The 72,089-nt window shown below is 34.6% G+C and overlaps 1 long non-coding RNA gene across 1 annotated transcript; it reads left to right on the top strand.

Annotated features, from left to right (window-relative positions):
- The first annotated feature begins 37,131 nt into the window (after positions 1-37,131).
- LOC145687768 (uncharacterized) lies at positions 37,132-63,570 on the top strand. Its single transcript, XR_014131752.1, has 2 exons — positions 37,132-37,971; positions 62,229-63,570. It is a non-coding gene; the product is annotated as an uncharacterized LOC145687768 (long non-coding RNA).
- The last annotated feature ends 8,519 nt before the right edge of the window (positions 63,571-72,089 follow it).

Genomic DNA, 72,089 nt, shown 5'->3' with positions numbered 1-72,089 from the left:
GTATTTGATGCTGAACGACAATATTATACTTACGGTTTCGGCTCCAATAAATTGTTTCGATAATAATTATTGGGGAGAATACCTAGAGGAAGTCGATAGAAAAAAAATAAGACACTTTTGTAAGGTCATACTGAACAATTGATTTATCGCATTTTATAGCCACTTATAAGGAACTCAATAAATGTGTATAGGTAATTAAATATACAATTGTTACATATATACACATTGTAATAGCAATATATGACGTGTTTTGCAATTTCCTTTTAAAAACAACGGTATTTTGTTTTACCATAACAAAGTTCAAGTTCATTTCTACTCTTACGAAAAGTAACGCTTGATTTAATATCAGGCATTGAACAAGAAAATTATATGTGCTCAGTTAATTTGTTCTGTATAGGACTAGGTGTTATTCAAATTCACATAACGAAAGAAAAGTTACTGGGAAGCTGTTTTAAGTGACATTCTCTTATATGAAAGTTTCGTTTTGGAAGATTTTATTTTCAAGCTGTAAACCCAAAACATTTGTCTTTTCTATTGGTCAAAAACGTGTTTTCACAATATATATATAAACATGGAGAATCGTAATTCCATTCAAAAGTGAAACAACAGACGCATAATACCTTAACCTAAAACGAAACCGTTACATATCGTTTGGAACTTTTACAAAAAATATGTACGGATATTCTGAAAAGTGGCAATATAGTGTCTATTTTCAAACAAAACTGAACCAAATTACGGTTCGTTTTCTGAAATAAACGGACACATTCTGTTTCAAGTTTAAACCGAACCAACCAGTTAACCCAGAGATGGCGTGAGTCAATGAAACCTTGACCCACAGCCCACTGACCCAGCACAAACCGTGACTAACGACCGACCACCCACCGTGACCCAGTCTGACCCATGATCCATCATGACCCACCAGCCACCGTGAACAACTATGGCCCATCACCCACTATGACCCACTCCGACCCACCATCCACCATGAAAGACTGACCCACCAAAACACATCATCAACTTTGACATGATCCACGGCCTCTTTACCGACTAAAGAGTTTACACTTGTAATACAATCAGGTTGTGTAATTCTAACTAATCGGAGTTTGAATTTCTACCGTCAATCGCTCAAGCACCGCTCTGTTAATGGGTAAAATTACGATGAATTTCAATTAAATTATCATGGTCCAATTATTTCCTTGTTGAATTATCGGTACTTTTCAGTTGTAAAACGGATGACATTTTTAAATTCCAAATTCAAGGTCAGTAGACCAACGTAAAGAAGCTTATATTACAACTTTTCTGTCTATTTTTCTCAACTTTATGGGTTGATTGCCCTGTGCTTTAAGAGCTCCATATAATAAACAAGCTTCAGCAATTATTATAGTAGAAAGCACATGGTAAGCAGGGACGCATCTTGGCGGCGATTGCCCCTCAGAAGGGAAAACTTTCTTATTTTGTATATAAATAAAACCCAGAGTTCGAAGCTCTTAAAAGTAGCTCTAAGTAGCAGTATTACAACCCACCACCCCCTCAAAAGTGCGTCCTGGATCCACCCCTGATGGTAAGCATATATGAATATATGATGCGAGGTACTGTATTGTTTTTGTCTCAACTAATATCGATTGTTTTCTTTTATTTTTACAAACTAACCAACTATCAAGTTACCATATATAGAAAGTGCCACCCCTTCACCATAAAGGAGAAGTTTAAAAAATGCTAGGAGACGTTCTGTTCATTTTCAAAGAAAGAGATAATATACTGAATTTCAGCTCCGTAAGTTGAACGGCTTCTCTATTTTTTTTTTCTCAAAAATTCGGATCCCCACTATAACTTAGGATATTATTATAATGAAAGCAATCCAAGTATGATAACATCCAAGTTTGAATTAAGGCCTAACTATATAACAAAATTCATTTCATTTAACTACAATTTGGCCGTAATGGTTAGGCACACATAATTACTTCATTTTTATATAATAATTTATATATTACAGTGATTCAGAAATGTATTTTTCTTGTAGTTAACTCCTCTAAAAACTAATGGTCTCGAAAGCCAAGTAGTGGTATAAGTTCTATTGCTATTATTACAATTACAAATATCAACATCCAAGAATGGCTCAAGTTCTTTTTTCACTTAGAGATACTTATCTCACGTAAGTAAACAGAACAAATGAAAAAGGGGAATGGAGGCCTTGAAAGTAAAACGTAGACCAATTGACCAGTGTTCAGAAGCATATTTTTAAATCACGCTCGACCCTACTCAGAGGAGGTGGTTAGTTGCAGTTATCAGTTTCTCGCCACGTAGCATATATAAATACAGCAGAAATCAAATAACTGTTACTGGTTGTCTTTGTGGCCGTGCGTACTATTTCAGTGCACTAGCAATTATAAGTTCTTTTGGCGTGGGATCAAACCAGGTCAAAGGATTATTTTTCTATTTTTTTAAATAAAACTCAAAAAGTGATAAAAGTTATTTACTTACGCTACATGTGCAGTTTTGCCATACGATTTCACTGTATAAGAAGAAGAAGAAGAAGAAGAAGAAGAAGAAGAAGAAGGAACGGTTTAGAAGCCCTGCAGGTTTCGGTTTGTTCCACCTTGACTGCCATGATACAAATTTCACATCAACTGCTTCTTCAATTTTCTTCTTCAACTCCAACTAAGTGACAATTATTTTCTATTACAACACAATACATACACCAGGTTTGGACCAGGCCCGCAACCAGCCACAGAGGTTTAAAGGGCGACGAATATGTTAGGGGGAACAAGTGATTAAAAATTCTCTTACACATATCTAAATTGTGTTTTCTGTGTTGAGGTCTGGAGATACCACAAAAGTTTGGGGGGTCAGGCCTCCTATACCCCATCTGGTTGCTGGCCTGGTTTGGACAATCGCAAACTGCAATCAATAAGAAACGTGTCATTAGTTTCTATGGCTAGGGTCGAGTGTTAAAACAACATGCTCTTTAGAAGATGCTGTCTACAATGCAGGGAGCAGAGTGGGTCGGTGCGTCGTGGGTCGCAGTGGGTCACGGTGGGTGGTGGTTCCCAGTGGGTCAAGGTGAGTGGTGGTTCGCAGTGGGTCACGGTGGGTACTGGTTCGCAGTAGGTCACATGCTGTTGACCCACGACCCACTGACACTCAGTGAACTCAACCCACTTGACCCACCGACTCACTGACCCACTCAACTCTGATTGGCACTTTTCAGAATATCCATACATATTTTGGAAAAGTTTCAAACGATATGTAGTTGTTTCGTTTTAGGTTAGGGTATTATGAGTCTGCTGTTTCACCTTTGAATGGAATTACGATTCCCCATGTTTCTTTCTACATAGTTTTTTGTGAAGAAACGTTAATGAGCAATAGAAAATACAACTGTTTTTCGATTCGGATTGGTTTGGGTTAACAGATTGAAAATGAAATATTTACGTTTAATGTCCAACAATTATGCTTGTTAGGTTGAGGAAGACTATGATTGAAGCAAGTGAATTATGATGGAGAAATTGGTGGAATGAGAAAGTGGGAGTGTCCCGAGAAAGCCCACGAACATAATGTTGTCCGTCTGAAGCTTACTTGCCTTGGCAAAGAACTAGGAACCCCACCCATCAGATAGTTCAGTAGGTGGGGTCTCAGTTTCGATTCCCGGCGGGAGAGCCTTTGAAATATTACATGTCCTCGATGTATCTGTGTTCGTGTCCCTGTCGTTCAAGGTTACTGGAAATGCCTGTAAAACGAGAATAACCGAATATAATAGAGATAAGTTACGGAGATACATTCGGTCTTTTTTTTTAAATTTAAATTTGAATTCTCTGGACTACATTATTTCATCATGACCGAAATCAGTGTTTCATCGTTAATAATATATTGGAATCGCAAACATTTGTAATTTGCTACATAGACGAGTGTTTCTTGATTCTTACTTAAAAGAGCAATGTTAGGGTAGTGGCTTGAGCACTCGTTTCGTGAGTTAATGGTCCGCGGTACTAGCCCCTCCTAGAATATTCAGAAAAAAAAAAACATATAATTTAGAATGTAGATATTTCTGATTTATAATAATATGAAAAATAGTCAATTTCTCTCGTTCTTACAAGTTAGAGTTGAAAAGACTTCCTCCACAGGGGAAAAATAACAACATGACTTCGCAGTCTACAATCTCGATTTCAAATGTCTGAAAACTTCGCGTGTTTTGCAAACAATTCTTGAATACAAACGGGTCATCCCTCAGGCCTAGTATGAGTCATAAATTTGTCTAAAACGTCATTGTGGAATTATTATTAAGTTGTTCCACTGTTACTAGAAATAATAATAATAATTTCGTTCGCCATTTTCAACACGTTCCATATATTCGTTCAACAAAAATTGGTAAATAGGAACTATTTTTATATATATATATATTTGTTTGTATATTTTGTTAAAATATCAATATAATGCATACATAATCCAATGTCTTTTACCCAAAGAAAGCGTGTTACTATGTATCGTGATGAAGACAAATCCTACTTAGTTTCTTTTAAGGAATCCGAAGGTTCGATTTTCATAGTGTCCAGTAGCTGACACCTTCTTTTCCGCCCTCTTTTCTTTTCAAAATATCTCTTATAAGGCAATTCATCCTTATAGAGGATCCAAAAAAATTGTTTTTATTTTTCTTAAGTTCAGTATGCTTATTTGCATTTGAAAAGGACGTAATATTGAGGTCTGAAATATACAACAACAACAACAACAACAGCAATAATAATAATAATAATAATAATAATAATAATAACAATAATCTTAGAAGACAAATTCTGTACGAGGACACATTGTATTAAAATCTTTAAAATCGCCCGTAGCGTTAGGCAGAAGTTACAAAATAGCCGGGATTGGAGAGAAGTACCAGGACCATCAGGACATACCCTTTGCATACGTCCCTACAATTAGCAAAATGTTAAAACGAAAAGTTTCGAGGCAAATTTCATGTAGAAAGTAGGGATACAGAACTCACAAGAGCCGTAAGAAAATTTGTTTTTAAGTATGGTTCTGCCGGCTAAGCTACAGAAGACTTCGATGATGAAAATGAAAGAAATATTGGAATAAATAGTGGGAGGAAGCGGAACCCGGATAAAACCTACACACAGAGTGTTTGTTCAGCACAATGCCCACTAGGCGGGAGCTGGGTGGAACAGGGTGAACCATTAAATTAACAACACTTCAGTAATAATAATAATAATAATAATAATAATAATAATAATAATAATAATAATAATAATAATAATAATAATAATAATAATAATAATAATAATAATAATAATAATTGTATTAAAAGTTTTAAAGTTGCCCTAAAATTTGGCAAAACTTACTTGAACGTAAAGATTTCGGAGAAGGGGTTCCATACCTTCAAGACACACCTCTGCAACTACCCACATTTTAAACAAGAGCTTTCCACTAAAGTTTCATGTAGAAAGTATTCTTTTGTATGTTTTAAGGAAAATAACTGTAATAAAAATAACTGAATATCACTCAACAGTAAGGCATATAATATAGTAAATTTTAGGATATGCAGAGGAGATATAAAAGCTTTGCTACAAAAATACCTATACAGACCATAATTCAATGACCTCTGAAATACAAAGTAATAAAAGGCCTATAAGATTCAGTCTACATACCAATTGTTACTGAAAGAATGGACATACACTATTTCGAGAATCGAGACAAGTAGGGGCAGATAGGGCTACCGGGCGGCGTCCTGTGCGCCCCATCAGTGAATCACCCCCAAGATGCAACACATAAAAGAACATTTCGGACTGAATAGACTAAGTTTAAATCGTGAAAATTGATGTGGCGTCAAGGAAAGAAGGCAAAGTTATTAGACGGAGATTCTGATGCCTGCAAAATGATCATATATCTATTTAGTGCCTCCAAACCTGCAAGACTATCAACTGCTGACTGCCGACAGACTGAATATATTATTGAAGTTAGCGATCCTACCTCATCTGCTACGAATACTACTGTCAGAGTGGAAAATGAACAAGAATAGTCCACTTCCACGAGCCTTGAAGTTAGTGCGTTTCCAACATAAGCAACGATTGTTGTTACCAAAGAAGAAAATGAACAGAAAAGCTCTAGTTCTACTGATGCCAAACGCGAAGTCAGTGAAATCATTGAAAAGAGTGATGCAGCAGGGAACAGACCAACGTACTCTTTCATACGTTCACAAGAGGATGGTATGTATCCTCAAGCTTTTGAGTTCCATCTTCATCAACCAAAATAGAACATACACTTTAATCCTGAGTTTGGTTATAAACGAGCAGATGGCACCAAGAGGGCTTGGCTCTCATATTGTCCTACTCAAAATGTGTTGTTTGGAGCGTGCGCACAGTTTATTCTGCAAATTGAACGAACACATTTCTGAAAGATTCTGTACGTTAGCTAGTAAGACAATATGAGTCTTCCAAAATACATCAGACCATCGTCGTTGCTTACGTGTCTAACAAAAGAGAATGTAGTGTTAAGAAATTACTTCCTCATGGACAGATAAAACAACGGCAGTATCAAGTTGAGAAGAACAGACAGGTAATGCATCAAGTTGTGGAAGTGCTGAAACTTATTGGTAAAAGAGAGCTTACTTACAGAGGAAAAAGAACTGAAGCAGCATATAGACTGGAAAACACAGCTACAGATAATGGAAACTGTTTGAATATTATTCTTTTATTAAGTAAATTTGACTTTCCGTTTAAAAGTAATTTAGAGAAGAGTAAACTGAGTCATGTACGAGGAAGTAAGCAGAATGGCGTTCACATTACTTTCAAAAGACACGATGAATATGTTTTGGATGCTATCAACATACTCATCAGAGAAGATATTTCGAAAGAAGTATCTTAGCTGGAATGTTTTCTGTTCTATTGGATACTACTCAACAGGCCAGTGCTCTGTTTGTTTTATGATATGTTGTTAAAACCGTTGCTAAAGAAAGAATTGTTGCCATTGAAAAATGCATATCCACTGCAGCCAGTATCTTTGCGGTTTACAGCTGGAAATTCTGCAGAAGTTGAACCTTGATATTAAGAAGTGTATTGGAAATTCAACTAATGACGCAAGTAACATGCAAGGACAATATTCGGATTTTTCAAAACACCAATGATCAGTTACGCTTGTGTTACGCTCATACTCAATCTTGTCATTTGTGATCTGACAAAAAGTTGTATTAGTTCTGTGGCATTGTTCAGCTGAATGACTGTGCGATATTTATGCGTGAATATTATTTGTGAATGGACATTTGGAAGATCAAATATCAACTAAGTCGTCTTACAGTTATTGCGGGAACAAGGTGGTGGAAAACACACTACTTTGGAGGAAAAAATGGCCATTTTTCGAACCCAGAAAGTGCTCTGCACTAGAGTTGACCATAAAAATGAAGCAAATTGTTTCTACAGGAAATATCAAGCCACAAGCTAGGTGTAAAGCAAAAGGATATATAGGCCTATATAATAGATATCAAGTTCAAAACAATTCTGACAATACAAGTGTTCCTGAGAATATTTCAATTGAAGACCTCTCTGTCAAACTACCTCCAAACACAGGGTGCTGGTGTATTGTAGTCGTATCGAATGGCGCAAGCTACTCTTACCCAACTGAAAGAGCAGAAAGCTGATTTTGAATCTCTTAAGAATGCAGCGTTAAAATTTGCAGAATGGGTCAATAATAAATTTGAAGAATTAGAATTGGAACGTGATTTCTTTGTTTCTACTGACCTGTCGACAACTCGCCTTCGAAGGTGGAAAAGAATGTTCCCCTATGAATGTGAAGATGAAGTTTCTTCTGATCCGGTGACCAGTTACTGCATCGAAGCATTCAACACAATATTGAATACGGTAATTTCGAATATTTCTTATTCGGACTTTATGGATTATTTGGACCCTAGAAATTTCAACTTGCAGGTACGGTTTTCAATAAGAGAACTTGCAGTACGGTTTTCAATAAACTTGCTCACCTTCTGAAAAAAGATTAGTAAAGAAGTTTCCAACGATTCTATAAAAATCTTCTCTTGGACTTTTCAAGAAATTCTTGAAAGTCAGACTTGACGACGAGTACAACTAAGAAGAAGCGATTGTGCTGATAGCACAAGTTATTCAGAATTACAAGAAAATACATTTCTTCTGAAGGAAGGGGAATGTAAAACGTGTTGCAAAAATTGTCCTACGTGCTTTTTTAATTTTGCAGAGGTGTAATTTATATAGTAATGCTTTTCTAGGTTTGTTACTAGCATACAAATTTCTATTGATTTTGCCATTTGAAAGAAGTTTTCAAAACTGAAATACATTAAAAATAGGTTAAGCAGTACCATGTCTCAGGAACATTTGGAAACTTTTATGTTAATGTCTACTGAAAAAGATTTGTTAAAGAATGTTTCGAATGCAATCATGATAACCTTGCAGCATCAAAAAGTAGTACATTAAAACACCTGCTAATTTTGTAATAAAGTATACCTACTCCTTCAAATTCATATAATACTTTGAACAATTTAGAATAATAAACTTATGAAAGAATATAAGGTTTTGTTAATTGTTAATACTATTGACTTACTGTAGAGAGCCAACTGCAACTTGATTTATAAAAGTTAGATGCTAGTGGCCCTTGTGGGGAAAAGTACCCGCGCTCTCATAATGAAGCCTATCCGCCCTTAAAGACAAGACTAGAAATGTTTACGACACTTTTCGTCTCGTCTCGATTCTTATCTCAAAAGCGAGACGATAATTTGTGTTGGCCTTGTTCCGTTTCGAATGTAAAATATTAATTCTCGTTTTTTGTTTGTTTTAGAAACGAGATGAAAAATTCCTCTTCTCGTGGGCAAGATTAAACAAAACCAAAATATTCTTGCCAAATGTCACGTTTCTGCTTGTAATGGTATGACCTGAGCGATAATTAGCTCCTAGCTTTTAATCTTCTACGAGATAATAATAATAATTATTAGTTTATTATTATTACTATTATTATTCATGAAGATTTGATAGTTCAAGTATTGAAACATACGAGTATTCAAATATCTGAATATAATAAAACGTTTGTCATCGTCGATCAATCGCCATCAAAAATCCTAATGTGAAAACCGAACCACGAACCTACAGATTACTGGTCTAGTGCCTTGACCACTGAACCCCAATCACTACACGGTAAACGATTCGTCTTTAGTCTCGTTACTTAGGTTTCTTTGCCTCCACTTGCAAAGTTGTATGTTATATTTCTTCGTTTCAGAACGTCTTTCGTATTTCTTTTATGATGATATAAGTGAATAATCTTCGCAAAATTTATATTAATAACTTGAGTTGTTCTTAAACCTTTGGTTCACAAGTTTGTTTCTTCTTTACACGAAACCACATATATGACTGATTTAATTCTCATACTGTGTATTTGTTTCAAAGCATTCGCCATTACCTAATCAATCATTTATGTTCGCCACGATACATATGCAAGAGCAATGAGTGAGAAACTGTTAGGAGTATCAGCACAAACCGTTAATACTAAGCAGGTGAAGACTGATAGAACAGATTCCATTATAGCTAATAACAACATTTTTTTTTTGTTTGTTCTCAGCTTTATTTGAGTCATTTATCTCTCTGTTACGTGTAATTTATTTTAAAAACTATTTTGTTGTCTTTCTTCGATATAACGTTTTGCCATGTTCCCTGTGAGTTTCCTTGCCCATGCAATTTCTCAACCTTGTCATGATGCTAAATGATCTTTCAGTATCAGGCGTGGACACTGACACACACTTTCAAAGGAAACTTTTGAAAACTCGTTTAGACTGCCATATAAAATAATAGCCATCACGATGAAGAAAGGGATAGATGTAACCCAATTTTCTACTTAATTGCCAGCAATATATTTGATGAACCGACTGACTACCTGTATGTGTAGTAATTTTGTCGACCCTCGTAAGGCCTCGTCTACTATCCCACATTAAATCAGTGAGGTTAGTAATTTAGAATCAGAAAACAATTAACAGTTTTGATTCAGCTCAGTTGTAATGCATTAATAATAATAATAATAATAATAATAATAATAATAATAATAATAATAATAATAATAATAATAATAATAATAATAATAATAATAATAATAATAATACAAGGTCGCAGAATTATTGATTACGCACAACGCCTTCAAATCAAGTGGTCATGCGTTTAATTCATGTTTTTGTGTTAATTTGCTTTGTTTGTTGTTATCAAAATCGGATAGAAATTTGCGTTTTTGTTTATTTCTTATGTCTATATAACATTCAATTTAAGTATAACATGTACAGTAATAGTAAAATGAAAATCAATTTCAGGATATTTGGAAAACTGAATTTAGTTTGTAGTGACCAAAGTAACTTCTCAAATTAAGTTGCCGTATTTAATAAAATGTAGTTTACTGTAAAATTACATTTAGGCCAGATAATTCTACAGAAGAATGATAATTATGTGATGGCACACACAAAGCTAATAGCAGTTGTAAACAAAGCTAACAAGCTTCTTGGGTCATGAACAACTTTGTATAACTAAAAAAAAAAAAAAAAACATATATGTAAACGCGTGAAGAACGAATTTATTGTCAAATGATGTGCGCATTAATTCATCAAGGACAGAGGGGGAGTTAATAAAATATCACTGAAAATAGTTTATTTAAAATCAGAAAGGAGGCGATAAGTGACTCCTCATAGTTCACTGACTTTTATTCCAGGGAGTGGGGATTATGTGAAAGCCTCTATAAACACACACACAACATATTTTAAAATCGAATGTATAGGGTGTTACAAAAAGTTACGATAAAATTTCAGGGGTGGATTCATTATGGGTAGACAAGTAAAAAGTTTATATGGTCATATGTCGGGAAAGGTATCATTACAGAGCCACTACCATTGATCCACCTGACTGTGTGAAATAGTCACATTCTGGACGCTTCTCAATGTGTCTCAATTTAAAGCTCAATAGATCAGTTCCTAATTAAAGCAGGAATATAATTTGATATCAATATCTTCATGAAGGATGAAGCTTTCCACTGACACAATTCAATGGTTGACGCAGAGGCAAGAGCAAGCTGTCCAATGGCTTCCCAGGAAATCTCGATAAGTGTTTCCCGTCAGCCTCTGCGGGAGTATTTGTGGGCTTAGCAAAGTGTCACCGACAATACTGCACCACACACTATGACCAACTGTTGATGTTTCCTGGGACTGATCGCATGAGGATTATCGTCCGCTCAAACATGTACATTATGGTAATTGAAGATTCATTCTCCTTTGAACTCAGCCTCATCTGTAACCACATTGCGGATGAGAAAATGAGATTAACGGCACACTGCTGGAGGTATCATTGGCAAAAGCGTACTCATGGCAGTAGTCGGCTGCTGACATGGGCTGCATTCGCTGCAGGTGATATGGATACAGGCTCACCCCGACGACATACAAGCCACATCTTCATGTGGTTTACACAGTTCATCCTTCAGGAAAACATTGATACCAAAACTATCTTCCTAGCTTAATTAGGAGCTTAGCTATTGAGGTTTAAATTGAGTCACATTGAGGAGCATCCAGAATGAGACTATTTCACACCGCAGGCAGCTCAATGGCCGTAACTTTCTAATGATGCATTTTCCGACATATAGCCGTGTAAACATTTTACTTGTCTACCCATAAGGAATCCACCCCTGAAATTTTGCCGTACCTTTTTGTTACGACTTATATATATATATATATATATATATATATATATATATATATATATATATATATATATATATATATATATATATATATATATATATATAAGGGTGGATCCAAGGGGGGCTATAGGCGCTAGAGCTTAACCCTCAGGTATACACTGGATAAAATGGACTTCAATCATGTTTTACACTGGATAAAGTGGCAAACTATGGTTTAGCCCCTCCCTTGATCATATCTTGGATCCGCCACCGTATATATATATATATTTCGAAATTATAGGGCGTATCTTTCTAAACTTACAAGGGCAGGAAAAAAAGTTATTTTTCTCGTTCTCAATTGATTTTAATCCCAAGAACTGGAGATTATGGGAAAGCCTCAAAGAAAATATACTTAATATTATATCAAAACCGAATGTTTCACGAAAATGTAAGGAGGGGATCCACCACTTTATTTATTACTGATTTTAACATCATGCAAAGGGAATGATGGAAATCTTCCAGGAAAATGTACGACATATTGGATCAACCTCAAACTTTTTTTTTTTTTTTTTTTGAAACGACAATTAATGTAAAATAGGATTGTGAAATTGAGTGAGAGTGAGAGTATATTCACTCTTTTATCCTTAGAAAATTTTAATCTCAAGGTCTGAGGACGAATAAAATTCCCTAAAGAAACTATACATCATGTTTTATGATAATCGAATAATTTTCACATCTTTGCCCATTATTCTTGATGAATTGTAATCCTATACAATAAGGCTACTTCTGCATTTTGAAGGAAGATGTACAGTCAGAAACAATATTAAGTATAGGTTTAAGGTATAAGAAATGATAGCTCCAACTTATATTTAATATTGTTTCTAATTGTGATGCGTACCAAGTTTCATTAAAGTCGAAACAGTTTTGTGAAAGTTATCTTGGAACAGACACACAAATGCAATTTGAGTTGAATGAAAGGAGGATACTTTTCTCGCTTTAATTGTGCACCTAAATGACAAATAAATTTGGAATTAAAAAAAAAAAAAACTATGATCATATTATATGTTTAGGTCTTACTTTAATCTGAAATTGTTTTTTTCTTTTTTTTTTAGTTTTATTTACGTTAAATCAGATTTCAAACGCTTCTCTGAATTTGTTCCTTATTAATAAAATTAAAATCTGTTGCATGTTTTAGAACAGCATATAATTGAACAGAATTGCGCAAAGGAGAGTTGTCTAATGCAAGGTATCTTTTTTGTTTGTTTGTTTGGACACAATAGGCAATTTTGTCGCACGTGTTAAACGGAGGAAATAAGTCTGTGTCTGGTTTTCATTTTTTATTTTTTTTAAAGGAGATTCTCTTCCGTTTGTCTTCTCCCGTTCCTTAACGTGATGAGAGGAAATGACGTTCGTTGTTGTTTTGCTACCCATTGTAACGGAAGTACGCATGACGCAAACCACTCACTCTCTTGTTTTTCATGAATACACATCCGTTGTGACGTTCAGGCGTTTTTTCTCTCTTGATTCGATGGAAGTAATTCCCGCTATTATGTGGCTTAAGGAAATTGTCGGTTTATAGATGTCAATCAGTTTTAAGCACTACGCCACAATATACCGTATATCCTCAACAGTGTCCATTGATTTTATTTTATAACCGTCACAAAATCCCACACGAGTCCTTAACTACACCTCCGCATAGATGATGGTTTACTCCAATGTGACTTTTGCCTACAAAGGAAGCGAACTTGGTATCGAGAAGGTGGGGAGGTAGGCAATAGTCCATATTGGTCATTACCTTTCATTTTAGGAATAGCTATATTGTCTGACCTTTGAAAACCTAAATAGACACGACACACCTTCATTTTCCTTATTGCTGTCGTGTTGAAGTACCTAAAGAAAGTTTAATTAACAAGATATAAGATGCTATTGAATTTACATATAATATTCAGAAGGTGCCTAATGATATATGTTATTTTTTATTTTATCTGTTACCGAAATTGTATCCTCTTCACTTTCGGCATTATACTTGCTTTTGTTTCCTACTTTTATTTTCATCATTTATTATTTCTTTCTGTATTTAGTTTAGTTTTCGTAGAAATTTTCTTGCCATAATAATTTATTTTTGAATGTGATCCAGGGGCGCACCCCATTAGGGGGTCCGCTGACTTCTGACCCCATCCCAGAACTTCGCAACTCGATATATATTAGTATACTTTCTTAATAACACTATACTTATTTAGCAGATAAATTATTGATGTAACCTTGTACCATAAATATTTGATCTTACACTTCATCTGTACTCTTGCTTTCCATATATTAAAACAATTTATTTTTATCATTTTTTCTTTTCCTGAGAATATAAGCAACAGTGCTTAAATTACTTATAGTCTTATCGGATACAGAATAACACCTGTTCGATAACATAGACGTAATATTTTGTAGCATTGGATCCTTCCCAACCTTTGGGTCCCTCCCAACAAAAATTTTCGAATGCGCGCCTGATGTGATCTATATTAGGATTTTAATTTTAAAAATGGTCTAGAGACTTAAAGAAGGAAACAAAAACTCGTTTTTACTTGAAACCAATCAGCAGTTACTGTTTTTACCTTGAAACAAACAAATGCTCATTTCTGGTTCGGCTAAGGCTTAATATCGACTCAACCTCAGCAGAATGGCGTTAACGTATTATTTTCAATTCAACCTCAGGACTTTATTATTATTATTATTATTATTATTATTATTATTATTATTATTATTATTATTATTATTATTATTGTTGATTTTTTTTTAAATAAGAATGAAGCGTGAGCTTGACATTTACAGTTGGATTACACAACAAGAGAGCATACGGGAAGTGTTGTTGGCATACGAAAATTTGTTACCTTTCCGCCCTTCAAGCCCGACCTTCGTGAAGCGTCATTGCTCGTAATACCAAGGAGAGTATGATGCAGAAGGTCGAACGATTTGTTCCATTTTGATGCACAGTGTCGTGATTCGGGTTTTCTTTCCTTTCTTTTCTTCTTTCGCTCTTATTCTCTATGTATTTGTATTTTGTGTGTATGTATTTACTTCTGTAATGTATCCAAAGCAATTGTAACGATTTCAACGTAACAGACGTGACATTTTGTGACGCTGCTATTATGAATCAACTTTTAGAAATAAAAAAAAATGGTCCATATTGATTTATGTTGTTGTTTGAGCAAGTAGTTTTTGTGTACACCATTTTATTCACTTAAAATAATTCTCATTAGTTATAACTAATTTTCTTAATGACGCAATTTTCTCATAACTCACTCCACTAGTGGGCACTTCTATTTTTGGAGCATCCTACAAGTTCACCTAGCACAAATTAAACCATGCCTGCATACAATATTTTACCTCCAAGAGAGACAGAGACTGTTATATATATATATATATATATATATATATATATATATATATATATATATATATATATATATATATATATATATATATATATAGATAGATAGATAGATAGATAGATAGATAGATTAATACTGCAGTGGTGCGTGTTCGGTGTTATATTGAAGTTAGTTTGATGTGGCTTTTTCTTTTCAATCGATTCAGCGCGCCAAGAATGAACTCCTCCGTTAATTCTCTATTCAAACTTGGTGCACTGAAATTGCGCAAACTTTCACTCCCTTATCTGTTGATACAGATAAATTCTTAATGAGCACCCGGCGGGAGCTCATGTGGTTCGGATTCTACGTTAATCAGTAGTCCACGTCTCATATAGCCTCGCTACTGAACGGGACCTAAAATGCAAAATCAATCAATCAATCAACCTTAATGAGCAGGCAACAAAATTCGAAACTGCGCAAAAATGTTGTGCAGCGTTTCCAATCTTATTATAAGCATTTCTACCAATAAAAACAGTCACTAAAACAATATAAAGGAAAAAATACAAAATAATGGATGACAAACAGCATTTTCAGTTATAACTATTACATATGTGCACGGGTGTCATTCGAGAAGGGATCGAGAAATAATGTTCTGTTATCCCAGTCAATAATTCTCTGTATCATGTCTAACTGTAAGATTCCCTGTAAGATTAAAACTGCAAGAAAATAGTTATTGGAAGCAAATAGTTATTGGAAAACTGTAAGGAAAACAAATTTATATAAAACCCACCAAATATATAAATATATTTAAGAGGTTCTCCTCAAATGTCGTAGACAAGCGTTCAGCCAATCAGAGATAAGGATTTGTTTATATTTTCCAGTTTTGGCCAATCACAAATAAGTATTTGTTTACATATATCAAGTGTGTCTACCACGTATCTTAGGAACTATCCTTTCACCATCCGCGCTGCTTCGAACAACAAACGGAGCTCCTTCGTGGCTAATAGCTTAGCATACGCACATTTGGAGTGGGAGACACGGGTTCGATTCCCAGCAAGAGCTCATGTGGTTCGGATTCCACGTTAATCAGTAGGTCCCGTATCATATAGCCTCGCTACTGAAAGGGAGGTTAAACTCAAAATCAACTCAACTCAACTTGAACAGCAAATGGACCAGAAGCTTCTCGGAGACACTACAATAATCAATTTTACTTCCCTGCTCCTGATGTTTATACGGTGATTTCTATTTTGTTAGATATCCAAACAGAAACTGACATAAAAATGACCTCTATAGTGAAAAGAATTTCGAAGGCCCAAAGATCAGTAGAAGTCAGGAGGAACGAATTCGAAGAGTTTAGGAATTCACAGATAAACCATGAGAAGGCACTATAACATTTTTAAAAGCTGTAGGATTTAAACGTGAAACGGATTTCGGGATTGAAGTTGTAAACGTGAAATGTTCTGTAAATGTGAAAAAATGAAATGAAATCTGTGAGTTTTACGTCCCACGGTTATGCCGGTTAGGCTAAAGGAGACGGTGATGATGAGTAATGAATGAAATGGTGGAATGAAGAAAGTGGGAGGAAACGGGAGAACCCCGAGAAAACACACGCACACGGTGTTTGTCCACCACAAAGTTCACTTGGCGGGGGCTGGGATTGAACCCGGGACCCCTAGCACCAGAGGTGAACGCTCTACCACTGAGCCACCGCGGCCCCTCTGTAAATGTGCATTTTGCTTTGTAAATATTATAATGCAATACAAGTATATTTCGCAAAGGGATGGTGTTTATAGGGCCTACATTTTATTGGTGCAAAATTTCACACAATTTCCTGAATCCTGTTGTTGGCAACGTTGCGGTTGAAATTTGCGTAATTTCAGCACTTTCTGCCCCTCATTAATAAGCCGTAGATTACAGACATTATCAACGATCTAATCTTTAGAAAAAATTTGCCCAATGTCGTTGCACCGTTCAAACTCAATGTGGCTTGAATTAGCCATTTCCGGTTTCGGCGTTTATCAATCACCATATTAGAACGAAAACAGTAACTTTCTTTTTCTTTTTCTTTCTTTTTTTAAAAACGATTGAGCGCCTTAATACAACATACCATGACTATCCACAACAGTATGCAAAACTGAAAGTGGTTCACATTTACTATTACTTCCGGTTTCAATAATGGTTTCTGTATCATTTCTTACGGTCGGTTCAGTATTCCAGAAATAATTTTAATCTTCTCCCTTAAAACTTTGTTCAAATCAGAAGTGGTTCAAATTGACAATTGCCGGTTTGAACATTCATCGCCATAATACAAAAATGGTAATAGCTAGCGAGCGGCAAATGGTTTACTGCTATTGATTCAATGTACCAATAAAACATATAGTCAAACTCGTACACTCTTCCGAAAGCGGTTGAAACTCACTACTAAGACTTACTTACGGTTTCAACACATATTTCGATAGAGCAGAAATGATGAGAGATATCGAGATTTTTTTGCAATTGATCCAGCAAAAATAGACTAAGTCTCATTCGTTAATCCTCCATACAAACCTGAAGTGTTTCAAGCTAACAATTTTGAGGTTCATCACCTATAGTCATAGAAAACGAATGGCAATAGTCAACGGCAATCCGTTTTCTGCAATCGATTTACGTATCAAGAGAACATCTCACCACAACTAGCAATACTAGATCTAAACTGGAGTGTTTGAAATGCATTACTACTTGCGGTTTCAATACTTATTTCCATAAAACAAAAACGGTAAGTCTTTTGCAATCGATTCTGCGTTTCAAGAGTAAGTTCCATCTTCTTTGATAACCCTCTATCCAAACCGGAAGTGTTTCAAATTAAGCATTTTCGGTTCAAAATTTATCGACATAGATCAGAAACTGTAACGGAAAGCAACAAACTGATTTCTTCAATCGATTCAGCATTTCAAGTGAATATATTAAACTACAGCACTCTAGCAAAAGCAGATGTGGTGGAAATTTACTAGCTTCCGATTCCAATATTGATTTCTATAAAGCAATAGCAGTAAGACATATCGAGATATCGATAAAACAATCGATTCAGCGTTTCAACAATAGTCTCTATCACCTTTCTTAACCCTGTATTCAAACCAGAAGTTGTTCAACTTAACGATTTCCTGTTTCAATGTTTATCACCATAGAACAAAACAGTAAGGAATACCTAACAGGCCTAATGGCTTATTGGTATGGATTCAGCATCCGATGAAAGGATTCTATCTTCAATCTTAGCAATTTATTGCAACTAGTATAGATTTACTACTTCAAGTTTGAGCAAGGACGTATTTAGAGAGAGGACCAGAAGCCCCAGATCCCCCTCCCCGAAATGTCGTAGATAATTTTCAGCTATTTCTTCTTATTAAGTAATAAATGTAAAGTTAAGTATGAAAATAGATCAAAAACCTAAAAGTGGAGGGAAAGGAAAAAAGCACTCGTTCAAGGGTTCAAGTTTCATGAGATGACGATAGGTACTTTACTCTTGTTTTCGTTTTCCTAGTGAAATTCAGAAACATACCAGCATTATCACAACACACACTTTGAAGTATTCCGACTAAGATGTTGTATAAAGGAACCTTTATCCTGTCTTCACCAAATTTTAAAATAGAGAGAAGGTAGCCAGTCCTATTACCCATAAGTATTGTCGGCTGATATATTTCTACAGAGGTGCTTATTTTTAAAAACAAGGTCAGTTAACTTCTACTAATCAGTAGTTTCCTATTTTCAGTGGGAATAGTAGAGGCAGAGGTTATTATGCCTAAACCTTTTTCTTCCTTCCAAAAGAACTATCCGACTCTTTATATGATGAATCAAAACCATTGGCTCTAATATTGCTAGCGTAATTTCTTTCTATCAATTTTATAATAATTTACATTCACCTTTGTTTGTTGTGAAGTTTATTTCGCAATTTTCTTCTGAACATACGGCTATTTGATGTTATTCCCAAGGAAATTTACTATTTACGTTCTTCAAGAAGTATCACTGTTTAGAAACAATTGTTTTTCACTCAGTTTGCTTTTGTTGTAAACAGCATTTGTTTAAGAAATGTCCTTGACCGTGGAGAGGGGAGAATTTATTTATACATTTTCCTCCTTAGAAACTATCAGTTCATAGCTTCGCCAAAAAATACAAATTGTTTAAAATCTACACTTTACAGATACTATACAATGTTAAAAATAGCATAATAGCAATTACGCTAAAGTAAGACGTGAATAATTTTCAAACGTTAATTAAAATTTATAACATTTCCAGAAAACTGCTCGTTCAATTTTTAATTTATTCTTGTGACATTCAACGCCGAAAATATTAATATTGCCTCTATTTTCGAAGTTGATTTTTTTTGTTATATCTTAATTATGTGAGAACAGGATCGAGAATTTGATATGGAGAAGGAGGATCCTTCGAATCTCGGACTTCTTTCCTTGTTAATACAAACTTTTGTTTATAAGCAAGGACAATTGAGCAGAGAGATTGTGAGAGGCCAACAAAAGCAATCTCTACGTCCCTCGATTATGTCATTTAGGCTAAAGGAGATAGTGAAGATGAATATGAATGAAATGGTGGAATGAGGTAACTAGGATAGTACGACGAAACCTCGAGAAAACCCACACACGTGGTGTTTGTCCACCACAAAACCCACTTGACTTGAGCTGGGATTGAACGAGGGACCCAACACACCAGAGGTAAACGCTCTACCACTAAGCCACCGCGGCCCCAGCATGATGGGCAGCCTGCCTTCTCGTAATTTTTAAGAGGGCAATTCATCCCTGTTTCCTGATTTAAAATGTGTTAGTTTATAGTCCAATAACTGAAAATACAAGTGTTAAGATTCTATTTCGTGCTTTTGTCGTGTTGGAAGCAGTGAAGACTCCAACTTTAGTTTCTTGGGGAAGGGGGATGCAAACGGGGGAGCAGATGAATTTTCGGGGACAGTTAGTTTTATCTTCTGTATATATGGAAAAGGGTAGCTTTATATTACTTGAACTATATTACAATACAACGTATCTGAGATGGAGTCGTCACTGGTTGGGAGCACTGCAACACTCTGTGAACAAGACCCTAACTAGGGAGTGGTCAGAGGGACAGCTGAGCTCCCTGTGACCACTATAAGCCCCTGAAATTTTAAGTTGTTAGTTGGTATGTATTAATGAGTGCTTGTAAATGAACGTAAGTTAGCCATTTACCCAAAATAACATCTTGACCTCTCTATTTTAATGTTCTTGTTACGAACTTGCTCACAACTGCTACTCGAGTACATTCCTCCCCTGGATATTGTGTATAATTCGGATCTAATAACTTCCATAAAAACTGTCCAATGTAAATCACTTAGGCTACTGTTAGGGAATAAGTGAAATGTTCTGCTACTGAACCGCAGTCATGGACTTGTATGAAATGAAATAGAAGCTCAAGCGATCGTGAGTGGAGTTGGGAATATGTTTCATGGGAACTTTTATTGAGTATTCTTCTTTACAACCCATAACTTTTGTGCTTCAAATATTCCCCTCCTCAAAATTATTATTATTATTATTATTATTATTATTATTATTATTATTATTATTATTATTATTATTATTATTATTATTATTACCTTAGTTCTACCCTAAGCCAGAAAAACACTAATGGCGTATCTTTTTAGAATTCGCGAAATTTCTACTACCAGCATATCCTGCAAGATGAATCAGAACCGCCCCCTTCCCGAAACAAATTTCTAAATATGTTACGTGTTTGAGTTTGATAGTGTATTCAAAATTTTACAATAAGAAATATTGTGCTACTTTTAGTCACTCTTGAAAACAAACTTTTGTACCCAAAGTCTACCTTGATGTTTATGGGAATATTAGACATTTTTGGTTTTAGTCCGCCGCTTGTTTTATTTCCAATGGTGGCCAATTAAATAAAGGTGACAGTAATGGATATTGTGGTAGTTCGTCACCTATCAACATTGTCTGCTCTACCCGTCGGTGACTTACCACAAACCTATTTTCAGTAAACATAGATTTGAACCCAAAATGTTGTATGTTGAAACCAAAATTTAACATCTAATCTCCACGGAAATCTGAAGTCGGCTATTTTGTGCTGATTGATTTCCCAGTGGTTGACCCAATTTAAGTTGACCTCGGTCTCGTTCCGTCAGTACCGCATAAATTTATTTTTACAACTTAACTAAGATAGGCTAAATATCATGAGTCAGGTTTGTTTATTGATTGTGTTTTTATCTTGTTCTACGGTTGACTTTAGTGATCAACATGTTAGTCACAACAGATGTTATGATCTCCTTTAACTGTTCAACCGCCTTCAGTGTCAACCACACTATTATCATTCGACGAGATTTTGACCTTCAGTGTGGGCAGTTTAGCACTAGTAACATTTCAACTAAAGTTTCACATCATGCTTCCTGATGTTCGAGTTGAACAATAGGATCAACTCATTCAAACCAGAGGACAGTGCGTCACAGAGGAAATACCTTTAAATTCGTCAATGTCATGTGACGTAACGCACAGAATTACTTCAATATCCCTGATTACATTGAATTTATTTATTTATTGTTTGGGCCTGTTGATGAGAATGAGAAGCCTGGCTTTTTTAACGAGAAAGAAAAACCTCAATGACTCTTAGTGATGTACAGTTCACGTAGTCTCATCACATAATCCAATCAATTCACGCTGTTCGGCAATACAACTGATTGAAACATCCATTAAATACATGAAACGATAAAAGAAAAAGAAAATAAAAATAAAATGATATATTTCAATTTAAGGCTTAACGATTATACCCTTTAGGTAAGAGAGACGATGGATGATTAACGCAAGTGAATGATTATGGAAGAATTGGTGGAATGAGAAAGTCAGAGGAAAATGGAATGCCACAAGAAAACCCACGGATACGATGTTGTCCGCTATAAGCTTACTTGAACGGGGATCAAACCAGGGACCTCACATACCAGAGGTAAACAATCTAGCACTGAACCACCGTGTCCCCAAGAAAAGAAAAAAAGAGGAAAAAAAATGTTTTAACTAGTCCGAATTCTACAATTTCCATGCATTTGAGTAAACACAAATCGAAATTGAAGGAGTTAATCGGAACTTACGTTTCAGGGAGCAATCTGAGCATATGTTTCCGGCTTTGATGTACAGTAAAGGCGTATATCGTCGTCGGCAATTCAAAACATGCTATGTGCATTTTTATAATTTTTTCAGGAGAAACGAAAAACAGTATCCTGGTTAGATTTTTCGCTTTATAAAAGTGATGTTATAAGTAATATTTGATGCTGCAAGTAACTAGATACCTTCTCAAGTAATAATAAATTAGAGAGTCTAAAAGAGTTGAGTTGAGTTGATTTTGAGTTTTACGTCCCGTTCAGCAGCGAGGCTATATGAGACGTGGACCTACGGATTAACGTGGAATCCGAACCACATGAGCTCCCGCCGGGAATCGAACCCGGGCCTCCCACGCCAAAGGCGCGTACGCTAACCGCTTAGCCACGGAGGAACTCCGAGAGTCTAAAAGCTGCACCAGATAATACTATTATCTCGAAACGGACGAAAATGTCACATAGCAGGTTTTGAATTGCCGACGACGATATAATTCTGATGCTACGTGAACCTGGAGATGTATATCTAATCTAATCTTGATACTGAAACAGAAATCAAAATACAAATAAATAAAACCGAGAATGTTTCTTGCAGAACAATGGAATATATTTAATGTGGAATAAAAACATTACAATTTTTAATCAATCATCATTTCTGCAAAGTGCAGAGAATTAGTCAAAGTCTTAGTGTATTATGGGAGAAAGAGATCAAGTGCAAAACAATTCTGTTATTTTCAAGATTCCCTAACTTCAGATTTCGCATTATCTTCTTGGGTTTTATGCATTTACTACAAAGCCATAGACAAAATCGTTAATACGCCATTACTTTTCTGCTGTGGGATTATTGTATGTGAGTTCCTTAAACATTTAGCAAAATCTTAGGCAATTTCAGTAGTAAGTTCAGCCTATTCCTGAATTCCCTTCATCTAGCAATCAGTTCTATTGAGTAGAATTACACCTTGGTTGAACAAAGACATGAAAAGAAACAAGAAGAAGGAGAAAAATATATGCTTGCTTGTGGCGATATAAGAAATTGCATTTTAGAGCGTTGCCTAGAGAATGGAAATGATATTCACCGAAATATAATTGCCGATAGCTGCAGCAAAACAAATTCAGTCAGTGACCGGGAAGAAATCGAAGAACTATGGGGACGGTATGAGTATGCTTTCCGAAGTTGAGAAATGGTATTTGGTATCGTCACACGGCATTTTAACACTGTATACTATGAAGCACGAAATCCAAAGTTAATATCCTGCAGGGTTTCTCACGCTTTTTCCAGTGCCTGGAAGGAGAATTTAGGCAGTACCACACCTAAACATATTTGTATTCCATGTTTTTATCCACTCATTCATTATTGTCAGTGGCGTAAAAGGAGGAGTGTTTTACAAGGTAAATGTTCTTGATGGCATTTCAGATGAATATTCTTGACAACTTGAATGCTGGTGGACATTGCAGTTTGCTCAGGTTATAAGACATAGATTTGTTATTCACTAAATTGTTGCCATTTGTTTATTGATGCGAAATGGAAGAGTGACTGGAAGGATTTTAAACCTGCTCACATTTCAATAATAATAATAATAATAATAATAATAATAATAATAATAATAATAATAATAATAATAATAATAATAATAATAATAATAATAACAATTATAATAATAACTCCCCGAACTTATCTTTTTTTTTTTTTTTGCTCCTAAGAATTTTCATAAGTTTGCCTATTGTGAATTAAGTCACAGGACTATTTTTTTTAAAAGACAAACAACATAAAATTAACATAGAATATTTAAGAATATGAGGATAAAAAGAAAACACACTTAAAGCCTGAATACGAAAACAAACAGCAGTGCATATATAAACATATGAAAGGGCAATGTTACTAAAAAAAAAATTTTGATTAATATTTCAACATATCTGCAAAAATTGAATGCCAAATTCTTGGTAGTTATATGGCAGAAATATATAAAAGGGGCAATGGCGTATTTAAGGGAGCTCACCCAGATCGATCCTCCCCTTGAGTGCAAATATTTTTAATGTACTTGCAGCAATAAGACAAGAACTCACGAAATTTTTACCTAGCATTTTTGTCGAAATGCAGAATAAAATGCAGCATATATGCAATAGAATGGCCCATTCCTCTCCACCTTCACCCTCCCAACACACACACACCAACAAACATTTTTAACAAGCGAATATGTTATTGCAGTGGAACACTTTAAAGCCCCACTCCAATTCGGCTCTCTCTGTTCTTGACACTTTTCTTCTGCTCATGTTTGTTAATGTATATGCATATATATGTGTGTTTGGGGGGGGGGGTCTGTAAGTGTTATAGCCATTTTTTCATATCTGGATTCATGTTCTGCACAAAATAGGCCTATGTTGTATTCAGTTTTACTCCAAAATTTTCATCCCCCCCCATTGAAAATTTCTGGATACGCGCCTGAAAAGGGGATGAAGCAGTAGCAGCTGAACATCACGTATAATAATCTCTCATTTCTCATCCTTGTATCCTATATCGTCTATGCATACTTTATATTTCTGTTCTTCTTCTATAATAAAATACACATCGGTCATTGCTACTATAATGTCAGCTCCTTTATTTTTATCTATAATTTATAATCTTCATTTCGAACAATTTTCTCAAACACCATTCAGGCGATTTTGTTTACTTTCCAGAGACAATAGGAGATAAAAACGTAGACCTACAGTGAATGTGAAAAGAAAATCAAACTTGAGCCGAGACATATCTTTACCAAATTTTAAACTCAAAGATTTTATAAGATTCTAGAGAAGTTCCTACCCCCCCCCAAATAAGGGAAGTTTACTGAAGGGTGAAAATAAAAAAGTAAGGGTAGTTTACTGAAGAGCGAAGTTAAACTGAATGTGATTTTCTCAAGAAAACGGCTCTTAGGATTTTATTTATTTTTCATAAATCATATTTTATTAACAACCCTATAACATAGTATAAGTATTTTCTCTAGTAAAATCTACAAGGGAAAGTTTATTGCTAAAGTTTAGTTATTGACGGATGAGTTTTTTAAAACGACGCAGAAGATTTTGCTCACCTTTCATAAATAAACGTTGCGTTAACATCCCTTTAAGAAGGCATAATTCATGGTCATATAAATAATACAAAGGTAGTTTTCTTCTTTTTGGTCGATCTTCTCAGAAACAATTCGAAGATAGGCCTATTTCATAAATTAGTGTTTCATTTAAAATCCTGCAATATAGAAAATCCATTTTGAATGAAAAAGTCCACAAGAGGTGGTTTATTTTTAGGGGTGAGTCTTTCTGGGACAATTTTCAAAGAAACAACTTATTCGATTTTATTCATGTTTAATAAATGAATATTTAATTACATCTCTGCAATACATAAATGTAACCGAGAAAGTTCTGTCGCTTTTTCACCCATCACCTTCGAACATCGATATTTCGCCTAAGACATACCTGGAAGATCAAAAATAGTCCCCATCATCATTGACGACCTACTGCCAACGTTCTAAGTCATGGATTCCATCGCGGTATAACTTGGTGGACTATGAAGCGAAGAAGGTAGCAAGTGCATTTTGCTCCTCTACTAGGGATTTGAACTTTCGTCCTCTAAGGTGATTGTCCAAGGAATGGAACAGGTGATAATCAGACGGTGAAATGTCCGGGGAGTATGGCGGATGCAATAGTGTTTCCACCCAAAGCGTAGAATGATGTCACGGGTCATCCTAGTCATATGGGGCTTAGCGTTGTCTTGTAACAGGAGGACCACTTTGAGATTCAGATGTACTGGCTCCAGAGTTTTGAGCTTCTCTTAAACACGGCTCAACTGCTGACAGTACACAGTTGCTTTGATATTCTGACCAGATGCTAGCAGTTCCTGATGCACGATACTGTGAGCAGTCCACCAAACGCACAGGAAGAGCTTCTTCTGGTGCAGTGCTGGTTTCATCTGTTTTGGGACCAGCTCATGTAATGCTAACCAGTGATAACGGTGCCGTGGAGCTTCGTACAGGACCCACTTGTTATCACATGTCAACACTCTCTCCAGAAATGAGTCCTTTCTCAGTCGAGACAGCAAAGAAACACACTTGTCTGTTCGCGTTGTCTTCTGGCCCGGAGTCAAATCATGTGGGATCCATCGACCTAACTAGTAGTGCTTCCCAAGTTGATGGAAGTGCTGCCGAATGGTTCCTGCACTCACACTGGATTGTAGTCCCAGGTCCTCACATATATGGCCACTGTTTGTCTCAATTCCTGCCTGAAGATCTTCATTTTGTACATGTGTTGGTGGTCCGGCAAGTGGTGCGTCTTCGAGTGTTTCGTCACCGTTCCTAAACTTGTTAAACAACCGTTGTACTGTCCGCGTACGGCGTAGTCATGACACCCTCACCAAAAGAGACGTTTGCCCCAGTTTGTACTCGTACAGCATACACTCCCTCATGCTGAGGTCCCATGTTCACTCTGTCATTCGCAACCAAGTGTGACTAACTACCATAACCAAGTAGTATGTTGCATATACTCATACCAACAACTAGCCTTCGCCTTATCTCCATGAGCGAATTGAACACATACCTCCACAAAAAAGGATAGAACTTTCTTGGCTACTTTTAAAGTATAAGCCATTTCTATTTTTAAAAACATCCAGAATGGATAATTTATTCTTGGGAGTGAGTTTTCCATGAACAAATTTTTCCGATACTGCCTATTATAATTTTATTTATTTCGTAAATATATATATATTTTTCCGTAACAACTGCAGTATGAGAAGGCGGGAGTTTAGTATGGTGGCCCGTGCCTTCGTATGTATGTACTTATGTATTTATTTTCAATTTTCTCTCACTTTTTCTGTTGAGTGTGTATGGTGGTTGGTGTGAACGTCTGTATTACAATGGGACCCTTCTTGTCTCATTGACCATCATAATCTGTCGTCAGCAAAATACTACTTTCACTGCCTTCTCTCTTAGATGCTTCTCAGAATCACTCCCACATCATCATGTCGTTTTTATAAGGCACGCAAACATAAATAAAGAAATAAAATATCAAAGACAATCAGAAACATGTCAAACTCTTTTATTTCATGTATTCTTGTTACTGAACTTTACAATAATAATATGCCATCATAAATATATAGATAGTAAGATAGACCCATGTAAGATAGCGGCACATGACTCTCACTTGTAAAAATACATGCAACGCTCATGCAGGGAAGAAGTCCTTGGGACGATAATTTAGTTGCGCCAAGAATGATTAATTCTGTATTTAAGTGAAATCTGGCATATTTCTTAGCACCGAGGCAATGTGAGAGGTAACTCATTGATGAATTTTGGATACATATTACTATTGGCGATTTTATCCAAGGCTTTGTGCAGCCATAGAGAAACAAACATAAGTCCACTCTTACTGTAGATTTATTGTTTCTGTGGCAATGGAATTCGTGTTTTTAAGCCATGAAGTTAGTTACAATGACTATCATGTTTTTTAGACACATTTCGGTGCATTTACTGCTTTCAAGGCCAACCCTTCTATTAGAATCAAAACCCAGTTTACAAAATACGTTTATATGTTAAAATATATCTTATCATGCATTTAGTGCATCAAGTATTCATACGGCAGGCATTCGTTTCATGTGCATGACATCATTAATATCGGCCATGTACATTTCAAAATGGCCTGTTTTTTAACTAACATGTTGTAAAGACTAAAAATTATATTTAAAATGCTAATATTTTTATTGTTGGTTTCTGAAATTATCTACTCTAAAAAATTATGATAGAACGTTATGTATAGTCCTAGACTTACTTATGTATAGCAAAATCTGAAAAGAGTGAATATAAGATTTGAGGAGTTCACGGCTCCGTCCATTTTTATATTCATAATGTAATAGTTTTATTCCATAACTTTCCGAAACCTTCAAAATAAAGTTAAGTAAGCTGGATAGTGTTATCTGGAATATTCTTATTTATCGAGAACGTTGTCTCCATTTCTCGCTAAACACACTATTACTTTAAAAAATCTAAAAGTCAAATAGGCTAAAACTACTAAGATTCTAAAACATAAACTTCCATATCACAGTATTTTGATGATATTTAATGCGATGATATTTAATGAGAAAAGCAAAAAGGCTAATACTCACCACAAAAGATATATAGTACAGTTTTTTTCTAATGCATGTAGAAGAAAACTCTACTATATATCTTTTGCGGTGAGTATTAGCCTTTTTACTTTTCTATATAAACTTCCATACCTTTGAAAACCTACTTACTTGCGAGTCTATGTTTTCTTTTACATTGAAAATTACATTTAATAATGAATTCATTTATGAATTTGGGAAATGATTATCGACTTTTCTCAGTTTTGTTGTAATATAACACACCGAGATTATAAGCAAAAACCCAAACCATATGCAATGGGTATCGAACCTTACAATCGAATAGCACTATTATTCTGGCAAACATCGAAAGCAAGAGGTATAAAGTCTTAGACAGGAAGAAGACATAATTTATCAATAATTAATTTGACGTTTCGGGTATGTTATTAAACCAGGGCTAATAATTAAAAGTTTTGTTCCTAAAACTATAACTTAGTTTGAATTGAGATCGATTTTCGTACAACAACCACCTAATGATTGAGACAATTCACAATACATTTTGAATTGAATTGAAGCTGATAAAAATAGCAAAAATTCCTATTTCAACTTTTTGAAATATTACTGATTTTTCTTAATTTTCATTTAAAAAAAAAAACTATCAGAATGTACGCACAGGATCTACGATGGCAAACATTTGATTAATGGAATCAAATTTCCATTTTCAAATTTCTATATTTGACATCTATCCTAATATGTTTACCAGATAAGCTAGTGTCCCGGTACCAAATGAAAACCTTTTTGTACTCAATCATTCCGTTAGCACATCTCTTACACGCTATCCTTCCTCCTTTCAAAAATATCAACAGGACACTTACGCCACAATTAAGACATCCACATATGCCTGCCAAGTTTGTTATTTATTATTCCTAGTGTTTTTCACTCGGGAACTAGGTCTCTGAGAACTTGGTATTGCCTATATTCCCAACCATATCAATGTTCACCTTCGTTCTCTCTGGTATATTTATTCTTGCCTACTCATTTATTCATAGTTAAAATGTAAAATTACTGTTTTAGTATAAATTCAAAGTTCATCTGCTCTTTACAACTTAAAATATCTTTTAAAAAATAAAAGAAATCATGGGTGCCAACAACTAATGAACTTTTGATATAAAAATACTGTTTTGTAGTTAAATAAACTGATGCATAGCTTTGTGGTTTATTTCTCGTTAAATATTCATTGTTACTCGTGGCTGAGAGTTTTACATGATTCTACAAAGACTTTTTTTTAAAACATTATTTCGTTACTCTATTTAAGAACGAAGACAATATATTATTAGCTGAACTTGGAGAGAGAATTATTAGTTACTGCCGAACATTTTCCTTCATTATAAGAAAAATAAATTTTCACAATTTTCTGGATGACTATTTTGAAATTATGGGTCAATAAATGAGATTATTTTATCCCAGACTTTGAGACGAGAGGTAACGATTTTCAGTTCTTATAAAGTGGATTATTTGTTTTAGTAGTGAGTACGCAAGTATGTTACAGTGCCTACAATCATCTCCAGGTCTATTTAACTACTTTGAAAGGAAGCTTTTACATTGTTTTCTTCATAATAACACGAATAGACCTTAAGACTAGTCTTTTGAATTTAGCTCCACCTTAGTCTATATCAAATTTAAATTATACTGGTGTAATGGAAAACAATACTCATTATACGCCTGCAGCACAACATAATTATTTTTTCGGGTTATGTACATTCCAAGATATGATGTTTAACAGTCCACCTCAACTTTTTCACAAACTGAAAAATATTTCTTAAATTGTCCTGCATATTTATTTAGTAGTAGGAAACTGCTACTTAGTAAAATATGTTTGATTCTCTGATATATTTAATGTCACCAAAGCATATCTCTTCAAATGGAATTAGTTGTAGCATAGGCTTAGATTGAGAACTGGACAAGAAAGAAGAGACTTAAAAACAAAAAGACTAGTTTACTCAGTACTATTTTGTACTTACAAGAAAACCTTTGTTATTATTTGAATTTCGCAATATATATATATATATATATATATATATATATATATATATATATATATATATATATATATATATATATATATATATATATATATATATTAGAAGGTGAAATTGACGAGCGAGCACTTTTAATAATTTGATTTGTTGCTAGGGGTACCGGAGATATATAATCGGAACTTTTTGACAGAAGCTACAGAAACAAAATTAAAAAAAATCTTAAAACTGAAACGTAAGTGATTTGTTTAATTTTAAAATATATTGCAAGGTCATAATGCATCTGTAGTAGCTTTTATTTTTACCTGTCATAGAAAGGTGTTAATCGTGCATTATAATGTTCATAATACATTATCATCCCTAATACTGTGTATTCAATTCCATAGTGTTGAAAATGTTACAGGTATGTGAACCATCCTATATGTAAACACATTTTTCTCTTGATAGGTGCAACTCCTATTTATACACTAGTAAGCACGATTCGCACACTAATTACAATTTACTGGTGCCAATCATGTAATAACAAAATTAGTTGACCATTTCCGGTTGAACACATCTGCTTTGGCGTGTTAGATTTGATATATTTGATTTGTCCTCTGAAACTGAACACACCTGTAGTAATTAAGGTGTCATTAATTATTATACATAATTATTTATTAAATTTGTGTCATTCTTATAAGTTAATCACGTGTGCAAGTTTAAAAAGTTAACATTGATCAATTTGCTACAGGTTGATATATTATAGTATCCTGTAATTATTTTCATTGATGTACATTACGCTTCATGTTTAACATCTCTGCAACTCAAGTTATTGACAAATATGGTTTTCGTTGTGTTTCGAGGCAACTGTGAGAAATACTAATAAGACAAAAATTCAATGCACTGTACTACTTGTGCGTACTGTGTTAGTGCAGTCAAACACTCATGCTTGCTGTGTGGAAAGAAATTGGGCCTTTACGATAAAACGGAAGAAAAATAACTGTAGCAGCTAAAAGATGCAGTTCACTTTAATACTCCATGTGTGTTCCAACTGGAAACAAATTCGAAATTAAAACTTAATTTCTATAGTTCATGAATTATTTCTTAGATTAACATTTATGAATTTTAATTTATGATTATGAGTTTACCTAACAATTCAACATATTTAGAATGTACCTATGATCCGAAAGGAAGCGGTCTGGTCTTGTATTTAAGGCATAGTTAGCAAAAAAACAAGGAAAAATGTTAAGCCTTTCATGAATATTCTATTGCTAATAATTTACCACTTATATAACAATTTATCTTTTGTTGTCACTATTGCATATTAACAGTAATTAAATCATAACTTCATTTAAGATAAATGATTTAAGATATACGCTTTCAGAAGATAATGTAGGTTTCTTTTTTTGATACTGCACACAGGGTTATACCTAAACCCCCATTCAATATTAATTCTGTAAATTCGGGTTTTTGAGAGGTTTCGTATTGAACCTTTGAAAAATGGAATGCAAATAAACTACGTCTTTACGTTTATTAAGGAATCAGAATAAGTTGATATTAAGCAAGAACAATTAGTTTTCGTTTCCATACAGCTCTATAGAAGTGTTTTTTTTTTTTTTTCAAATTTATTGACAATTTAGCAAGTACATATTATATTTTATGAACCGTTTCATTCGTTAATATATACTGTGAAGCAGTTCCATAAATCCACATATTTGTCGGGATTTATGGGTTCAATTAAGATTGCTTCTATAATATTAAAACAGAGGATCATAAACTATATTCGATAGTTGAACGGTTGAACCCGAACGTACAATTTCGTTTGAGTTCGGCAAATATGTAGGCTGTATATCTAGCATAGCAATCAAAATAAGGCTACGAAATCGCTATTTGTTGAGTCAATTCGGCAAATGAATGTTTCCTTCTTAAAAGGTCTCACTATTAAAAATTATTTTTGAATTTCCGCAAATTAGGATTTCTGAGAGATTTCACACTGAAACTTTCGAAAATATAATGAAAACAAAACACTACGTTCATACGTTTAATTAAAATTAAGTCAGTATTAATTAGAGAATAATTTATCACTTCGCTAGAGTTGTATGGAAATGTTATTCGTAAAATTTATTGCCGATTCAATAAATGCATATTATATTTTACGAACCGGTTCATTTCGCTAATATACACTGTGCAAATCCACATGCTTGTCTGGATCCTCCTGTGGTTATAAAATCGTTTTTTGAAGATCCAAATGGAGAATTCTGGCTTTGGTGTCTACTCAATTGTGCATCTCTTTTCAGCGATGTTGTAAAAAGAGATGAAAGGGGATAAATATCAGCAACAGATGCAGCACGTGAATATTTGATTTTATGTAAGAACTTGATTCACAGAAAACAGTCCTCATTTTTACCGACGAAAGTTAAAGACCTTCAAAGAAAGAATTTAGCTGCAGGACAAGGCTGTGACTTGCAACAGGTAAAGGAGACTGTGTCTTCTTTTTATGACAATTGCATAACCTATTTAGATCTTTGGAAATCAAATGTAGACATCTTGAGTCAACTGTCTTGTATAGATTTAAAGAGGCAGCTAGAATGGGAAGTAGAAGAAAGTTGGACTTTTTTTTTCAAGATAGTATGCCGCCTATTTCATTTGACGATTTGTTTAACGAACTAAGTGTGCTGAACTCATATCTTACAAAGACTGTTTTGTCGGAGTGGACAAACCAGAAGCTTTCATCAGAACAAAGGTGGTTAACCATATTCCAGGACTTGAAGAAATATGGTATAAATGTTCCTAATCTTAAGATGTTTGTTGAGTTTGTTCTTTACTTGCCGGGAACAAAGGCTTCGGTCGAGCGGGAATTTTCAATGATAAACAAATTTTGGGGTGCGGAAAAGTCCGTGATGTCCATTGATTGTGTGGAGGGCCGCCGTGGCTCAGTGGTGCCGGTGGGTGTAGCCGAGTGGTCTGAGGCGTTAGGCTGATGATTGTTAGGTAAAGCCCATTGGGGGTTCGAGTCCCTCTGTAGTAGCAAGGATGGAATTTTAACTGTCCTCGATGTTTCTGTGTTCGTGTCCCTGTCGTGTCTAGTAGTCCTGAACAGTGGTTGCAGTAGAAAATAAGTCAGGAAGTTTTTTTTTTTTTTAAAGTGGTAGAGCATTCACCTCTGGTGCCTGGGGTCCCGGGTTCGATCCCAGCCCCCGCCAAGTGAACTTTGTGGTGGACAAACACCGTGTGCATGGGTTTTCTCGGAGTTCTCCCGTTTCCTCCCACTTTCTTCATTCCACCATTTTTCATTCATTACTCATCATCACCGTTTCCTTTAGCCTAACCGGCATAATCGTGGGACGTAAAACTCAAATATTTCATTTTCATTTTTCCATTGATTGTGTAAAATCAACCTTAGTAATACAGATGCACTGTTCACAAACGTGTTCAGAACTGTACGAAAACAAGAAAAACATCTTTTAAAAGCCCTGGCCTCATCAGAGAAATAGGCCTATGACTAAAAATAGCCCAAACCGTCTTCCTCTATGAATGCTGGAAAAGAGGAGTACAGTGAACTAATAAAGTAAAGAGTATGAAGTAACCTAATATGCATTTTTTTTTACTCTGTCATCAGTTATTGCAACGTTCGTTCTTTAAAATAATTAGCACTAGGAGTAATGTCATTGTTTAATAGAGTAATGTTAGTAAACATAGCAAATAAGTTACAAACTACTACTATCATGTGAACTACTACTACAGGTTTGGATCTTAGTTTAATAATAATGTTTCATGGCAAAAGTGGGTTCAGAGTTTAAGCGATAAGAACGGTGGCTGAGGCACGTGCGTCATTAGCGTCATATATATAACTTTTGGTGGAAACAGAATTTTGATTTTGATTCATCCATCCCCCCCCCCCTTGCAGAATTAAAATGCTAATGACGCCAGTGGCTTAGGGGACTGACTTTTAAAAAAGTCCCGATTTTCATTAACAGAAATATGGTCACCGTACCTATCCCAGAAAATGAACCCAGGTTTTACTGATTTCAAGACGAGTGCGTTACTTTATTACACGCAATTTAGTGTTTGCATTTTCCCAGAGATCATTTTAAACATCCTACTTTAAGTGTTATTCTTTTGCAAATTTACAATTATTATTATTATTACGTATCCTTCTTTTCTGAACAGTGACTGTATTGTCCCTAGAACTATTCACGTTCTCGAATGAATTTTCCTGTTCCTTTGGCGATTACCGATGTTTACTATTTATAAATAGTGTGCCTAAGCAACACTTCTGATGTGCCATATTGGTATTTTGATCACGTGCCCCTCTTAGTGAAAAAAGCAAGAAGGAAAGAAATAGCGAGTTGATGAAGTGGGGGAGAACTCCGGAAATTGCTCGGTGAAAACCAGTCTGCATTCCGCGACGTAAACATTTACCCGACCCCATACATTGTTGCCACGTCTCCGCAAAACGCTGGAAGTGAAACACGCGGAAGCTATTCATAGATAAACTTGGTTGACATTTTCTTACCTTTCCAATTCTCAGCCTTGTTCCATTGTGCAACACTTCACACACACACACACACACACTTCCATCCGTATAGTCATACAACTCACACACACAGCCAGAAAGTGTAATTTAGTAGTAGCTATTTGTAGAAGATGGAACAAGCCATCTAAAAATAAATTTCGTCTCCTCCTTCCCCTCCTTCAAGGCATATTTAAACCTCTTGTTTAGCTTTCAGCAATCATGGCGTGCATTGAAAATAGACACCGAGCTTCAAATTAGCATGAGACTTACAAGGAAGAAGAAGAAAAAGGTGTTCATGTACGATATCCTTACTGCAAATTAATATACGGTAATAAAAGTAGTTCCTTTTGAAATATGCTCGTGTTATGATGTCATATAAAAACAGAAGCATTTTTACCTTCTTTACATAGTTATTTGCATATGTGAGAGAGTATTAAAAGTGCGACATTCTAATGAAGTTATGCCTTGTAACGGAACAACCATTTAACGTATTGTTTAATGAAAGAGAAAAATAACATGTAGCACACATTTTCTTTCGAGAGGAAAAATCAGCAGTTTTTCTTTCCATAAGGGCAGCTCATAAAACAAATGGTGTAACGATCTCTCGGCCTTGGCCTTGGTTCGACAAAGGTTGTTCGAGCTCTCTTTTATTCTTCAGTTTCTTTGGCGGCTTAGCGCTTACGTACCTGTTGTCACGTGGAATTCTGCAAGAACACTTACAAGGACATTGTTGATGGAACACTTGATGATTATTGCCATTACGGGATAGTCCCTTCCTTTGGTTTGGTTACTCTTCAAAATACTGCGGGAATTAAGAAACAAGATTAAAAATATGTAACAATTTTGTTTCGTCTTACAGAAAAGTAAACCACACTTTTAATAAAAAAAAGTAAAAACAAAATACATTTAAAAATATCTCTCGTAATCTTTTCGAAACTACACTATTATTATTATTATTATTATTATTATTATTATTATTATTATTATTATTATTATTATTATTATTATTATTATTATTATTATTATTATTATTATTATTATTTGTGATGGTGGTGTTTGGTCTGGCCACCACGTGGTGTTTTGTTTGGTGTTGATGATTTATAATTAAAGTTAATTATTGGCTGCTAATATTATTATAATTTGGTTAATTTGGGTTAGATGATAGTGAAATAGATAATTAATTAAATAATTACATTCATTGTATGTTATTAAATAGTTTATTTTTGATTTTTATAATAATTAAATTAATATTGACTTAGGGCCTTGCATGGGCAATGTGGCTACTAGCTATTTTTTATTATTTTTATAAAGTTTTAAATTTACAGTTTAAACGCAAGTTAGTTTAGTTGGTTTTAGTTAAAGTTAATAATTGTTTGGTTATGTTAACAACTGCTTAACTTAGATATTTTAAGAACAACTATTAACCTGGTTGTTGTTAATGTATTTTAGTTTTGGCATAAAAGTGTTAAAATTACAATTATTAAAAATATAAAAAAAATAGGTTTTGAATTGTGGGATTTTTTAAAAATAATAATTTAATTAAAACTGTTGTTTTTTAAGTTTTATATGCACTTTAAAAATACCTTTTGTGTTTTTTGCAATATATTAAACTTTTATTGTTATAATTATTTTTCAGGTAATTTAATTGTTTTTGTAATTTAATAAAACTTTTTTTATATTTAACTTTAAATTTTTATAAATGTTTTTACATATTTTTTAATTATAAAGTTTATAAAATTATATATATATACAAACTTTTTATACAAAAAATTAGCTTTAGACAATGCAATTTTTAAAAATTAACTTGTGACAGTTGCCTCATATTCATTTTTATATAATTTTAAATAAATTATAATTATTCAATTATGCATATGATTAAAACGAGCCTAACGAATGTCATTTTACATTTTTTGTGTTAAAAAGCAAAGTTAACTGAAATAGCATTCTTTATTTTCTTTCCCTATCCAAAAGTAAATTTTTTTCTGTATACCTGTCGTTGCGGTAAGGACATTAAATTACCCTTCTTTTGTCCCTATAACAATACTCGCTGAACGTCTGAAACCACACAAGACCACACATACAGAGGACCCTTCGTGAACCCAAGGAAAGAGACAGGAGAGCTTTTAACATCTCTCTGTGAAAGAGGAGAAAATATTAAAGTCTGGTCAAACTGAATAGAATCGTAGTACAAATTAATCCCTATGAATTTGTGAAACAGACACCTCCGTCAGGATGTCTCCACGTAGAACCTAGATAAAATTTTGACACAAGTTGGTCCAAGAGCACGAACCAGACTAAAAGTCTCCAAATGAACTTCCATAAAAATTTTAAATACAACTTGCGAAATTTAAAGAAATCACGTATTTTGGAGCACCGTAAATGGGCGGATACGAATAAAATAAAATTGAGGACACCAAAATTATTTGACGAATGAGAGAAAAATGAGGAAATCAAAAACGCAGTTAGAGGCGTCTTCTAAAAGATTGGCGAGTTGAGAATTCAATATTCCAAGTCAGTAGTAGTTAGTCGGAGATCAGGAACAAGTGCGATACAAATTCGGTTATACACAAAAAATTCACACACTACGTAGGTACACTCAATTATATATAACACACATCAACTACAACGATGAGCAGCTAATTTAGAAAACAGCCCAGTGCCGATTTTCGACAGCACTAAACTATAGACATTTATACGTAAATTTTCTTAATCCGGAACGCTAAACTTCGAAAAACTTCGAAGGATTCACATACATTTTGTGTGGGTGAGACATTTTCACGCATAAGCATACATTTGCAAACACTCCAGACAACGGATATGTTTAACGGAGATTAGTAGTCAGAAAAACAAACTTAAAAGTTGATTGCATCCTTCCTGAAAGCACTTAGACTATTCTTAATCATACACCATTAGCTAGCATTTATAATGAACACTTCTTAAAAACACTTCAAGACAAAATGAAATTAATCCGCTTAACGTTACACCAGAACTTGAAGCAGTGATGGTGGTGCAGTGTAATATTTGAAAATACTGGTGTAGGAAGTGCATTGTTGGAGTGATGGATCGACGAAAGCCCTGTTTCGGTGGAGATAGACAGACCAAAGCGCGTCACCCCTGACAGTTTAGGATGAAGGCACAGGAGAAGTCCGAGAAGAGAACTCAGGAGCCAGGACATTTGTCGCGCAGGCACGAAAACAGGAAACGTAAGGACCTCTGTGTATGTGTTGTGAGCGCAATGAAAGGTAGGTCCCACCTAAATTATTTTATTGCGTTGAAAGGCCGATTCTCAGCATTAAATAACGATGCAAGACGTTCTCTACATAAATCAAAGCCGAAAATAGTTGATATTTCAAAACATGATTTGAACGCATTGAGAATAGGTGCTTTAATTCGAACTTTAGCTAGCAAAGATTAGAATTGTTACCTTAAAGTAGGCTTACAGTGAACTATAGAGACCCTTTCGTAATTTTATTTTTGTATATGTTATGTGATATTAGTGACCACATCGTTCTCATTCAAGACAGATTAATTACCATATTTTTTCCCTTTGTCAATTGTGATTCATAATTGTGGATAAGTGGATAAAGAAAGAGAAACTAAATGTAAATAAAATGACGTGTAGATTTTTAACACAAATTTTTGATAAAACGAGGCAATCTAACTATTTAAAATATTTAAGCTTGCATGAAGTGAAATTGCGTCATCTACGCTATTGACAAGCACTCTTTGAATGTAAGATAGACTAATTAGAAACAAAGCTGGATATGATTTCTAGAAGTGCGGTTAGTGTATTTTTTTAAATTCTATAAAATCACTATGTTTGTAAAGTCATTCACCTAGGAGTTGGTAACTTAATTAATTTGTTCCAATATGCTAATAGGAGTTTAATGAACGATCTGATGTCATGTCTCAATAAAAGAATTTTACGTAGAGAGCTCAAAGGTGGGATACGGACAAAATCTCGCGGCCGAAACATCGCCGCCCAAAATCTAGCCGGCCAAAACCTCGCGTGGCCAAAACCTCACCGCCCAAAACCTCGCGGGACAAAATCTCGCCGGACTAAAACCTCGCGTGGCCAAAATCTCGCCGCCCAAAACCTCGCCGCGAATGAAACTTTTCTTTAAAATTTACCCAATGATTTTCTTAATATGCAATTTCACATTACAAATAATAATAATATAAATAATAATAATAATAATAATAATAATAATAATAATAATAATAATAATAATAATAATAATAAGAAGAAGAAGAAGAAGAAGAAGAAAAAGAAGATACAAAACATCGTGTGCGTGGGCTTTCTCGGGTTATTCCCGTTTCCTCCCACTTTCTTTATTCGATCATTTTCTTCATCCTGGTCATCTACGTCTCCTTTAACCTACAGGACATAATCAAGGGACGTCATAAAAACTCATATTATTTCATACTTTCATAAATATCATTAGATTTTTGTTAAAATTTTAAGTAGGCCTATAAATTATTTGAAGGTTGGCACAGTTCTCACAGCTTTGATTAAAATCAGTCAGGAATAAACGATGAATTTAGTCTCCAACTAAGGGCGAATTAATCCCCCTTTTCCCCGATTTAAAAAAGTTCAAATATACAGTAATTTTCATTTAAATAAATAGTATTACATATTGACGCAATATGGCGCTTCTTTTTAGTTGTTTCAATAACTGGGGATTCGAGGTCGGTTGAACCCGAGAGAGTATGGTGGTATTTTGGGGCGCGAGGTTTTGGAAGACGAGGTTTTGGGTGGCGAGGTTTTGGCCAGGCGAGGTTTCGGCCCGCGAGGTTTTGGGTGGCGAGGTTTTGGCCAGGCGAGGTTTTGGCCCCGCGAGATTTTGGCCAGGCGAGATTTTGTCCCGCGAGGTTTTGGGCGGCGAGGTTTTGGCCAGGCGAGGTTTTGGCAAGGCGAGGTTTCTGCCCGCGAGGTTTTGGGTGGCGAGGTTTCGGCCAGGCGAGATTTTGGCCCGCGAGTTTTTCGGCGGCGAGGTTTTGGCCAGGCGGGGTTTTGGCCAGGCGAGATTTTGTCCCGCGAGGTTTTGGGCGGCGAGGTTTTGGCCAGGCGAGGTTTCGGCCCGGCGAGATTTTGGGCCGCGAGGTTTTGGGAGGCGAGGTTTTGGTCCGCGAGGTTGTCGCCGCGAGGTTTTGTACCCAAGCCCTCAAAGGTTAATCAGTGATTAGAGAAACGTAAATAATTTTACGATCAGTCATTTTTGTTAGAGATATGGGATCCGTCAATATAACGGAACAGATATTACATTGTTGTCACGAAGAATACGTTTTGGCTAATAACCATGTAGTAAGCTAAGCAAAGCCGCATATAATGTATCATTCTGATCCTCTAAACAATAGAGCGATCGGAAGTCTATGCGCATAGATCACACTAATGACGACACCCTACGGCTAGATGCATGTGCTACTGTTGCAACACAAGAAAAATCATGAAAACTAGACACATTTGTCTGAGAATCTCTTAATAGACGTCTTCGTATTTAACATGAATATTATATTTGAGTATTAATTGTATTCTATGTATGTATGCACGCCTATATTTATGATTTATTTATCTATCTATCTATCTATATCTATACCTATATCTATCTATCTATCTATCTATCTATCTATCTATCTATCTATCTATCTATCTATCTATCTATCTATCTATCTATCTATCTATCTATCTATCTATCTATCTATATATATATATATTTGTGTGTTGATATTTTTCTATATTCGCCAATATATGTGTGTGTATGTTATGCATGGTTAAATAATAATACTACTCGCATTGATAATATGTATGTATGGCGTATTCTTGTTATTTATGTTGATATCAAATTTCATATCTGGTGTAGTTATCTCCTAATCTCAGTTAAGATTAGAAACGATTAGAAGCCAGGCATAGGCTTACTTTTCTTAGGTCATTCCATTTTTCTTTCAAAATTTTGTCACCAAATCTTATATCAGTCATGACTTATTTCGACTTGTTTCAACTTATTTCACCTTATCCACAGATTCTAAATTATTCCACTTATATTTTGTTTACGCAAACCTAAATCATAGGTATTTAAATTCAGATCCCATCAAACTATATATAAATCTTAAATTCATAATCTTGGGAATATTATTAATCATAAAGTATCAGTTGATCCACGTTAATAGTATGTTTATTATCCAACGTCACGTAACTAAATATTTTCAAAAGTAAGGTTGTAATTTAACCAGTTTTGTATTGTACAAAATTATAAGAGCTCATTATGTAAGGATAAACAATCATAAAATTCATGTAGGACTGATTATGAATATTGGTTTTATTAGTTTGTTTGTGTGTGTCAGGTTACTTATAATAATTCATGCAATCTATGAAAAAAAAAGCAGTGCTAAGGCCTTATGCCTTATTCTTCATATCTGTTATAATAAAATTCCAGATTCACTGTTAGTTTTCATCATACTTGATTTTTTTATTGAAACATATTTTTTTGTTTGATTTTACTCATTAAAGCTTTATTATATTGTTAACCTAAATTCGTGAACTTTTTCTTTCATGAACAAATTTTATCCCTAACCTCAGGAACAGTGACGACGCCAGCTTTAAGTTCTTAGGGGGGCAAAGGAGGGGCAGATACATTTTCGGGGGGCGGCTATTTTCCACACCAAAAATTACATTTATTATATTTGACTTACTTTACATTACACTATGTATTTCGTTATTGTTTTTATACTAGACCTATATGATAAACTTATTTCAAGTAAAATTTGTAACTAACAAATAAGTAACGTCTGCAAATGAAATATTTTTCAATGTAACTTTTGAAACCTTAACATAAATTGAATTACTTTCGCGTATGCTACAAGTAACATATTTGTCTAGTACTATATGCTACGTATATATATATATATATATATATATATATATATATATATATATATATATATAATTTACGAGGGGCTGCTGCTGAAAATCTCGTTGTTCAACCCAGAAGGAATGTAGGAAGGAAACTTGAAACTGTAGTTTTGAAAAGCATATCTCTGTATGTACAAATACAAATTTTCATATTAATAATAAAATTCTTATTGCTTTCTCAGGTCTCTGAAGTGATTATGTGTGCCCAAACAGCGAATTTCACGAACATCCAGATCACAACTGTTATAACGTTTCTGTCGAAAAAGTGTAAAACGCTTTTCAGGCCAGCCACCCTGAATGAGGTTTTCCTGGGTTTTCCTCATTGCCACTAGGTAAATACCGAAGCGGTACCTAATTTATAACTCCCAGCTAGGGGTGTTCCGGATTCCGGAATTCCGGAATACTTCGGAATGAAAATCTTAATTCCGGAATCGGAATTAAAAATTTAGTTATTCCGGAATTCCGAGACTTCGGAATTCCGTAATTTCGGAATTCCGTAATTTCGGAATCTCGGAATTCCGTAATTTCGGAATCTCGGAATTCCGTAATTTCGGAATCTCGGAATTCCGTAATCTCGGAATTTCGGAATTCCGTAATCTCGGAATTTCGGAATTCCGTAATCTCGGAATTTCGGAATCCAGGAAGTTCATTTCGAAATATCGGAATTCAGGAATCTCGGAATTCCGGAACTTCAGTCAGAAATTTCGGAATTTCCAAAACTCGGAATTCCGGAATCTCGAAACTTCAGCTAGAAATTTATAAATTCCAGAATATGAGGACTTCGGTTCAGCACTTCTGAATCTTTGAAATTCGAAATTCCCAATAACGGTACGTCGATCCAGCATATCGGAATCTCGGAATGCTGAAATGTCAGCATCTGAAATCTTCAAGTAACATGATTATGAGATAGACATCAACACTCAGACAATGTAATGATGAAACTTACTCTTTTTTACTCATTGTCAGTGGTGGCAATACTCCGTCTTTCTGCAGAACGAAAAGAGCTGAGCAGAAGGACTCATTGAACAAAGTGTAAAGACTTCATTTACTGGTTCTTGTCTTGTTCTAATGTTCTATCCAAGGGCAGGCTCTAACATGTTTGTACATCGTTGCTAGCTGGGTCACTAGTGCAATACGGATAGAGTATCGACCAGTTTCTTCCCTGCGTGGCTTCAAAATGACATATAGAAAATGAAAAACTTAGAAACAGAGTGAAGCCATAGATTGCGAGTTTCGTATTCATTACCTATATATTTACTTGCACACTTGAGCCGATATTCACCCTCGTACTCCTTAATGTTTAGAAGCCAGGTTCTGGATACGTAGCTGAAATGCTCGTTCCGCGCACGAAGAGATTTTAGATTTTAGAAAGGCATACGACTCGGTTAGGAGAGAAATATTATACAACGTTCTTACAGAACTTGTCATACCAAGAAAGCTAATTAGATTAATTAAGATATGTTTAAATGAATCCCAAAGTAAAGTCCGGGTAGGAAAATTTTTGTCCACGAGCTTTCACGTCAAAAATGGCCTGAAACAAGGAGATGCGTTGTCGCCATTATTATTTAACTTCGTTCTGGAATACGCTATAAGGAAAATCTAAGATAGCAACCAGAGCCTACAGTTGAACGGTATTCACCAGGTTATGGCATATGCTGATGATGTAAATTTAATAGAGAATGATAGGAGAACAATAGAAAGAAATGCAGAGATCTTATTAAGCGCTTACAGGGACATGGATTTAGAAGTAAATGCAGAGAAAACTAAATACATGGAAGTGTGTCGGGACCGTAATACGGAAAATTGTGGATGCGTTAAAATATTAAATAATACTTTTGATAAAGTGGATAGTTTCAAATATCTAGGATCAATATTAACCGAGGAAAATCATATTCACGAAGACATTAAATGTCGACTAAAAGCAGGGAATTATGTTACTATTCGGCGCAAAATCTCTTGTCCTCGCGAATTCTGTGGAGGAATTTGAAGCTTAAAATATATAAATCGATAATCATCCCTGTTGTTCTGTATGGTTGCGAAACATGGTCGCTTACACTGAGGGAAGAACATAGACTGAAAGTATTTGAGAACAAGATCGTGAGACGAATATTCGGACCCAAGAGGAATGGGAATGGGGAATGGCGGAAACTTCATAACGAGGAACTACATAATTTATACGGTCTACCCAACATTGTTAGGGTCGTCAAGTCTAGGAGGCTTAGGTGGGCAGGTCATGTAGCTAGAATCGTAGAAAGTAGAAACGCTTTCAAAATCTTGACTGGAAGACCAATCGGAAAACGACCATTAGGAAAACCTAGGCGCAGATGGGAGAACAATATTAAGGTGGATCTCGCAGAGATTGGAATACAAAGTAGAAACTGGATGCAGTTAGGTAAGGATAGAAGTCAGTGGAGAGCTTTTGTGAACGCGGAATTGAACCTCTGGGTTCCATAGGCCATAGAATTAGTTAGTTAGTTTAGTCATATGTGTACCAAGTTTGGTTGAAATTGCTTCAGGTGTTCCAGAATTATGCTGGAACAAACATACATCCATTTTTATAAGACAAAGCATCTAGCTCTTCTCCCTCATAGTTTTCTTAGTTTTTATTTTCTTGTATTAGGAAAACAACTTTTCAACGAAAACATGTGGTTCGGAGCTCACATACGTAGTCGGTCCCGTAACTAGCTGATAGCAAATAGTTTTTCATAACGTAGGTTTTGCATAATGCTATGCCATAATTATGTAATTTTTGTAGATAGCATAGCACAAAAATTAATTCAATTATACCATGATACCTTTTTTAATACACAGAATGAAAACTTTCCTTAATGTCAAATGTATTTTGCGTTAATATAAAGAAGAAATAAAAATATGATAGATCTGAACTGCGGAAGATTGGAAATACAATGTAATGTATTTGTAATAACTGTATTTAATATTTGTAAAAGCAGTGGAAAAATATACAATCAATCTAGCTTTCAACATAAAGTAATAATGAAATGCCATATCAATAGAATGTTAATCCTCTCAAATTTCTTTAATTTAAAGGAAACCTATAATTTTAGTTTCTACCGTATTTTTTTTTCTATCAGAGCTTTATATAATAGCGGATTCTTGCTCTTATAAGTTAGGCTACCTGTTCATAAGATCAATAAAATAAACAAACAAAAAATACCTTATTATGTTTAAAGATGTTGGTTAATGCAATATAAATTTCGTATAAATTTTCATAGATTAGAATATACATTATTACAATTAATTTACAAAAACTAAAAAAATACACATTACCTCAAATCCAATACTATCATTGTACAACATTTTAATACTTTTCTGAACACGGTACTCGCGGTTGTAGAACAACCTTTATTTCGTCGGACTCTGACGTATAAAATCAGTTCTTCGATCCCGACTCGTGAGAGGATAGTTATGTTCGCGACAATTTTCAAAAGAATAAATGTTTTAAAAATTAGAAATAATATCCTATATATTTGATGGATGCCATTAAACCTGATTGTATCTGTAAATCTACTACAAAATGTTACTTTTGAAAATTCTTTTATCCTTTCATAGCGTTTTCAGTTTGGTTAGTTTTACTAGGACATATGTAAAAGGCAGAATGGAAATGTACATTAACTACAAATTAAAATAAAAAGTACTTATCATGATGAAACATAAGGAAATGTTATACAAATAACATAATAACAATATATATTACGCATATTTAATACTAGAAAACTAAGAAAATGTTATGCTGTACAAACAACATTTTAAATACGAAATATTATGAAACTTAAGAAATATATTAATTGAAGAAATCAAAGGGAATGTTATTTGAATAATATACAGATACATCTATGCAGTGATAATGACACTGGTAACTATGCCCTTCTCAATAGCTTAAATTTACCGTACCTTTGAAAATAAGAAAAAACAGATACAGAGACCGACAGAAGTATTGGAATAATATAATTAATACTTTATTTACATTGTATGAATTATAAACAACATACATCATATTTGCTTAGTAGTGTTGAATTTGTAAACATATAAACGTTACCATTATGTGTCTCCGAAACTATATTTAAAATATCATAATGCATGTATTTAGCACACAATATATAGAGTCTACTATATTTCTCCTGCGGTCTCACTTATAGGACGACATAACGTCTCCAAACGGAAGACACATGACTGGATGCATGTTTTATGTCCCCTCCACACAGTCGTTGATTTCATACTGTGCCTCGCAACAGCAGCTCGCAATTGTAGTGTAAAGCTAAGCATTCACAAGTGATATGGGGTGTAAAGGTAAGGAGACAACAGTCGAAGAGAGAAATGTTGTAATTAATCTGTACAAACAACACAAACCCCTCTCCGAAATTGATAGTACAGTCAACAGAAGCAAAATCATGGTGTTCTCCATCATTCAGCGCTTCAAACAGACTAATAGTGTTGTGAATAAGCCGAGATACGCCGCTCCTTCTAAACTTACTACTAGAGACAGGAGCCAAACAAGCAGAATCCGGCATCTGAGATTAGAGGAAGCCTTGAACAATATTCTGGCACTGTGATGCACACAGGAACAGTTGGACGGGTTTTACATAGTGCCGGTTACAATGCCAGTTTTCCTACGAGGAAACCATATGTCAATTGTGTGAATCAGAAAAAGAGTCTAAAATTTGTTAACCTGTATAGGGGAAGCCAACTGAATTCTGGGATCACGTTCTCTGGTCGGATAAAAACAAATTCTGCTTATACAAGGGTGATGGACGTGTTACAGTGTGAAGGCTATCAAATACAGCTAAGAACATGGTAGCTACAGTGAAACATGGAGGCAACAGTGTGATGGTATGGGGATGTATGGCTTCATCAGGCGTTGGAGAACTGGTGCTCATAGATGGAATCATGGAAAAGTTTGAATACAAGAGAATTCTTGAAAACAATCTTAAGAGGAGTGCACAGAAGCTAGAATTGGGAAATGGTTATTACTTCCATCAGGACAATGATCCAAAGTATACTGCGGAAATTATGAGGCTTTGGATGGTGTATAACACTCCTCACACTTTGAAGATACCGACCAAATCACCAGATTTAAATCCTACAGAGAACATCTGGAACGAGCTCGAAGATCGTGTTAGGAAACATCACATTAGAAGTAAGGACCATCTGAAATAACTTCTTCAGAGTGGAGAAATATGAACTCTGCAGTCAGCACAAAAAAGTACAGTCATGTTAAAAATTATCGTAGTAATCCATAGAAAGGGGAACATAACTAATTACTAGCTGTTCTCTGTTGAATGCTGATATCCAGATGTAAACAAACTATTTTCATCCTTTCTGGTAGTGGAAATAAGTATCCGATGCTTTTCATGAGTTTATATATTTAGTAGAAGACTCAAATTTATTTTGTAGCAGTTGTAATTTTGTCTACTTTCTTTGCATACCTATAGAAATGATAAATCTAGTAAACATGTTTATGTTAGAATAATTATGTCGGACTCTGTACTTCGTGTTGGTTTATGAATCCCCTGTTATACTAAGCCATAGATGTGAAGCAATGAGAAAATTTAGCTTATATTCAATAGTATTTTAAAATGTTTTTGGGACAATAGCTTTGTTCATGGACAGAAATATTAACTGCCCAGCATGCTCAGCGGTAAGATTATTTGTGTACACAAATATTTTCTCGCTAATTTTGTTAATCTTGAAAGATGGTGGGAATGATTATTCCACCAAAGTAGTGGCTCTTCCTCCAAATCTGCATCCCTAAGGCGTAGGTACAGGTTCAATTATTCTATGTGACTGCCTTCTTTATCCTGTCACCAAATGTTCTTCGTTTTAGGTAACTGTCTAATCTTTTAGTACCAACATTCCCTCGATTATCTTTTCTAGGATTTCCTGCTGGAATAAGTTTCAACTTATACAGTACTCTACCTTTTGTTATCTCAATATTTTTACCCAAATTATCTTCTTTAACCTGAGATCTAAGAAAGCACAAATTTTCTACAGAATTCTGCTTCTTTCATCCTTCTCGAATCGCGATTTCAGAAGAGACAAAATTTCCATTTTCATGCTTCTTTCATCTTCTTTGAGGCTGCTTCTAAGATATGTTCACTATCTCCCTCTTCAGTCAAAAAGTCATAGAATGAAAGATGTGTTTCCTGCGTACTTGCTTCATCTTGTTATGATATATCGTCTATCAGTTGAGATTCTTCGACTTGAAAATCTTTTGAAATTTGTTCATATGATGGCCATATGTCCGACGCTGTAACAGATGTTTCTGCTGACATACTGTCACAAAGCATTTGTAAGGACGATAATAGTTAATAATTCTAATTAATAATCATAGTTAATAATTCTGTTTCTTCGTTCTGAAGGATAATGTTTTTATATATTGTTTGAGACAGAACTTTTGCTATTTCTTCTTGGCGTGTTAAAACTACCAGCATCAAAAGGAAAGTAAACAATCATCTTGTTGGCGTGCATGACGGAAGTATTTTATGCAGAAGGCCTAATGCATCTTACTCTTCTTGCAGCGCATGTCTCATTTTCCTGCTTTGACTCATAATTTGTCTGTTTCCGAAGGTCCCTGTAGCTCAAGGGCTTTGTTTACTCTAATATTCGAAGTATGGCCGAAACAACTCAAATGTTGGAAATCGCTCAAGTCAACAATGCCTTTACAAAATTGGCACTACTGTTGTTACACAACGAACATTTTCAGTTGGTATTTCCCACATATCTATACTAAAATATAAAGCCTCTAACAGATTTGATTTCGGAAAATCGGAATTCCGGAACTTCATCGCAAATATCGGAAGTTCGGAATTCCGGAATCTTGAAACAAGATCTGAAATTTCGGAATCTCGGAATTCCGAGATTCCGAAATTCCGAGATTCCGAAAAACGGAATTCCGAAAAATTCCGGAATTATCGACATTTCGAATTCCGGAATTGAAATCTCAATTCCGAACACCCCTACTCCCAGGCTGCTTCCTTCCTTCCTCAATTCTTTCTTCCTTTCCTATTCCCGGATAGTGTGCTCGCCGAGGGAGTCATCCCTCAAAACGTGATGGGCTAAATGGCCTTAGATGCCGAAAGCCCTGAAATCTAAATCCTAAATCCTCCCTTTGTTCCACCAAGGATAGTAACCGAAGTAAATTAATGAGGAAATCAGTGAAACACTACGATACTCTCCTCCGTTAAATATAGTGGTGAAGAAGTGAATGGCTTAGTTTAAACGAGACGATTTCTCAACAAATTATGATTTACATCCAGGATGACTAAAAGCAGCAATGTTCCCGAAATCATGGATGCAATTTGTGGCATTATTCTTTAAAACTGCAGTATTTCAACGAGTGGTGGATATAGCCCGGGGCCGGAGGGCCTAGGCCTCCCCAGTTTTTAAGTTACAAAAATAATTTAAGCTATTGTTTATATAGTTTTTAAAGTGTATAGTAAACTCACGATATACTTATTATAGTCTGGGGTCTGGCTGCGACCCCCTTCCATAGTTTTTACCGTCTCAGCAAAACTTGTGTAAGAGATTGTGGTCATTTCTTTGGAACCCGTCGATAGCACAGTTCAGAATCGCTTGGGTATGTGCAAGTTCTCGGAATAATGGGTTCCCAAAAATATGTCATGAGAATATAAGAGTGACAGCATTAAGAGTAGTCTTCTTCCAATTTGACTGTATTGCTGATCATTTCGCTCACTAATAGTAACCATGGACGAAATATGGTTATGCCACTATGATCCTGAAACGAAACAACAGTCAATGGAGTAGTAGCACTCATTTCTCTCTCGTCCCACGAAGTTCAAGACACAGAAGTAGGTTGAGAAACAGCAACATTCTTCTGGGATAAGTATGGAGTCGTACTCATAGAGTACTTCCGCAGCGGTCAGATATTAAATCCAGAATCTCTACATTCTCACAAAACTGAAAGAAAAATTCGAAGTTCAACACCACGGAAAATGAAAAGAAAGAAATTCTGTTTCTTCAGGAGAATACACCCCCTGCGAACACACTTGGCATTGCATAATCTAGGATTGCAATGTCTAGATCATCATCCTTATTCCCCAGATTTAACTCCGTCTAACTATTGCCTGTACTTATTTCCCAACTTAAATAACACTTGAAAGGACGCCATTTTAGATCTGATAATGGTAGTGCTACGAACAGTAGTGCAAGGAAGTCTCCAGATTTTTTTTTTTTTTAACTTTTCTGCAAAAACTGAGCACTGTATAAGATAGTAAAAGTAAACTTAAATCACTCTTATTAGATAATCCAATATATGATATAGAAGAGCTTTACGAAATTACAAAACAGTTAAAGTGAAAAATAACATAGCATTAAAGAACTATAAGAAAAATGAATAGGCATGTATAGTACGAGTAGTTATGTATTGTATTGTTTTGTAATCGTTATTCTTTGTATTGTATTGGAATTACAATCGAGAATTTATATATATTAGGTTATTTATTACAGTTATATATATATATATATATATATATATATATATATATATATATATATATATATATATATATATATATATATTCTTTCTTTTCTGTATGTATTTTAATCTGTAACTTTAAGATCTAACGATTGTAATGCTTTGGATGGCCTCTGAAGTTTATGCAATAAAGATGATATGAATATGAATATGAATATGAATATGAATATGAATATGAATATGAATATGAATATTGACTCTCGGGGGAAGTGTAGAAGAAGTACACCTTCACCATTCCACTTGAAGATCAGCACTCTGACAATACTTTTTTTGGGGGGGGCTAAATAAATAATCAATTTAATTCCATACATTTATTATTATTATCGTTTGCAGGAAGGGAAAACAAAACTCTTTTTATCCCCTTCAAAAAATTAAGCCCTGGTAGTCGCAAATGAAGCTGTTATAAGCCCATCCTCTGAATATTGAAAGCCGAGAATAATGTTTAATTAAATAGAAGTATAGATCCTTTAAATAAAACAAAACATGAAACTGAAAACTTCAAATCTCGATAAATACAAACAAGTTATGTATTTGGTTTTGCCTTTCTTTTGTTTCTAACCGAAGTTGATCCAATGAGAAGAAAACAAGTGGACCAAATCTGCTATTGTTCGCTAAGGTACAATAATTAAAATTCATAAGAAAGAACTATAACTAAAATTTACCGGAAAAGGCGCTAAATTAGAAAACAGAAATATGCGTGCATACCGAGATGCTCAAAGAAAGCTTGAGGATTAATCTGCTAAATAGTAAATGCATAGATAGTACGATCTGACAATGAGATTGGTTATGATACTGATATAAAACACTATATATAGAATGTTTTATGATTGTAGGTGTCTGGGGGGGCAGTCTAGATGTCAGTCAGGGGCAGGAATATCCACCAGTGGGGCGCTCGCCCCCCTTGCCCCCCTCTGGCGTCGTCACTGCTCAGGAATAATATTGGTTTTCAAGAGTCTGTTAGGCTAAACTAATAAGGCAATGTAGGCAATTTCCTAATTCTATCTATACCATGGACTGAATTGAACTGATTTTCATGATTTTCAATCAAAATTTTAAATTCAAGACATTTGTCCATTTCTTGCATTATTATTATTATTATTATTATTATTATTATTATTATTATTAATATTATTATCCAATTTTCATGGAAAGTGAAAATCAGTCTAGTTCGTCCCTACAAACCAGAAATTAGAGCAAAATTCTTTTTCAGCATTGCAGCATGTGAATACACACATACAAATGCAAATAAAATAAATTTTCGTTTGCTCTCGGTTTAGGGGATCTTATTTCCCTAAAGCCCTGGGATACCGCGGGGAGATAGGACTTCCAATACCGTAAAATTGGTCTCCATCGAGTCATAAACCATTTTAGTTCGGGGAACGAAGACTTCAACGGTGGGGCACATGACAAATTCTGGCACCCGGAACACGAACCCAACACCTCACTCGTTTTTCTTGAGTTCTACAAAATTTGGAGCTTCGAACAACGACCCATACATCTCTTTATATTTCTAAATTTTCACAAATATGGAGCACGAACAAACCAATTCTAATTTCAATTTTTTTCACATTTTTTTTATATATTTTATACTATCTAACCTGCCAATTATTAATATATCCACCACATAATAATAATAATAATAATAATAATAATAATAATAATAATAATAATAATAATTATTATTATTATTATTATTATTATTATTATTATTATTATTATTATTATTATTATTATTATTATTATTATTATTATTATTATTATTATTATTATTATTATATTTACTTGCTAAAATTCTTCATGAATTGTGTTCCACTCTGCAATCTCAGTGTGAAAATTTGAACCAAAAAAAGAAAAAGAAAATGAAGCAAGGTATTCATTTACATATATATTCGACAATAAAAGTACGTTTATGCACCAAATCAAAAGAAGCAAAACATCAACGATCTATGAGCGAGAAACGACCGAAATATCCAAAAGTTCTGGTAGGCCAATGAGATTTTTAGGTAATATCATTTCTCCATGCCGGAATGCGATTTTCCGTGGAAGTAGTTTCATCACGTGTTTAACTCTGAAATGCATGGTATGAGTCTAAGAGACCCAGCGTGCTAAAGGAATTGTATTAATGATTTTGTATTTCGTGTCTCTCGTATTTGACATCTTTCAAAATATGTCTAGGGTTAGCCTCACAGATCCAATTCCTTACGTTACCATATATAAGACATTTATTGACATTTTTTTTTTTACTTGTACGCTGTTATTGAGAAGAAATTGCTTTCTTTATACAGCCATAGAAGGAAAGATTTAAGAAAAGCGAGGAGCTGGAAGAAGAAGAACACAACTGATTGATGACTTGAGAAATAGAATAAACTATTGAGGGTTAAAAGAGGAAGCTAAAAATCGAGAAACGTGGACGAAATATTTCAAGGCCCAATTCTAAAACTAAAAATAAGAAAAATAAAAACTTACTAGTCCCAGGACCTACCGAAAGGCAGAAAACTTAAAAACACCCCGTTAAGACAAAACATGAGTCTCTGAGTCATGCTAAGGTTTTAGTTTCTTATTTGGTTTAGTAATTCTACGAAAATGTGTATTTTCCCCTTTTTTCTTTTCCTTTTCCTTCCTTTTTTTTTTTTTTTTTTTTTGAAAATTTTGCTCCGAATTAGTCATAGTTGCTAAGATTATGTTGGTATCGGTGTTACTGTCTGCAGATGAGCACTGTAGAATGCTTTAAAAAAAATAAAATAAAATAAAATCTAATTTTCAGTTTTTGATTTTTAATATGTCACACATAACAATTATTGAAAACTTACGATTTCTGGGGGTGCACCTTTGAAGACCCTAAGACTGACGTAACAGTTAACCTTTCTCTAGACTTGCAGACCAAGGGGTAGACTCCCCTGTTTGTTAATACCCCTTTATTCTATGTAACTTTTATCAGTGAATTAGGAATATGAGAAGGTTGGACTCCTCTAAATTTTCTAAGGTTCCATCCTCTGTGTTTGACTATGTATCATTGAAAGGGCCATGAGTTCAATTCTTTGCGAGTATATATTAAACTCTAAATACAGTAGCTTTTGCTTTACTAACAAGGGACATCACCCAATTGTCCGGCTACGATTTTAATTTTTCTAGCTGATAGAGAACGTATATGTATTATTTGTGATGACAGAAATTTTTGCCATGGTGCTGGTTTTCTATTTTTTCAAATAATTTTTAAGAGTTGTGATGTGGTTATTAGAGATTACTGCAAAAGTCCCTTACTAACCTTTGTAAACGGAGCGTTAATGAAAGAACAACCATGTAGATACATATAAGGCTTATGGGGAAGTTGCATGGTAGTTATGACCTTGACGGCAGCCATCTTGAAATACGCCATTTTGAATTATGGTCAAGCTTTGTAAATGGTAATAGGGCAATATGATACATAATTTCGGGCTAGAATTTAATCAGAAAGACAATGGTGAAACTAGTTTTGAGATCCACCCATTTGGGGGAACGTTACAGGCATTTAATTGTTCACTTACTACGAGTGAAAGTCCCTTACCTGCGCTTCTAACCCGCGTGTTAATGATAATAAGTGGATAAAAGCTTCGGTAATACATCTTGTGCCTAGAGGGGATTGATACTGTAAGGGTATCTTTGACGACAGCCATCTTGAAATCCGCCATCTTGAATTAAAGTGAAGCTTGAAAAATAAAAACCATAGCATGTGACACCTCATTTTAATAGCAAATTTTCCCAAAATGCCAATGGTATGCTTATTTTTGTCCTATAGTTGACCAGTATGAATATGACTGCTTCTAATGTGCACGAAACGTCTATTATTCGAACTTTCAAATTGGCAACACTCCTAATTTTCACCGCATGTTTTAAGATTCCAACTGACACTTTGCAATTGTTGCCATAGCTCATGCTCTCTAAATTTATTACATTTCATACGAGATGTGATTTGTCAGTTCATGAATAGTGTTGGGATAAGCATCCAGCAATCTTTCTGAATTTTGGAGAATTACAATATAATTATTTATGTTAAGCGAGAATATATGACAAACCTATGGACCTATGTAACGTAAAGAAACACAAATGAAATTATAACAAATTGCTGTTATACGAACACAAAATTATCAGAAAATGTAGCCTACATGTTGCGCAAACGGCAAGCAATAAAATATTTTTAATAAATACTACTTTAAAGGAACAGTAGCAATGATAGAAAATATCAAAGAGGCATAATATGATTGTTCCCAAAACATTGTTTGTACCATGAACATAATCTGAAAACAGGTAACTTGTTTATAAAGAGGTGTAACTTAATTGAGTTCCCGATCGATACTGATTATAAATCTTATAAACATGAATTATCGAAAACAATCGCTAGAAAACGAATGACTTTTTGTCTGACTAGCTAAAAAATTGCCATAGAAAAAAATAAAAATACAATAAAGAAATAAATATAAAACAAAACAAAATATCCTTGATTTACACAACAATCATATTTTGTTTTCCTTTTCGAAGTGAATTTTCATTTGATTTTTCGTCTCATCTACTATACAAGCTACGTCTTCGGTATTACCTGAATCCAAAGTTGGAGTTGTTTAGTTGTGCGATGATTCATGTCAGTAAACGAGTTTTGGAAGGGCTGGTATAGGAAATAAATAATTATATGGCAAGTCTTCAAAATTCAGAAAGATTGCTGGATGCTTATCTCAACACTATTCATGAACTGACAAATCACAACTCTTAAAAAAATGTAATAAATTTAGAAAGCATGAGCCATTGCAACAATTGCAAAGTGCCAGTTGGAATTTTAAAACATGCGGTGAAAATCAGGAGTGTTGCCAATTTGAAAGTTCGAATAATAGACGTTTCGTGCACATTAGAAGCAGTCCTATTCATACTGGTTAACTATAGGACAAAAATAAGCATACCATTGGCTTTTTGGGAAAATTTGTTATTAAAATGAGGTGTCACATGCTATGGTTTTTATTTTTCAAACTTCACTTTAATTCAAGATGGCGGATTGGAATATGGCTGCCGTCAAGGTCATAACTACCATACAACTTCCCCATAGTCCTTATATGTGTCTACATGGTTGTTCTTTCATTAACGCTCCGTTTACAAAGGTTAGTAAGGGACTTCTGCAGTAATCTCTAATAACCACATCACAACTCTTAAAAATTATTAAAAAAATAGAAAACCTGCACCATGGCAAGAATTTCTGTCATCACAAATAATACATATATGTCCTCTATCAGGTAGAAAAAAATTTCATTGAAATCGGGGCCGGACAATTGGGTGATGTCCCTTGTAAGTTAATATTCAGGCACCGACCATAACGCAGGGCTGTTGATAATGGTGTGTTAGGGCGAACACTGTAGTACTTGAAGAACACTAGAACAACAGGATGCAGTAAACTGAATAGACCTGCGTTTCTCAAAGTGTGGGTCGCGACCCATTGGTGGGTCGTGAACCGTTTTTTTTTTTGGTGGGTCGCGAGTTTTTCCTTTTAATTATGAAAATTTTATTTCATGCAGAAACATATGTTGTAAAGTACTAAGTACTATTCAGGAAATGGAAAATTGGAAGTGTTTGTTAATGAGGTAAAGAGTAAGTGGTTACTCAGAGCCTTGCCCTGTTCTACATTCAATAGAGATGCTTGGTTTGGATGGAAAGAAAATGTGTGAGTCAAAATCTGTCAAGGGGTAGGACATTGCGTTGGGAATAGTGTTAGCTCTGTTTTACCTTTATATTGAAAAATTAGAAAAATGATTTACAAAATTTAATTGGTTTGAAATACACCACAATTGCGTAGAACGACAATGTGTATTTTAATAAAAGTAGGTGGGCCACAAAATACTTTTTAATATTTAGTATGTGTAGCGGTAACAACAAGTTTGAGAAAAACTGGAATAGACGATCACAGCGTAAAATGGTCAACTTCACTCATTTCCAAAGAGAGTAAATTGTTCGTGTGTCATTATGTAGTACGACCATGACAAAAATTGTAATTGTGTTGGCTATATTGCGAGGGACAAGGTCCAAGGTAAATACGGCCTACAAAATCAAAGCGAAACCACATCGGCGAACAGGACTAGTAGTCAGAAGAGAACTCTCAGGGACAGGTAGCACCGGATATTAAAGCGAATTGTCACTCAGAACCGGTTACGACTGCGGAGCAAGTGACGGAGGAGCACAAGCAGCACATCCCATAGCCTATATTGAAATGAAATGAGATGAAATCTTTCAGTTTAAGTCTGTACACCATAATATTTTATACTCAGCTTTCATTCTTACCAAGCTCGTCAATATTTATGATCCTACCAACTTTAGTCAAGATCAATTGAGTTTAATCAAATGCGTCCTAGTGAAATTTCTTGATATCACTAACTTAAAACACAAATTTGATTAGCAATAACTCTGGAACCAAAGTCCCAAACACCATAATATTTAACGTGCGTACTAAATACATCGCAGTCCACAACCATACTAATTTTGGTCGTGATTGGGTCAGTTTCGTCAATTATAGACATTATAGACTATCCTTTCATTAAATCCAAATTCAAGGGTGCATGTTAGCTCAGTTTTAGAACGCTTACCTCTTGTGCGTTTGATCCCAGGTCAAGTAAGTTCGTGGCAGACAACATCGTGTTCGTGGTTTTTTCCGTGGTACTCCCATTTTCTCCAACATTATCATTCCACGAATTCCGAAAACTTTCCGAGAAACGAAAAATCATCAAAAAACGGAAAACGATTTTTTTTCGAAAAACGAACATTTTTTCGGAAAAAATGAAAAAAAACGAAATATTTTTTGGAAAAATGAAAAAAAAATCGAAAAAAAAAAAGGAAAAACGAAAATCGAAAAACAGATTTTTCGAAAAAGGCCATCCCTAATCCGTTGTCCTTTTTGGGGACACGATTCAGGCGCAGATTTCAGCCTCTTAGCAGCGCTGTAATTGAGATCTACAATATATAATTTAAGAAATAATAATAATAATAATAATAATAATAATAATAATAATAATAATAATAATAATAATAATAATAATAATAATAATAATAAACAGTACAGATGATGTAAGCTACAACTGTAAGATAGTGTGTTGTATTAGAATACCACTTTTAACTGAAGCATGCTACCCAGCAATGCTACACGGCACGTTTCGAAACGTATTTAAATGGAGCTTTGTTGATTGGATTCCTTTTAACACTGAAGATATGTAAGACGTGGAACTACTTAGAATTTGAATCGCATGTGCTCCCATCGACAAACAAACAAGATTTCGCGCGCTGAAGACGAAATGCTAATCATATAACTTTGAGGGAGCTTCACTAATGTCACCACATCACCGAACATCTTGAGAGTCGAACCACCGTAATGCGTTAAGGTTTTAAGGGTCTTCGGCCAGAAATCAAGTCCAGGACTCCGTGCACCAAGGGCGCGCACGAATAATACAAATACCTTGTGATTTGAATTATTAAGCGGGGGCGCGGTGGCTCAGTGGTAGAGCGTTCACCTCTGGTGCTTGGGGTCCCGGGTTCGATCCCAGCCCCCGCCAAGTGAACTTTGTGGTGGACAAACACCGTGCTCGTGGGTTTTCTCGGGGTTCTCCCGTTTCCTCCCACTTTCTTCATTCCACCATTTCACTCATCTCTCATAATCACCGTCTCCTTTAGCCTAACCGGCATAACCGTGGGACGTAAAACTTAAAGGTTTCATTTTCATTTTTTGAATTATTAAGCGCTGCTATAAGTAGAACTATTAGGGAAAATAAGTTTAAATTCGTGTTTACGTAATTATTGATTGCAAAAGAGATACAGCTCACGACAAAAGGCTACAAATTGTGCGCGAAGTTGACCAAAATAATAACTAACGGCTGAGCCAAATTTTTGCAAAGTCACGTAACAGTTTCAACACAATAACGGCTGAGCCAAAGTCACTGATGTTACAATCCATGGAGGGTTAGGCCGCTAAAATTGGTCATTTTTGGTTATACGTCGGTTTCTAGACCCCATTATTTCTCGTTTCCTAGACCAGAATCCGGTATCTCGTCCTTAACGGAAGTCCTGAACTGCTTGCTAACTACAAACCTTGATGCTAACGAGAAACCCAATGGAAGAAATGTTAAGAAAATGAATTAAGAGAAAGATGGAATCAATTTACTATGTACACGATAACTAGTGATAATCAACATTTTGAATATTATTTCTTTTGGCACTGGGAATATTTGTGTATCGTTTTCTTAACTCCTACTGTGAAACTCTAGTGATATACAGAAGTTCGGATAACTAAGGAAACCATCAGAAGAGATTATACTGCGAAGTAAAATAAATCTGTAAATCGTTTTTGTTTAATAAAAATGTATGCCCAATATATGCTGAATACAAGATCACTTTCGCTACAAATCATTTTAAAAATTCAGAAAATTTGAATTAAAGACAAATTATAAGATTAGCTTAACTATGAATTTCAAGAAATTGTATTTTACTATCGGTAACATATAGTTTGCATTTCAATAAGTGTTTATTTATTTATATATTTATTGTTTAATTCCTGCAATCGATTCGGATATTTGTGATTCGGATGCCTGGAATTAGGATAATTGGAATCATATTGTACACTGTCCTGTTCATAATTAAATACTGTTCTCAACTTTGTGAAACTGAAGGCCTCTTCTTTTTCGTTTGGACGTGTAGAGAAGAAGTGGGAATTGTTTCTATCCCTCACTTGTCATCTCACTCTCCTTCATTAACTATAATAACGGAAAGTGAGGGTCAGGAGCTGAAGGTGGCCCTCATGAAGGAAAATTAAGTGATGGGATCCATACCTGGTACAAAAATGCCCAAATTAATGTGTCTCTTCGTGTCAAGTGTTTACCGCCCATAGTTTGTATGTGTGCGATCGTGATGAGAATTCTTGTCTTAACTAAATACTCCATTTCATCCCTTAAGCCACATTGCCACGTTAAATGAATCTTGTAGCTGTCATTAAAAAAAAAAAAAAAAAAAAAAAAAACCTTTCAACCCGATCTTTCTATTTACTCTTTACACGTTACAACTTCTTGAAGGCAAGAAAGATTTCTCCACACATGCAGCACTGCACTGTAGTGAACAAACAGTGAACCTCCTCATTAAAAACGTGTATTTTGGCGCACTTCCCCTCCCTGTCCAAAAGAATCCGTTGTTTCGGAAGCGGCCAAAGAGGTTTTTCTTTTATGTCAGCGGGAGGGCGATAGCAGGTAGCAAGCAAGACGTCCCAGGAAGTTCAGCATTGTTCGAACTCCTTGCAAGATGGAAAAAATGTTTTATGACGCTTTCAAGACTATGTGTACACGGTGAAATATGGTAGGGTTTTAAGATTGTTTTAATGATAGTTACAAGTTCTTCTAACGTGACAATGTGGCTTTATATAGGTTGCTTTTTGTGTGATGGTCTTTGCACCTACTAATTCACAGGCTTCAAGCCGCGGTCGGTTTTTGGAACCCATGTCAGAAGTTGATCCTATCCTTCATACCCTGCTTACTAAATAAGAACGTAAATTAGCAAAGAAACTCAAAGTGAAACCAGTAAATAAACAATAACTTTTAAAAGTGTGCTACAACCTATTCATAGTATTTTACACCTATTTGCTTGTCTCTTAAATATACTATTTACCATATAACAGGAAATACAATTTAAAAATAAACATGGGGAACTGCTGTATTTCTGCGTCGAAACGATGGGTTGTGATAAAACCAAACGCGGTTGTTTCCTTTCCTTTTCTTTAAAAAAAAATGGCTTTTACCCCTCTATTGGACTTCAGAATCTTCAGTTGTTCATACCAATTAAGAATCGTTAGAAGTCTACTCAAATATAAAGTATTTCTTTCACATCCGTAACCCATCCACAACATTTCTATTTACATCTTATCCGCAGATAGTGAATTAAAATACATATTAGCTGAACCTGCGCTCTTTACACAGCGCATCATATGAGCACGAATCTTCCTGTCATTCCTCACAACATCTGCACATGTCTTTTTGCAGACACAACTGAAAGACGTCTTGATAAAAATCGGCAAGGGATACTATAAAGGGGAGATTTTTTTCAATATCTCGCACTTTTTGCAAGATTTGAGATTACTTCTTATTGAAGTTTCTAATTCACGTATGATCAGTGTTTTCTTTCTTCTTGCATGCAGTATGTAACACGCAAATACATTACACACACAATTAATTATAATGTCGGTGATATATGGTGTTCGTTGGGCAAAACACTCCAGACAATAAAGATTCATCTTAGACTTGAGAAATGGTTATCCTTCCTTTTTCATTAACATTTGGTCATGAAACAGACACCTGAGAGACATGCAACGCCTTTATACAAGAATGTGGTATTGGAATGTATAATTCGTAGAATATGATACTTTAAATAAAGTTCAGCACCTCCAGTATACTACTTAGATAATGTAATAAAGAAATAACGGCCATGTTTTTTTTTTTTTTAATATTCAATTACAAGTGGACAATCTACAAACTATTTGGTATCGACCAGTGAAAACATTTTCGAGATCTCATTGTCGAAAGAATTGGAGACAAACATAAACTCTTATAAACCTAGCATTTTAATATATAGATTGTATGCAGCCTATTGGCTCCATTATGATTTCAAATCATAACCATTATGATTTCAAAAATAGTTTCCGATATAATAAATATAGATATCTCCTTTGTACTTTTGTGAATCCTATGTTTGATATCAATTAAATTCAAACTAGACGTTAACTACAATCTCTTCTTGCTATAAATCAACTATCTTAAATAAAATGCAATAAAATCTACCCAGAATCATATTACAAAGCGAACGGGAAAGAGTAGATGCTTATTCAAATTTCTTTCAAACGCAGATTTCATGCAATAAAACTGGCAACTTGTAACACGGTGTATGTCAAGTAATTTCAGAGCACATCGCATTGTCTTTCTTTTAAAATCTCTTTGCTCGTAAGGCATGAGTGTCATTGTTGAGGACTCGAAGATGAAATAGAGATGAAGGTCCTTGAGAAAGAAGAATATAGAACTCTGAACTCCCACAAAACTTTTTTATTTCGTGTTTATTATTGGATTTTAAAAGCAAAGATTTTATTTCCCTGGCAGTTATTTGTCCCAAAAAAGTAACTATTGGAGAAACTTTATATTATTTGTTATATTACCTATTCTTGTATTCGCAAACTTTAATACAAGAAGGCAATAATTAATATTGCTTGGGAAATCGATCACGAAAATTATTTTTTTTTCCTCAATTTTATCCGTCATACAGTGTATATAATAATTGATAAACATCTGCACCCACTCAGACCTCTAATATTTGTCCCTATGAAGATGTTCTACAGAAATGAAAATAATATTCATATGTCCAATAGGAAAACTTTTGGCAATGCGGATATGGGTTTGTTCGACATCTCAATTTTATGGTATACAATACATTGTTCAATACATATAATATAATGAATATTTTACGTTTATTGAAGTTTCCAGACCTACACCAAGGAGAAACTACTAACCTTCTATATACCGTTGATAAGATCTCCGTTACCTTCCTGTTTCCAAAAGAATTCGTTAGTTGTAGAAGAGTTAGAAATGTGTTACAAGTAACAATTGGTTGTTTCCTTTCAATATTAAAATAACATTTTCTTTTTCCTTTTTGTTATTTAAAACGCGTACTTAACATACCAAGAAATTGAAGAGTGTAGCTTCATTAGTAGCGGAAGTTAAACAATTAAATAATTACAATAATCAAGGAAAACGCAAATTTCCATACCACACACAAACTGGAATAGTTCCAAGGATATTCATGGTAATCCTTTTGCGTATTTTAAGAGTCCTTGCTCCGTAATGATTTCTTAACTTGTAATTTGTAAATAAAATGAAATTTCTAGGAGATTGTTTGTGCTATTTTGAGCATTGTAATGATTGCATACGACGTAGTATTTCTAGCTAATCGATGTTATTGTATATTTATTAATACTTCGTAACTAGATTTATGAAGGGTTAGGAAAGAGGTGGGACTTCCCTTCTGTACCTTTTCTTTCTTTCTTTTTCCAGGTTTGTCTCATTGCAAGAACAACAACTCAGTGAAGGTTACGAAACGCTTGCTATAAAGATAATGTGACATGCAGTAAAACATATTTTTTATATATGGTATTTTCAAGGTCCAGTTGTACTTAAGAATTTTGTAGCAAACATAAATCCCGAGTTATATTATTGATCATCTTCAAATTTTGCCTACCATCATCAGCAGTGGATAATTCAGGCATTTTCACTAAGGAGGGAATGTGGATGCTCCAGTGGAAGAAGAGGTGGTTTCTTTTAATTATTCATCATTCTTACTTCTAGATCATACAACTAAAATGTTCAAAATTTAGCCAAGGGGATGGAAATATGATTCTTCCGAGAAATCACTTTCGTTAGGTTTCGTCATAAGTTATCTATGTTCATCACCAATCCCTTTCCCCCTCTCTACATGTAACAGTAACGAACAAATTAATAGCGGCTCCATGTAATTTTATGTTTTTACAAGGTTTAATAAAGCACAAGTGTAATTATTCTATCAGCTCTTATTTCCATATTGTCAAACTAAAACACACCGAGCAAGGCTATGTAATAATATGCATAAAACACAATCACGTAACAGTTTCAACACAATAACTGTATCCTCATCAGACTTCCACTCGTTCTCTGATGAAGACAATTATTGTTTAGAAAATGTTACGTGATGGTGTGTTTCATATATATTAATCTCATTTCATTTTCTTTTCAATTCATCCACACAATGTTCGCGAACCAAGTCTACGTGGCCCAGCCAACAGGTAAATTTGTACTGCAAGATGCAGCACTTTTACCGCTGAACCAGCTTGGGTTCTGGGATGCTATTAAGAAAAGAAAACTATTTAAGAGTTGTTTTATTTGTGACGCTGAGATCTGCCGTTCAACGAAAAGTAGTAGCTCACTTGCCGCAAGAGAAAATTGCTGTGAAGCATTCACCCCAAACCCCTTGTAAGGCTTATGATGTATTTTATGTTTTACGCCATGCAATTTTGGCATTACATAGTGAGTTCTAAAATGTACTTTCGTAGTTCTTCCGTTGCTCGATCTATCTGTATGAATGTTTAAATATGTGCGTTCTGTATGTCTATTTTAGCAGAAATATACATTTTTGGAAGTGAATTTTCCTTTTTTCTAAACTCTGTCCCACAAGTTCTACTACCTTTACAAATATCACGTTCTGAATATGCTCTTTAGTCTTCAATATAAAAATATTTATGATTCACCTTGTATTTTCTTTCCACACAGTGTAGCCAATTAAGTTTATAAACATTTATGAACGGTTGAAAGACCATTTAACTTTTAAATGCTTAAAAGAGCATTTGCATTTAAATTATAATCGGTTGTGAGAACATTGTTAATTCAGTGCACCTGATAAAATTCAATATTTTCTTTCATTTCTTTTATTTAGCTAAACTCTAACATGAAGTTTTTATTATTTTGAACCTTGTATTTTTATTCCTGAAAGCATGTTGCAATAAATTTATATTTATTCTCATTCTAATGTGATCGTTTTCAGTAAAATATTAAAATATATATATATATTAGATACATGGTAAAATTGTGGGCAATATTAATTTCATTAAAAAGACAAGTTTTAATTTGAACTTTCCAAATTAAATAAACTTTTAAGACAATAGCTTTCAGAGTTTATGTTTACTTCTTCGTTACCTATATTGTTTAGGGTGTACGATGTACGCAATAACCAATATTTATGCGTTATTTCCCATGTTTTTTGTACAACATGCAGATCCATCACAACAGACGAGCTGTGAGGTATAATCTTCCATGTAAGAGTTGAAGATAATCATAAAACGGGAACCACAGTCCCGGCCAAGAAGGAAATCAGCGGAAAGTACCTATATATAACGCACACACGTAACGTACTTATACATCAGTAGCATAAAACTAGCTGTTTGTTGCAAAAAAAATTAATGCTTGAGAGAAAGCCAGGAATGTACAACAAACATACTTAATTTAGAATGGCTAATTTTAAACAAATCCATGTGGCAATTATACATGTATACAGAGTGTATATATTCTAAAATAATACGTTACTGAAATGTTCTCTTTCACAATATAACAGCGTCAATAATTATGAAACTCAGTGGAATATAACACAATTCATCCAAGGTTCTGCATATATTAAAATGTTTAACGCTTACATTATGGAGTAGAGGTACTATACTGACGATGTCACGGTAGCTTACTCATGTACATATAACGGTGCTTCTACTACAATGAATAATTAACATATCTATTTTTATATATACACACATTTGACAGTGTTGTGTGTATTTTCAAAATGATGTTGCTCACAGGAGAATGTTTTTCTTTTTTTTAAAAAAAAACATCATTAGTAATAGCAGAATTTATACTAAACTACTAAATCATAAACGAAAAAATCCGGAAATTGTATGTGTTCTCATCGTTATACTTGAATTCGAGCAAGAAACAATTAATTCCTTCAGTTTTTTCTCATCTGCGGTAGTTAAAATTGAATATGAACTAGTTCCTTGTACCTCATGAAAACCAGGGAATTATCTTTTTTTTTTTTTAAAAAAAAAGGGAAAAGGGAAAAACTGGGGTCAATTCTATAACATCCAATTTTCCCTTTATTTATTGAGAACGTGCCCATTGTAAGGATTCGCTTCAGTTGGAGGCGTGTCGCCACGTTTAGCCTCATCCTCGTTTCGCCTAACCAATTATCTGACACTTTTATGACAGATAAATAAGATTTTTGTCCGCCATTTTAGGCGAAAAAGGATCATCGTTTGGCCTAATCCTCGTTACGTATAAAATGGCGGAAAATGAGAAAAATCGTGGAAATTCAACTAGAGGGAAATTATAAGAGAAAATTCCCTAGTATATGAAGAATTAAGAAATGCAAAATATATAGATTGATATTATCTTAACTATTTTCGAAGAGTTGGGATCACCAAAACTCGTTTATGTATTTACTACGACCATGTAAATGTACGAGTATATATATATTGTATATATTTCGTATATATATCGTATATATATCGACACGTTCTCTATCGATCCAAACGATTTATGGTATGGATTTCAAATCTTAAGAATATATTTAATCTCAGTTTCATTCTTCTATTGAAGCCAGAAGTAGTAAGAACTATTACAACGTTTGGTTTCAATATTGATTCCTAAATATTAAAAATCGTAAGAGATAACGAGAAATCGTTTTGAATGAGAATTCAGCTTCCGATAAACAGGTTGCATGTCTCGCATTATCACTTTAGTGCTGCCGGAATCTATAGATATATTTCTGTTTACAATATTGAATCTGCATAATTTGGAAATCTATACTAATTTAACAATGTAAAAAGAAACTCACATGTAAGAGAACAAGGTATAAATGTTTTCATAACTTTGCTTACTGCACCGAACACCAGTAAACCTTCGCCCAAACGGGCACCCAACTGAATAAGGGATTCAGCCGGATAGTTAGTAGACAATGTTCGCTTCATCGTATCGACTTCAGAAGCTGATAACCCACGAGGTTACCATTTGTCATTATACGTTACTGCGGTTAATGTCTTACACTTGCAACAGAATGCTGTGACTAGACCACAAAAACGAGTAGCACGCTGTGATGAGTCTTGATTTCAATCTCATCAAGCCGATAGTGATCTATAATTTAGCGCCAGCTCAACGAAATCATGTCAGGTTGGAACTCTACAAGATAATGGAAACTCCATGTTGATTTGAAGTGTTTTTCTGTAAGCAATGTTTTGGACCTTTGGTACCTACTATTCACCCATATTGTATCGAAGTACGAAGATCGTCAGAGTCAACTATAGCTTTATTTATTTCTGTCATACGAGTGGAAAAGCAGTGTACCAGCACGGACGCCACCCTCGTAACAGATTCAGGTTGGTCACTATCTGTTTGGAGGAGCATTCCAATTTTTCCTGCTGAAAGAACCACCGAGACGCCCGGATTTCAATATCATTGCACATCTCAGAGACTTATGCTATGGACAATCCCAGTAGTATGTGAAACGAGTGGAAATTCGACTCAAAAGTTGTAATTTCAAAACTAATAATATGAATTGAAATGTATTTTTCTTCTATCTTCGTTAGCAATACATTGAGATGTTTGAATTGTGAAATTATCCAAAGAACAGTTTGTTAGCCGAGCGATTTGTCACAAATCACTTATTTCGATCACAGTTGTCCATTGTTAAGTTATGGGCAAATTTAGGGATCTTTCGTCAGATCTAGCTCGAAATATTTACAAATTTCATTCGAATTATAATTAAAATAGAATCACAATAGGATCCCTTATAATGCATTAACAGTTTCAAAAAAAAAAAAAAAAAAAAACATTGAAACTGGAATGAAATCCTCTGAAAGAGCAGCAAAACCTACAATAAGATAACTTTTGCATCCACATGAGAAGAAACACAAACTATATTTTCTTTAACATACTGATTAGCAGTATCATTTGACAATATCAGATATTTGGAAACAAACTGTTAACTAAAAGTTACTCTTGAACAGCACTCACCTTTAAAAAAAAAATAATAACAGGTGTAACTTGTTGTTATACTCTCATCTCAAATATAGCCACTAGACACTCTGTGAGGGCATTAATATTCTTAAAATGGAACGGAAAAATAACTGTACAATTGTCGAAACATTTTTCCGAAAGCAAATAGTCCTATTACAAATTAGTTATGGGAAAACTAATTTGTATTTCTCACTTCTTCACACAGTAGGGAATTTTTTTTTCGAAAAATTTCCCTCCAGTTTATATCCAAGATTTTTTTATAGTCCGCCATTTTAGGCAAAACTAGGATTAGGCCAAATGAGTATCCTTATTTCGCTTAAAATGGCGGACATAAATCTTATCTTTTATCTGTCATAAAAGTGTCAGATAACTGTTTAGGCAAAACGAGGATTAGGCCAAAGAATGCAACATCGTTGGAGGTGTGAAATTCGGCTTATAAATTATTATGTAAAAAGAAGATAATACAAGTTTTAGCAGTTTTGAAAATTCCTCCTCTAAGGAGAAAAGAAAGGGTGTTTCTATAATACTGAAGTTTCCTTTTATTTGTTCACAAAGTGACATATATGGGGATTTGCTTAAGTTAGAAACATAAAAGTCAGTACATATGGTAAAACTTTAACTAAAATAAAGAAAATACGTTTGTTTCAGAGTTTTCGAAAATCCCGCTTCTGGAAGGAGTAGATGGGGGAGGGGAATATGTTTTATTATATGGAAGAATAAAAGTTACTTAGTTAAAATTCAGGCCATAATAATATATCTAGAAACATGAGATTTGGACAGAAAACTCCTTTTGTTACGAGAACAATGAATGAGAAATGCATATTTGTAAAGAACGTGCTAAGGGAGGTAAAAGGGATTGAAATATTTTACCCAGAAAAGGGTACCACTTAAATTCATGAAGTTAAGGGATATGAAAGTTGGCATACATGTGAGCTTCTCATAAGCGGACACATATCCCAACATGTTTAAAAGTTCCCGTTTTGAGAAGAAAGGGGCAATTCCTATTATTTTTCCCTCCACATTGAAAGCGATGTTGTTGTTTGTAATCGCAAAAGTACGGAAAAGTGCTCAAAACTTCAAAATGAGTTTGGAACATATTTAGTATCTACCTCGAGCTAGGTTTTAATCAGCAATTTGACTGAAGAGCGTATCCTAAAGGAGTATGAGGTTCAAAGTGAATGCAACAAATAAAGTATCTTATGAGTCTCTTAAGTAAGTTAGGAAGATGAAAGAACTGTATATAAAGTCCTCATTGCAAATAAATAGACAAGTGACCCACCATTTTCCAATTCCATTTTTAAGGGAGATATAATTTCTGTATTTATTTCACCATATAGGAATAACCGTTGTCTGTTGTTTGTGACCGCAGTATCGAAAACGGCTTACCCGTTTGAAATAAATCTTGGAGTATAGTCCCTGTCTCAAAGTGTTTATCATATCACATTGATTATCCTAAGGGGTGGGGGCGTCCAAAATTTACGCCAAAAATAGAATATCTCATGAGTTTTATAATTACAATGTCAATGAAATGCGAACCCTAAGGGGTTAAGTAGGTTCCATTATTTCCCATAAACATATTAACCATGCGCAAAGAACGATCATTTCAGCTAGTCGCTTATATATTCCTTATTCATTTGATATTCTCAGTTGTAAGACACTCTGGCTTCTTATAGTATTAGGAAACAAGATAGTTGACACGGTACACCAAATAGAGTTATCTGTAGTTTGAGTGTGTGGTAGAAGGTAGGTATGAACAATTGAAATGGATAGAAATTTTGAGTTTTGTATTCCACGATTTTGCTCTATAGGCTAATGCAAACGGCTTGTTGCTTTACTGTAACCTGCAGATAACCATGTCTCTTTTACCGGTAATTACAAAAATATGTATTCAAAAAATCATTATTTGAATGTTTTAAAGGAAACAAAACTTGCGCTTGGCACTCTCTTTTGCTAGTAGCTGTACTAAAATGTAACAAAAAAAAAAAAAAAGTAGAAACTCGGAAACATGAAAGTGACTAGCACAAGCCTTTATAGCCTTTATAGCATGGAAAATTCTTCTCAGGGCTTCAAGTTTCGCCTATTCAAGATTCGCCTAATAACTTCTAGCTATGCAAACGTCAATTAAAGCGATGACAATATTCTTATTAGGCGAAAGTTGATTTTTTCTTAAACCTTGGTTTAGCTCGCATACCTTAGTAGTCCTGCACCTCATCAATAGTTAGTATTTCCTCTTGAAACTATTTTCACGCTCTTATCAAATATTCAAGACAGTATGTAGGGAAAAAATTGACAAACCCAGCAAAAATTAGTAGCTTAATGAAACTTGCAGGATAGTTTCCTTTCATCAAGTACCTAGGTATAGTAATATCCTAAAACTCAACGAACATCCCTCTTGGGCTTTATCCCACATGGGTTCTATCCAGTTTGGCCGCCACATATAGAACAATCATAGTTTACCCTCATTTCTTACTTTACGTTCAATTCTACGGTGTTGGAACTTACAGCAAAATATTTTGTAAATAAAATTTCATTTGTTTGATATGTAATTTATCGCTGTAAGTCAGGTAGATATAAAGGTACGTATGATAGAGTAGGTTTGTATCGCTTAATCTTGTACCTGTGTTTCTTTCAAGCGTATTTTTCTGGTTTCCTTGTTTTTTTGTACATATAATATCTATATAAGTAAAACGTTGAAGAAAATATGTCAACATGCCATAATTACAATTGATATATACAAAATACGGTACATTTGAGAATAATGGGTCATTATACGGAAGTTTATGAAAACTTATTTAGCAAAATAGTCCGTAGAGAAAATGTTATTTAATTTTTTTTTCTTAATAAACGAAGAAATAATTTATAGTACATAAAATACACAAACATTAACAAATCCTTGGCACTGTGCAGTGTTGGGGCATAAACGATACGGTTGGGTTGGATCAGACCCACTGCTGATTCAGATAAAAAGAAAGGTAACTGAAACAACGAGTTTCAAAAAGAGTGCTTATATTTTAATAATTTAGGTTTCATATATTAAGCTGTGCTTCTTTCAAAACGGAAAAGGTACCTGAGTTATTCAACATTAAGATAACGCCAGTGTATCACTTTTTTTTTTTTTTTATTTCCAAAATGTGATTTCCTTACAATTAATGCACATGTCTGACAAGTAAACCTTACGTTTGGGTGAATCGAGTTGTTGACTGAGACACATATGAGAAAATAGTACTAAATGTGGTCAGTATTTCAGTGAAGTTGTAGGTGCGAAGCTCCAGGGGTTTAGGAGATACAGCTACCAGAACATCACATGGAAGTACAGAATAATCTTCATACAGTTGGAGGTAAAAGCTCTGTAAGACCTCTTGTAACGACAAAAGGTGAATAACAAATATATGGGTACATATTAGGACTAGAGGGAAGTCATATAGTAAAGATATACCTGACGGCGGCCATCTTGAAATCCGCCATTTTGAATTAAGGTTAAGTTTTTAAAATAGGAATAGGGTCATGTGATACATGATTTAAGGCGCAAATTTAATCAGAAGAACAATGGTGACGTTAATTTTGATTTACGCGCAATTGGTAAAAAGTTACAGGGAAATTAAATATTGTTGCAGCATATGTATTAGTCCTTTACCCTACCTTGTAAATTTTGTGTTAATGATAATCATTAAATAAAAAGCAGGTGGATAAATATTAGGTCTATGGTAAGAGTTGCCTTGATGGCGGCCATGTTCAAATCTGCCATTTTGAATCAGACAAAAGTTTTAAACAACACGCATAACAGTGACACCTTATTAATAGCAAATTTTACCATAAATCCAACGGTATAACCATTTTCCCTTTATCATTAACTAGCATTTGTTATCGCATAAACAAGTTGCTAATCGTTTTCGCAATATGATTCGATTCGCTTTCAATCAGGCTCGATATTTGAATGAAGAATCTGTACGTTGGATCGTTCCTTACGACTACTGTTTTGACGGAATTGTTAACGACAAATGTGTCAAGTGTAACTCGATTGCCTTTGTCAGGTGTGCTCACTGTAAGCAGAGCATTTGTGCAAGTCATGCACTCTTTTCTGAACTACATATTGATTGTACTAATTGAGGACCTTTCTGGAAGAAAGACCCAAGTTCAATTATGACTCAATTTCACTTTAGCAAAAATGGTTATACCGTTGGATTTATGGTAAAATTTGCTATTAATAAGGTGTCACTGTTATGCGTTTTGTTTAAAACTTTTGTCTGATTCAAAATGGCAGATTTGAACATGGCCGCCATCAAAGCAACTCTTATCATAGACCTAATATTTATCCACCTGCTTTTTAATTAATTATTATCATTACAAGGTGGGGTAAAGGACTAATACATATGCTGCAACAATATTTAATTTCCCTGTAACTTTTTACCAATTGCGCGTAAATCAAAATTAACGTCACCATTGTTCTTCTGATTAAATTTGCGCCTTAAATCATGTATCACATGACCCTATTCCTATTTTAAAACTTAACCTTAATTCAAAATGGCGGATTTCAAAATGGCCGCCGTCAGGTATACCCTTACTGTATGACTTCCCTCTAGTCCTAATATGTACCCATATATTTGTTATTCACCTTTTGTCGTTACAAGAGGTCTTACAGAGCTTTTACCTCCAACTGTATGAAGACTATTCTGTACTTCCATGTGATGTTCTGGTAGCTGTATCTCCTAAACCCCTGGAGCTTCGCACCTACAACTTCACTGAAATACTGACCACATTTAGTACTACTTTCTCATATGTGTCTCAGTCAGCAACTCGATTCACCCAAACGTAAGGTTTACTTGTGAGTAAAACAATCTCGAACAAGAATGGTTGGACTAAATACATGGGAGTTTTACATTTGCAATACACCAGCTTCAGAAAAGAGTTTGATACTGGTATGTCCAAACTAGTAATTGGGTAGCATTCTTCATTTTTCCTCCGATCCACAATCAATTGCTAGAATATCTTGCTCCAGCCGAGTTTGCTTCTGATACTACATCTTCAATACGTGTCGTCTGCTTGCGCTTGCTCTTAAGACTAAATGATGAGTGATTGGTGTGAAATAAGTCTTCTGTATGTGAAATACTGACATAAAGCCAGTGCGTCAATGAAATGTGACGCATGAAAGTGTAGTTGGAAATATTATCCCACTTTTACTACTTCTTCAGGGTTGTAGTAGATTTTTTGAATATACTCACAATCTGTTGCAATTAACAGTCTATCTCTCGAGTAGTTTCTAGCAAGTTTTCTTCCGTTTCTGGAACAGAGACAAAGTCGTGTTACTTCTTGAAAATTCAAGTAAAAACA

This window comes from Thermobia domestica, chromosome 6 (genome assembly GCF_964235325.1).
Source record: "Thermobia domestica chromosome 6, izTheDome1.hap1.1, whole genome shotgun sequence".
Classification (NCBI taxonomy): Eukaryota; Metazoa; Arthropoda; class Insecta; order Zygentoma; family Lepismatidae; genus Thermobia; species Thermobia domestica.
Note: the sequence above shows the minus strand (reverse complement) of the source record. Positions and strands in the feature narration are given on the sequence as shown.